A 60,948-nucleotide genomic window follows, 5' to 3' on the forward strand; every position below is an offset into this window, starting at 1 on the left:
TTGGTCTTGCGGCCGAGAAGAAAAAGGTGGTTTCTCTGTTTATCTAATCTCCAGTTTGTCCTCTGTAATCTCTCTGTCTCTCTGAGGCCTTGCAGACGTCTGGAGGACAATAATTAACTCAGTCACTCGACGCGTTGACACAGGTGAGCACTACTCAGGTTGTTAAACAGTCATTATGGGGCTGCTGTCATGTGAATGAACAAACACACACACACACACACACACACAAATTCGATAGGCCGCTGACATTGTCATAGCTTGTCTGTCACGTTAGGCCGAGGCGTTTTCAGTTACAAAATGCCACTGTTGACTGTATTAACACTGATTAGATAAAGGTGAAGCCTCATCTGGCAGAAGCCTCCACACCTTTAAACCTCTGCTGACACACAATGTAAAGCCCACATGGAGAAAAAACAACAACACTTGTGTGTTTTACGAATACAATCCAGAGAGATGCTGATTCCTATCGGTCTAGCACTAATTCTCACCTCTCATAAACCGGCCTCTGTCGGGCCTCTGTCAGGCATATCTGTTGTTCTGGCCAAAGGAGCGGCTCGGCGTCCTTCACTGTGAAGCTTATCAGTGGTGTTTGAAGTACTCGTCTTTATCTGAGCTCACTGTGTCGGGGTCAGCAGCTTGACCCAATGGTCCCTATCTTCGCCTTCACTGTTTTTCTGTCCTTTCTGCTCAAAAAGAAAAAAGAAAAAAACAACAGATTTTATCCCTCAAAACCCCATAAGGTATCCTTCCATCCAGGTAACTTTGGTTTAATTCACCAGGGTTTATAGTGTTCACTATAGTATTATAGTATTTTGATAGTACAGTGTTATATACATACTTACGTTGTTTTATTTATGTGTCATGCCCATGCTTTTCGCCCATCCCTTATTTATGTACATCTTCTTCCGGTTTCATATTGCAAAACAATATAAAGAGAGGTCACACATACACACCAAAAAGGAAAGGTGACATACAGAACTATTACATGTCTATAAATTGACTTGATAAAAAGCAATTTTCCAGGCTTTCTGGGTAATTTATTTGTTTCATACATCAACAGCCTCTTCAATCTTTGCACATCATCCATATATTATACAAAATCATTTTTTTTTAATCTTACAAAACATAGACCCAACCAGAAAACCAAAAGGAACTCATTTTCTGCATCTTTTAGACAGCACATTGGACAGACCAACTCTCCTTCCTCTGAATTTACGTATTCCCCAGTTTCTCCAGTTTCCAAGATCTTTGCTTTTTTACACAGATTGTATACAACATAGAGCTCTGTACTGCGAGAACTATTTACTTTATTGAAGTATTTGTCATATAATATAGCAGTTTATGTTGTAAGATGGTAAACAAAGAAAGTAGGCGGTAACATTTGGCATAATTTCCTTCCGCGAGCCAAACTAGTAATGATGCCGGTGTCTGAGCCAGAGTTCAAACTGAAAATAGCACTGCAATAAAAAAAACACCCACATGGCTGCACCGGTGCGGGTCTTGTGCTACAGGTGCAAGGAGAACATGAAACATGATCCAAGGCCGCCACTTTGAGTCATATACGTGCACGAGTGTGAAGGCTCGTCACAGGACAGAACGCTGCACGGCAGCTCCTAATACTATGAGATGCTGTTGTTCTAACTGCCGAGTTGATTTTGTCACATGGGAAACTGTGTTAAGATGTGTGTGAGAGATAGTCTCTCAGTGAAGACAAACATGCAATGAAAATGAAAGCAAATGGACTTCCTGGCCACTGTGGATAGTCCACATCTTGAGAAAACAGATTTCACAAGAGCTAGGCTACATCCATACCTTAGAGACAAAGATCCTAAATGGGGATATTGTAGGGTTAATGAGAAAATATGGGCTAAAAGTATCTTTTCTTATCGTTTGTCTTTAATCTTTCTTTTCATGTTGCCGTATAAAATGAAATTCTTTTTTTTAAGACCAAGTGCTTCCAGTTTGTGAGAACTGGCACTGAAAAGCCATTTTCCTCTTTTGGTCATTCTGGAGGATTGGAGGAAGCAACATTTTTAGAAATCTTAAGTGGCTTTGACCCTCAACATTTGGCCCGACTTTTAACTCGGTGGCACAAGGATATTTCCAGTTAATTACAGAGTAGCCAGAGAATGTTAGCAGGAAATGTCCATAATACATTACACACAGACCAGACATGGCTAAACAGATACAGGCATTTCCTGGTAGTGTTTGAGGGTGACTCATTGTTGTGTTACTTCAGCTTGTATTTTCAGAAACAATACTTAACACAGATTTTAAAGCACCTTTTTTTTGCGTAGCGCCGTATTTATAAATGAGCTGCAATGGGCCACAGAGTGGGAGGATGGTCTCTTTAACTGTGGGTTGTGGCCTAAAATAGTTCATAGACAAAACAAGAACTATAATAAGTTTTTAAAATCTCCCACACAGAAAGACAAACACACAAAATAAAGGACATGTTGTGTTTATGATGGTTTTTCACACTCAACCACAATTAACCCCCTCGTGATTCCAGGCTGAACATGACGACACGGAGCTGACCAGCTGGTAGAGTGTCAGAACGTCCATCCCATGATGCTGTGCTCGTCACAGCTCGCTAATTGTGGCCTCTTCAGAGGAAGAGAGTATGTCCGTGTGTGTGTGTGTGTGTGTGTGTGAGGAATCACTGTAAGTGGAGAATGCATGTAAGCAGACAAGGACATGACAGCCAGACAGACGGAGAGACAGTCCAGTAGCAAGGCCAGGGTGTGTGTTGTGTAGTGATTGGTTACGGAGCTCAGCAGTCTGTGTAAGAGCTTTTAATCAGGTCACCAAGAGCCCAGACCTCTCTGCTCCCACTCTGCCCCCTCCGTCTGGAGGGCTCCGCCAGGGGTGACCAAGAGGGGCACCGCTGACCCAGATTAGAAGAGGGCAAGTGTGTGTGTGTGTGTGTGTGTGTGTGTGTGTGTGTGTGTGTGTGTGTTTGAGAGAGAGAGAGAGAGAGAGAGAGAGTGTGAACACAGAATCATCTGTGTGTATCATGTCTCAATCCCCACTGTTTCAATTCATTAGTCGCACAAGGAGGAGACAAGAGAGATAAGGAGGGTTGGCAAGTGTGTGTGCGCTTGCTCGTGATCATGCATGTGTGAGAATATATATTCAGCATATGCACGGAACATATGTGTGTGTGTGTGTGCGTGCGGACGCGTGCGTGTATGTGTGCGTGCATGTGTGTGTGTGTGTGTGTGTGTGTGTGTGTGTTTTTGAGGGGGTGGGGCACAGAGGAAGTGTTGAGAATACAGTGTCAGTGACAGAAGGAGAAAGTCACTGCTGTGGCTCATCTTAGATTTCAGGGACTCACTTGACCTAGAAACACATGACACACACACACACACACACACACACACACACACACACACAGGTGCAGAGATACCCACCAGGGACCTAATGGCCTCTGTCTGTGTGTGTCTGTGTGAAGCCTGACCAGCTGATCCCCTGCGGCAGCAGCAACCACAGCGTCAGGCTCCCTCAACATCTTTCTTTATCTCAATCCCTCTTTCTTTTGCCATCTGAGCATCCCTTTCTTCCTTCTGCCACTCGTCCTCAAGTCTCTCCCACAGCCATTTTCCACGCAACAATGTTTTCGGCCCCTCTCACCTTGTTCCCTTCATTGGACTCTGCTTCCTAATCAAATTTTCTGTTTCTTTCTCCTCGCCCTGCTCCCCCCAGACCATGTCCGTCTCCTCTGTGGAGAAAATGAAGGGCTCTATTTAGCCTTGATGACCTCAGGGTGCTCAGACTTACCAGCCAAACTTGTCAAAATAAAATACACCCAATCTTGTTCACTACATCTTGAAGCATCATTGTAACATAGTCAAAAATGTTACAATTTGATTTATTTCCATTTCAGTCGTCTTCCAACACATCAGGCTGCAGTCAGAGCACTGTTTTCAACATTGTATTTAAGGGCAGTTTAGCAGCCAAATGCTCTGTGTGTCTTTAAAGAAATGTACAAGCAACAGACTGTGTGAGGTCTTGCAAAGTACAGGTCCAAGGCAGTGCTTAATTACAAGGTCAGCAATGTCATTCGAGTGAGTTTAAAGTGTATTTACCCCAAATTTTTTTGCCCACGAAACAACTGTAAGAACAGCCATGACACTAGAGCATTTGCATTCATCATCTGGTAGTCATCTGCAAATTGTTACATAGGTCTTGATTCTGGTTCAAAATGAAGAGAGGCCAAAAGTGGATGTGAAGTAGAGACAGCCAGTTTGTCTCCACGCTCTCCGCAGACTCTCATATTCTGGTGTTTATTAGCAGTTTTGAAAACAAAGGGATTGCTTCGGAAGAGAGATTAGAGCCCGCAGTGCTTCCATCAATGGTCATTCAACTGTGGACTACAATGTAATGGAATGTAATCCATTACAATTTGCTGGTCAAAGATGACCATACTTAGTTTTCGCACACAAAAAAAAACCCTGCTGCATTCTGGTTGAGAGGGTTGATAGAAGGTGTTATGACTAATCAGATCACCCTCGCCTACGACAACTGGCCCCCAAGTGCGATCACCAAGTCCGACCTTAACTATGCTTACACAAAGCCAGATGTTTATCCTCATTGGAATAGCTGCAGAATAAACGGACTGTTCCAGTCAGGGTCGATGAAAACGACAAAACAATGGTATGACCAGCAGCTGGCAGCCTCTCCACATGCCCGGTAACAAACTGAGTGTTATAGTCAGCTTGTTTTGGCCCAATGTGGTGGCCGTGGGCTTTATGGCCTTCTGTGGCTCGCATACCACCTGTGGTACAGTTGCATTGCCTCAATTGAATCCTGCATGGAGACAGCAGTAAAATATTCACACCCAAGGACGTGGGCAGGGCCGCCAGACAACATGATAGTGACGGTAGCACAGTTCCCATAATGTGGGGGAACCATGACCTTATGTTACTGACTCCTGCGTATAGCATTAAGGTGCATCCTTCCTCCAAACACCACATTTTGGTAACATCTACCTTGTCGTCAATTCATTTTTATCAACACTTAAAACTGATTCTTGTTTGGTGACAAGACAAAGATACTAAAAATTCCTGTTTAAACATCTTTGTGCTGAACCAGATTTCTGTTTGGATCCAATTGGGACAGACTGTAGTTCAAACCTGACATAAGAATGCATCTTATACTCCATCGCTCTTTAATAAGAATGGAGGGCTGGAGAAATATAGTTTATAGACTCATTACTTTGACAATTATAAGCTGCACTTACCACTGTTGATTGCTCTCTAGATGTTGTATGTGGTATGTTGTACGTAGTTGCAATATATGTGCACAATACACACTGATGCTTTTAAACAAATGGAGATCGCAACAGATTAAAAATATATATTTTTGAATTGAATCCAAAATGACTCAATCCCATAATACAGTACAATACAACGAGCATATTTTCGATGTACTGTAAGTTTTCTGCCTGATAAAGCTGCACAACTTTCAATGTATTAACCCTCAGGTTTGTAATGATGACTTGTTTTGTTTCAAAATTTAAGCCCGAGTTCAAACTAGGATAACTGTTGACATCACAATGGCATCATCAGATATTTCCTCAGACTTTGCAAATCCCCCCCTCAGCCACAGAAGAGATTATGCAACTGTCATGTAGCAGTGCAGTCTTCGGAATGAGCAGAGCGGCCTTTATGTATCACTGGTGACCAAGTGCGAATGGATTTTGCAAAACGGAAATTCATATGTTTACTCATACACAGGCATTTACGTATGGTTACGTATTAAAACACCACACAGACTAAAACCATGACCAAATGGATCTGAGCTGTCATATCCTAATCCAGTGAGTGCATCATACAGTATGAGGATGCATTTGATACAGTCACACCTTTGTATAGAACTCATCGTGACCGGATGAATTATATAACACATGTGTATTAACAGCCAAAGAAGAGGCGAAGCAACAGCCCTGATCCTTTCATGAAGACTTTGTGATGCCGCCTACCAGCCGCCAAATCGCTGAATCAATTTATGAAGTATGTGGATATTCTGTCTGAATGATGCACGTGGCTTGAACAAGAGTCTCTAACATAAACAGCAACTAACCAGCACAAAATGTGCATAAAATGTCATGTCACAGCCTGGGTCACCCGGGACAAACGCTCGGGATCTGTAGGCCGTTCAAAGCTGACGGAGAAGACTGAAGAGTCTTTGATGAAGAACAGAGTGAAAAACCAGGGAGCAGAGGAGGAGGAATCCTTCATGACCCACACACACACACACACACACACACACAACTACAGTAACAGTAACAAGGAATTAAGTTTCACTGTTTATTGACACTTAGTTTCCCCTCAAAGACAGGCAGGCCTGCACTTGAGGAGGAAAACGGTGTCCTTCTGTATTCATCACTGCCTCTCCACATGACAGGATGGTGCTTTACCCCCCTCTGTCTCACGTGGTGACCCTCTTTTACGGTCTATTATGAAACTTTGTGTACTTTGAGATAAGGTGTTTTTATAGGTAAAGATAAGTGGAGAAGAGAGATTCAGATTTATCTGCTGTAGAAGAAGAAAAAAAAACAGGTCAACCCGCAGAAGTGGAACAGATGTTTAGGCTTATTAGCGTGTGATAGTATTTTTTATTTCCCCCTAGTAGTTGATTGTTAATAAATTATGGTGGGTTGATATTTAATTGAGAGAGAGAAATGGAGAGAGAAGCAGAGAGAGAGGAGAAGAGGGGAGGGGGCGCTGCTAATTATGCATGGCGATTGTTGATGGCTTGATTGTCTGCGTCCAGCTGCACGGAGGAGCGGGGAGAGGGAGAGGGAGGGCGGGGAGAGAGGCAGACTCACTGACGCCAGGCTCGGAATTCTCCCATCCATTGAAAGAGAGACCCGATTGTGTCCGGGGCCTTTCCGACAAGCACCTGATCCCTGCCCAGATACACTAGCGCGTGTGTGTGTGTGTGCGCGTGTGTGTGTGTGTGCATGTGTGTGTAGCGTATATTTACGCACCGGAAACTCTGGAATCTGCAGACAAGCGCTGTCATGGGTCTCACGAAAGTACTCTGTTGGCATTTTTTGATTTCCTAGAAATATCTCCTATAGTTCCCAGCCCTCTCTCTCTCTCTCTCTCTCTCTCTCCCTCTCTCTCTCTCTCTCTCTCCCTCTCTCACCCTCTGGATCATCAAAATCAAGATAATGGATGGAATGATGCTTATTTTTACTTTCTTGGAGGCTAATCGCCTGCGCTATTTTACCCATTCCCTGTCCCAGCAGCTTGCTCAGTCAGCTAATACAAACAATTATTTTCCCACCAGACCTGGGGAATTTGTGGCAATATTTGTCCTCCCCTTGACATTTTTTAAGAAAGATGTTTGAGGTCAAAGTCTTGTTTGGACACTGTGCGCAACTCACACAATATGTCTCTAAAATAGTGCCGGACCGAAGTCCCGTCTCACGGTTCAATACTGTGGTTTGTTCTATAAAGTGAGGTCGCAGAGTGGCTTGTCGTGCAGGGTCAATGGTTCGGGGGGGGGGCTTGAACATGTGTTAAACCTCTGCACGATAGGGAGGATATCTCCAGCCTTTACGCACAAATGCGTCCAGAATAAAGATAAGAATGTAGAATGTAATTTGCCTCATCTTCTTAAAATCGTGTGTCCTGTTTTATCCACTCTCATTGTTGTATAGAACATCGGAACATGTCAATGTCATCAATGGCTGGTACACTCGAGCAAAAATATATATCAACTGTACAACAATGATATGACTTTAATATTAGTTGTACTATCAATGGGCAGCCACTGTACAATGCTCTCCTGACACTTTTCATGAAGTTTTTCGACACCGTTGAGGAATATTTGAAATAGATTCCTCTCTTAATTTCTCGGACTTCAGCTGCAGACACGGGGGTGGGGGCGTGGTGGCGACGGTCCATGTCCGTGAGTGACAGCGCCGCGCGGCCAATCGGAACTCCGAGCGCCTCTGCCTCTCTCTCCGCTGGCGGCGGACGGGGAGGGCGGGCCGTCTGCCAAAGACGAGAGTGCGCGTCGGGGTGAATGGATGACGTCGGGAGGCTGGCGCCAGCATGTCTGGGACTGGCGCGTTAGATCAACACAGCTGGGCCGGGATAGGACACACAGCTGGCTCGGGCCTGCATTCCTCCACAAAACAGGATTGTGAGAAAAGGGGAAAATAAGATCCAAATAGGAGCAGAACGGGACGTGCTTTGATGTAAACTAAAAGACGGCAACATTCGGGGAATGTTGAAAAATATAAGTTTCATTTAAGAGAAAAGTCTCTCAACCAGCCAGTGTTAATTCGATTTTGCTCGAAAGCGACTTCACAGCTTTAGTGCTATATGTGATTTAGACACATTTTATATTATATTACATGTAAGCAATGAGGCACAGGATCAGTGTAGGCCCGCAAGCAACCAAAACACCAATGACCAGTCATCCAATACATATCCATTGACTAATCACAGACATGTTTTTGGTATTATAATTCATGAAGAAATGGCCAGGCCTTCCACTGACCTTTTACCTATATAATACAATTATCATATTTTCAATGTGTGAGTGTGTGCATGTTTTGGGATAGTGTCGCCCTATGAACACACGCGGGCTATGGAAAGTATTTTTCAAAAAGCCATACAGTTAATGATTTGGAATGGGCCTATGCTTGTGATGAAGAAAATTCATGTTGCTGAAATGTTTTACAGGGGCTTGGCACAGTCAGACAAACAGACAAACCTCACAGTAACCGATAATAATAGCTCTTTTTAAAAATCTGTAAACATTTGGCTACTGTGGGTCTCCTATTGTGTTGTCATCGTCTAGGTTTATAACTAAGCTATTTTCATGAAAGTAAAGTGTGATTAGAAACTGCAGTGAAAGCTAAACAAAATAATGATCTGTTTAATTCACTGAAGTTATTCCTCTCTTTACCGGTGATTTTTCGCATCTTGAATTGTGCCCTTTTAAAAAACCAAAAAAAACATTTATCAAATAAAAAGTAAAACCAAAACACTTTTAACTCTGAAATTTATTTTAAATCAAAATTTAAATTTTTTTAAAAAACACCTGGAGGAGGTAACTTAATGATTGACAATCCCCTTCAGGCATCCCCTCCTAATTTCCTCATTCTTTCCAGCCCGTCCACAGGGTAACGTCGACCAATGAGAGCGGACTTGGTCGTTACACTTGGCCAATCAGCGAGCGATGCGAGGAAGGGGGCGTCGGCGGGCGCGCAGTGTATAAAACCCTAACTGTAGGTCGCTGTCACAGCACAGCGCCGAAGCTACTCAGGACAGTGACTACGAGAAAGAAGCCCATCGCCATCTTCTCGCCCAAACATCCGAGTCTCGTCGTCGTCGTCGTCGTCGACATCGCCTTCACGCCCGTGTTCCGCCATGAAAGCCATCAGTCCCGTCCGCTCGGTGAGGAGCTGCTACAAGGCCGTGTGCTGCATTTCGGAGCAGAGTCTCGCCATCAGCCGGAATAAACACTCGTGTCTGGAGGAGCCGGCGGGCCCCCTGTGCGACATGAACGACTGCTACTCCAAGCTGAAGGAGCTGGTGCCGAGCATCCCGCAGAACAAGTCGGTGAGCCAGGTGGAGATCCTGCAGCACGTCATCGACTACATCTTCGACCTGCAGATCGCGCTGGAGGCGGAGGACGCGGCCGCGCCGGAGATGGTGCTGTCAATAAAGGTGAGGAGGGGGTCCAGCCCTGCGTGCGAAGCACCGCGGTTATGATTCTATATGAGTCATGGGAATTAAAAAAAGGTAGTCATGTACTGAAGTGCAGCTATGTGGATTTTAAAGTGTATTCCACTTAACGACTTTACGAGAAATGCTCATACTTTGGCAACACCTGCGACTGCATGCATGGCGATGATGTTGTAGACTGTTGTGGTGCAGTAGCAGATGGTGTTGCGGGAAATGCATGCTACACCCCCGCAGAGACACGCTGTTCTCGATGGGTTTTTATTCAACGTTATATATATATATATATATATATATATATATATATATATATATATATATATATATATACTGTATATACTACTGCCAGCGTCTAAAGACTGCTTCTCTCCTCTTCAATTCAGACTGCGGACCTCACTCGCAATTTTTCCAAAGAAGACGGGCGGTTGTGCCACTAGGACGAGGATGACAGATAATGGTACATATTCATCTTCTTCTTTTCTTTTTTTTCAATCTCAATATCTATTTGAAGTTCATTGTGCTTGAAAAATATTCTGTCTTTGGGCTTCTCGCTTAGAAATACAATGGTCTTGTTTTGTTTTGAAAAAACAAGATCAAATTAAATATATATGTATATATATATATATATATATATATATATATATATATATATATATATAGATGCAACTTTAAATAACAGCGAGAATAATGTGAGCACTGATGTGCTGAGAGATGCCCACACATACCCTCCACGTTCACCATGGCCGCCAATTAGACAGCCCAGTGAATGTGTAGCGGATTCATTGCTATCTGCCTGGGGTTAATGAAAGTTCCATGCTAGGCGCCAGTCTGTCTGCTCCCCTCTGCAGGGAGGGAGGGAGGGAGGAAAGGGGGGGTGAGCGAGTTGGAGATCTGACTTCACTTTTCTTCCTTTCTCTCCATGCAGGTGCAGGGAAACACATGTCTCCACTTCAGTCCGGGCAAGAGGACAAGAGGGGCAGAGAGGGTGGGATAGGTATTTGGAAGAGGAGGAGGAGGAGGAGGAGGAGGAGGAGGCTTTTAAAGAAAGAAAGGAAGAAAAGACAGAAAAAAGTGGACCGTTTCCTCGATGAGTGGGAATCAACAGTAGTGCATGAGCAAGAAAACAGAGACTCATTCTTTGGCCCCTTGGACAGACAAATCAACACACCAAAGCAGACGCCAGGATTGGAAAGTGAAAGCTGCCCGTCTTTGTGTGCCCTCCTCAACGGACCTGGGATTCCCTATAGATAGAAGTAGAAGTGTTTGGTACATGATTCTTTTATTTTCCTTTTTTTTTTTTTTTCCGTGTTGCATTCCAAACTTTTTCCTTTTTTTTGTGGGCTTAACTCTCACCCAACCTGAACCCATCAAGTGTCACATCACATCTCACATAATTTCCCCGTGTTATTACCCCACCTCCCAAAAAAAATCTGTTTTCTATTGATCTGTAGACTGTTACAACTTCTTATGAATGTGTACATATCTGCTGTGGGTATGTAAGGTGTGAGTCAATTTGTATAATCAGAACTCTATACTAGAGTCAATTGTAAATGTTTGTAGGGATTGTGTTATTTCTACAGACAAAGTGATGCGAGTTTCATAAACTCTTTATTATAAAGTTTGCTTTGTATGTATGTTCTTATGTAATTAAATAAAAGAAAAGATGTGAAACTATTTCAACGGGTATGGTATCATTGATATGAAATAACAGATGAGTACACGGACTGTCGTGGTTGTCCTCTTCTTTTTCCGAAGGTATAAGCTGACTTGGCTTTGGGCGACAATGAAATGCTGATACAACAGGATGTATTCTGATGAATTTTGTGGTTGGAAAGCATACGAAGGGAGTTTCCTCTGAGAGTTTCTATTTTTCCATATAATGAGTTACCAGAAGTCTTAAAGAGATTCAAACTTCCTAATCGCTGTAGAGGACAGGATGTTACATGATCAGAAACCTACACATCAGCCATTCCGGTCGCTCATCTTCAAAACCATGATTAAATTATCAATTTCATCATTCATGACAGATCAGAATGCAGTATGAATATCGTACTTTGACCTATGAGGCAGAAGAGCACAATCTGTAATGCGGCATTGATGTAACTCTATGAGCACTTTCATAGATCTGTAGATAGGCCCAATATATGGAGGCGTGAAGCTGTTTAAACTGTCTCATGGTAACTGATTAGTTTTTGAAAATGAATGTTCCTGTTCTTGGCTGGCATGAAATAGCTGAGGAAACTACTCCACCTTGTGGATTTTCCTAGAATTTCAGGCATCAATTGTTGCCACACACGACCTTTATTTCCTCATCTGGTAAATCAGCGACAATGAAGAAATATGTTAAAAGGTTTTATTTTCTATCTTGTCATTTACAGACAACAGCTAAAAGGATTAAACCCCAACACTCCAATTGTCGCAGCGTTGGAACAAGTTGACTTAATTCTAACCCTCTGCGTACTAATAACAATGAGGTTGTGCCTCCACCTAGTGGTAGAAACGTGTTATTGCTGGGAAAAAAGTTCAAGCTTGTGGAGCGCCTCAGATACTGATATTTTACAAATATCATTAGATGATTAATAACGTGTACATCATATAATATTGCGTCACAATGAATGCACTTTTTTGTAGGTCATATTTCTATGATTATCAAATGTTGCTTTTAAATAAAATATTTATGTATTAAGGCTTTAAAAAAGGGTGTTGTACTCTGATAATTTTAAGGACAGTTAGATTGTTGTACTGGTTTTGCATAATATTGTTTTAACTGCTGTTTTAATGCTAAAATACTGCATTCGTGTAATTTGTCCTCATTATAGATGAATGAATGTGGGACAGTGCAAACATCAATGTATATTGCAATTGTAAACAATAGCTGGAGCGATAGAATAGAGTGACACCTCACTGACTCATTAATCAATAGTAATCAAACATTATATCAGTATTTGTATTTTTTGAATGTTATTGTACTAGAGTGCATTTAAAATATGTTATGATTCTGTTTCTTTTTCATTAATGTTGTTAGAATGTATTTTTATTTATAGATAGATAGATAAATAGATAAGAAAAAAATGCAAAACGTTACAAATATAAGCAATACAAATATGAAGAATGTACATAATATTTGTGCAAGTGTACATTTAGTTACCAATAATATATTTTAAGTTTTTTAAATCCAAAGACACAGTACAAAAATCAAGCAGAAGCTTGAGGCTAAAGTAATGCAGGAGAGTTTGCAGTCCACACCACAAGATGGGAGTGTTGGATGAAAATGCAACAACTTCACCCCCCTGACATCCCAGGAATGTAAGCACTCCACAAACAAGATAAGCTTGTTGTTTGTGGATGTAAGGATGAACTTCTGCTGGTCAAATCCTGCTTCAACGTAGCAACGCAGCACCTTTGACCTTGGAACAAATCCAAATTGGTTTGATCTGAAAGAAGAATAAAATCTGCGAAGAACAAAGCAACTCAGGCCAAAATGTAATTCGAGGATTTCCTCGTTCATATGAGCTGCATACAACCAGCTCCAAATCAGTCATGAACATGCCACGAACAAGTTTTGCCATGTGTCAAACGAAAAGGATGTCATTACTATCAACATCAGTCTGTCAGTGAGGCCCCCTTGTGAGGTATTTCACATTATGCCTACAATGACTTTAAACACACAATACATATTTAATAATTTTGCAGCTTTGAAAATCCCATGTAAACATGATTAATGCTTTTTTAAATTTAGTCTAGAAAACAGAATTCAACATTTTGTTGTGGTGTAAGCAATTTACTTATATTTTGCCCCTGCAGCCATCATGATGATCAATTACGTCAAGTTTATTTTTCCGGGTCAGTGTCTCATGGTTTTTAACAGGCCGTATATCGTCACTGGTTCCTGACAAATGTCTCTCACAACAAGGGAAACATTGAAATCTTACCACAGGAAAAACATGCAGGATACCCCAGGAGATGTTTATAATTATTAAGGTGGTATTTTTCAATGAAAAATTTAAACTCAAAAAACTCATTCAAATCATCCATGCCATTGTCATCCATGTCTACTTTTGCGGGGACATTAACATTCTATCTAATTAACAGGACACGACTGAAGTAATCCAGATCAACGCAATATACAGCGATGTTGCAAAAACGGATTTCAGAATGTGAACATGGTAGAATTCCCACAACTGATTGTGGATTATGTAAGATCGCAATTTGTAGTGTAATGTCAAAGAGGAAGAGAAGGAGGGTGGGGATCATTTGAGTTGCATCATGTGGAGATCACTGTGACACTTCTGTTAGTATTTATCACACTAAACTAAGTATGACATGCAGGTCACCGTGTTAGCTTTCCCCCCTTACACATATCCCATTAAATTATACACTGTAAATACAGTCATATGGTATTATTTCGGGTGAGTACGGTACAATTAATTTCAGAGTATATTTGGGTTCCATTTTAAATATATGGTTCAAACCGAGGCATGACAATGGGCCTGCTTTGGCTGGCAGCTAGGCTTCTTTGCCTTGGCCAATGGGGGTCAAGTCATACGGCTTGGGTCTGGTGGGGTTGGGGGAGGGGTTGTTTTCTTTCAATATCTCCTCTGAGCCAATAAGCAAGAGTGCTACTGAATGAATCCAATTATCATCTACAAACTATCCAACACCTTGCAACAGGCCACAAAACACTTTCATCACATCGAATAATGATTCCTATATGTTCACAACAAAACTGCTCCTTTCTTATAAACTTCATAAGATTCATCCAGGAAGTCAAGTCAGTGAAACCTTTTCTGTGCATAATTATATAATATCCACAATCATGAATATTGACCCACTATTGTTCCTTACATTTTTGTCAAGTACATATTTATCATTGTAGATTGAGACTAAATTGATAATTTCGCACTATTTGAAAAATAATATACTTTGTATAGTGTGTATAGTTAGTGTGTGTGTGTGTGTGTATATATATATATATATATATATATATATATATATGAAACAGTCAATCTTTTTGAGAGTTTCACTTTTTCAATGAGGCTTGCCCCCAACTCATTGTCAATTCATGTTTTCTACTGCTATAAAGTTAAACATTCAAATATCATAGTAACTTTGCGGATACACAACTTTGATTTGATTACATCAAATATAATTGTAATTGTGTTAACTTGAACAACATTTGTTTTGTTTAAATGAATAGGCCTGGGTTGAAATCTCAAGGTACTTTTTATGTAGGTCAACAGATTGTATATATCACTGCCTATAATTACCAGAAAAAAATTCATAAAAGTTACAATGTGATTGTATAGACTGGGACTAAGAAGGAGTTATTGTCTCCAACTCCAGCCTGGAAATAAAGGAACATTATGCCCACAAAACTTGTGCTGCTGTCCCTTTAAGAGGACGAGCCCCATCCCCTGAACAACTGTTTTATGCTAATCTGACAAGCCGAGCGTGCCGCGGGCCAATCAGCGGCGAGCTCTAACCGCGGGAGATCTAAATTTCGCGGGACGGAGTTTGGCGCTAAAAAAGCTTGTTCTTCCCCACCTCTTGTCCCCTTGTATGGAGAGGAGCTCCGAGCTGGACGGACAGGAGTCACACGCACCGGGTCGCCTTCTGCATCAAAGGGGGGTCACAGTAAGAACCAGATCTCAATGAGACCCGGAAGCCCTCCTCTATTTGGACTTTTAAAACACTGGATGTCGAAGACTGTGTCTTTATTTAGACGGCATTTCTTTTATTGACTTGTAAAGGAAAGTTTCCTCTGCACTTTGTCACCGGACAAAGGATAACAACACCGGCCTGTCTGCTGGGTGAACGGACGAACATTACGACAAGTTAAAGCCGAATACATCTTTTAAACTCGTGCGTTTTGATCAGAACAGTGCGATTTGTGCTGTGTGAGTTGCTCTTTTATTATTGTATTCGCAGGGTAGTTACATATGTCCATAGGACGCCTGTAAGCGCAGCAGTCTGCCGATAACAGGGGGGGCGATTTAGAGGAGCATTGATCCGTTCTCTGAGCCCACAGGCTCACTTCTCCCTCCGCTCCACCAATCCGGTTAAATTCAGTCTACTCAGGAAAATGATGCGAACGCCCAAAGGCGTCTCTCCGGCAGCGGGACTGCCCTGCACCCAGCTCAAGATGAAGGTGGTGTCCGCCGGCGGGGGGAAGGTGAGGACCGAGTTCTTCAGCACCGGACTGTCCAGCCCGCCGATGTGCACGGTGCCGGTGGGCTACTTCACCCAGATCTGCAACACCGCCGCGGCCGAACAAAGAGCCAACAGCCTGTATTCAACCCCCCACGGACCCGAGGCTAAACCCATCAGATCATCCTCCGGGCGACTGCCGGTAAAGAATCAAACACACACACACACACACACACACACACACACAGCGAGCACACGTCTCTACTACATTTGCACAACTCTTCAATAACGAGCGATTGACTGAGTGCAGCGGCACAGTGAGCCTGTGTGGGGGCGGGATGGTGCTCGATTTCCCTTGGTATGAATGTGCAAACTATGTTTTGACGCGATAAGACACAGCGGAGCCACTGTGCCTGCTGCTGGGCGGTTATGATGAGCTGCCTTTGTGTGTGTGTGTGTGTGTGTGTGTCCCTGTCCCCTTGTTCCCCTTGCCTGCCATGTTAAGTTGAGTGACATCTTCTCCCGCAGTCCAGCTGTAGCTGGAGACCAGCTTTGGGGTTTGAGGGGGGCCTGGTTTTTTTTTTCGGGGGGGGGGGGGGGTTCTTGTGAATAGGATGAGTGTCCCCCCCACAGTGGGAGATATGCAAGGCAGCAGGGCTACACAATGGAGGGGAGGGGCACTAATGTAAACACTGTACAGTATTATTCTACACTGTTTTCAATTCGACTAACCGTTTGGGAACTGAAACTCGGCTGGGCTCGGAGAAGTTTTACAAGTTGTCTTGCAGGCTCTTACTTGGACAGCCCTTTCAGTGATTACATGACAGCTGCTGCCGCTGCACCTGTCACTGCGGCAACACACGACCTGTGTAACCCGTTTCTGTCACTGTAGGCTCTGGAGGTGAAGGTCAGAGGTCGTAACAGGACAACTGGCGGCTCTTTCCCGAGAGTCAATGTGTGTATGCTCAGGTGGAAAGTACTTTAAGAAACATTAAATTCATACGTTCCCACCATGTATAAACGGTACGCTTCCTGTTCCTGGGGGATGATTATAAAAGCTTGATGATCTGAGATGATTGGATCACACTCGTGTTATAGTGCTCCACACCTGTTGTTGTTATATGGGTCCCTTCCTTCTCCACACATCCCTGCAGTCTCTTCTATTTACCAAGTGCAGCAAAGCTAAGGGTATTTAAGGGTTAAGGTTTATGCGCAGGGTCTCCAAATCTCATGTTAACCCCTGGCCCTGGGCCTAATAGGCCCCTACAAGAGGATTATTAGGACATAAGTAAAGTGAGAAATAGGCTGCCACCTGGCTGATCATATACCAAGGTGAACTAAATTACGAGTCAGGCCGTGACCTATATGTATTCGTGGATTGCAGCATTAAGAGTTCACGAGACAGACAGGTCTGACAGTAAACTCTGACAGGCCACATCCATGACACTGTCATGGATGTGGCCTGTCAGAGTTTACTGTGCAGATGAAGATGTTGACAAGTTGCAGATAAGGAGCCAGTGTGCCGAGTGTGTTTTCACGCTGATAAAATGGGTCTTCTACTCTGTTCTCTCTCTCTTCTTTTGCATACAATACACACAGAAGAGTGTCTGGATTCGTCGTGATCACGTTAACTACGGCTTTTCGGTGACTCCAGGGGATGGTGCGCACAGATGTACCTGACAGCAGGGGGGGGGGGGGGGGGGGGGGACTAAAACTAAAGCTTGATTGGGATGAGACAGAGTGATGCACTTTTGAAATTACGCAGCAGGTTTCAAAAGTGCAAAAAGTCCCATGGTTTTGAAACTTCCTCAGCACATTTCAGTAAACTTGGGGAAGGGGGGGTCATTTTCTAATGTCTTTCAAACCAATTATGCTGTGAGCAGATGATAGGCTGAAACTTTTGAAATAGGTCTGTTGAATGATGAAAAGCAAGGAAACATGATTCCGTCATCACAAAGGGCCATACGGATCTTGAAGCTTTTTCCTTCTGGTCCCTGAAACATCACCGTGTTGATCATCGTGTAGCTTCCGCCGGCACACGTAACGTATGTACGTATGTAAAAAGAAATGTGTATTATGAATTGTGTGCAATAATAGTTGTACATGAGATAGATAATTGACCATTGCTTTATTTGTGACATGACAAACATTTGATATGAAGGATACATCACACTGATCTAATGTGGCTGATCTAAGTGTGTGTGCGTGTGCGCTTGCTGGCTGACACTAGAAGTATATTTACAGGAAGTGTTGCTTCTTCATCTACATCGTACTTCCTTCAATGTAAACAACATAATAACCGCTGTCTTCTTAGCTTCAACTGTAGAGCAGGATGCTCGGCTCAGCATTAAGACCTAAGTTCATTAGAGTACAGGCAAACTACACAAATCTATATCGCAGACATGTGCGGTCAGTGCCACAGCTGCCTCGCTGGGCACGTGCTTTCAAAAAAACAATCTAAAGAATGAGTTAATGTTTCACCTTAGCTGCGAAGATCTAACCTTTACTTTATTTATCACACTAACTGTAGTAAAAGCAAAGCATCGACGATTGCCGTGTGAGTTTTAAGCAGGTTGTGGAAATGGTCCATAATGTTCCGTCTGTTTCCTTTCAGCTTGATAGTGATGTCAATGTGTTACAGGCCTCGGGTCTCCCTCCAAAGTCCAGGGAAGCCGCTTCTGTCTCTGACGGCTGCACTCACATCACAACTCTGACTGTTTTCGGACCGGGGCGAGTAATGTTAACGACGGCCACATGCCCGATGGGCCACAGGACGTTCGCCATCTGCATAATGACGACCACCGGGAACAATGTCGCGCTTATTCCCTGCTAATGTCACATATGCGTGTTCCCAGATTTGTGGAATGTGCCCTATCTGAAATACTGCGTAAGCATTAATATGAGCTTCATGAATTTCATGAACACACAACTCCTGATTCCTCGTATTATCCTCTGGCTCCAACCTACGTGGACCCCATGTAGTGAGGCCCCATTCAGACCGATGCCACCTGGTTGTGACATTGGCCACGTTGCCAACTGTATGCACTCAAACAAAATCTTCTCTCGGCCTATTCACCCTTTTTACCACAGCCTCGGGTTAGCTGTGGCCCTGGAGCATAATGTCCTCAACAGGGGGAGCTTTGCATTTCAAAGCAGACTAGCCCCCCACCCCACCTCTCCACCGGCAACCCAAATGGGCAGATCCACCCTCCGCTTTTTTCCTCTTGAGGGACACACTGACAATCTCATCAGCAATGCAGCCATTGTTTTTCCTTTGACTACCCAAGGGTGTGGTAGTGAGGGATTTGTTTACGGAGGAGTAGACATTTGCAGGCGTACCGTAACTTGCCCTCGGCTCGGTTGGAATCCGAGTTCCATGCGGCCAACTCGACCGGCGAGGTTTGTTGGTTTGACATGGGGCCTGGCAGCAGAAGTCCTCCACGTGACCCGGGACTTTGTGTGCGAACCGCAACTGTGGAGGTTTCACCACAGCGGCAGAGACAGGATGAATCAGACAAAGAATGTACAACAAACACAGACTGCCTCACGCAGTGCTCTGGGTGTAACTGGGCAGGCAGACAGGCAGGGTGAGGTTCGAGCAAACGTGAGGGGAGTGATACTGTTCGTTTTTGAGAGACAGAGTTAATAGGAGGGCAGCTGACTCTGCCTTTCCTGTTTCGTCTCACAGCAGTCGGCCTTAATAGTGTCTTCCTGCACAGCAACCACGTGGGGACCTGATTCAAATTGACTAACATACTACAATGTCCAGCTTTCTGTCTACTAGACTAATCCAATGATGCCATTCATGAGGCTCTGTGTGTGTCCTAAAATAATTGTGTGTCAGGCAACATGCCCGTGTGCTCGGCCACAAATGAAATTGCACTTTACTTTCAGTGGTCTATGGGCGGGTGAACGGATGATGGCCCGCCTTTCCACCCGATGAAGTGATGTTTGCGTAATATGGTTGACTCAACAGAGAAATCCCTCATGCAAAAAGGCCGCCCCCACCTTTAACCCATACAGCTGCAGGGTGAAACCGTTGGCTCCCTCCTCCTACAACATGTCACCGTGCCTGTGGCTGTGACTTTTCATGTGTGCAGACCTAACAGCCTGGAAATGTGGACGGGGTGTACAGTAGCTCGATCTGCACATTCGGGTCACAGAAGCTGCTGAATTTTTGTGCAGACAGACACTTCTCTCTGTTGAAACTACAGCTGTCACTGCTTGTAGGCTCTCCAACCAGTATCTAATGCCTAGTGTGTAGCAACTGGCGTTAAACAGCTACTACCAGGACTCAGAGCGAATAGAGACACAACTTTCACCTCCCTCAGTCGGAATAAGGGCTTACAGCTACCATTTTGTTACAGGTTCGCCAGACACTGTCCTGTCCCCTGTCCCTGACCTGTCAGTATTGGCTGCCTGGGTGCTTAAGTCATTCATTAAAAAGCCGCCCCGGCAGCCGCACATACACTTGCTGCGTTGCTCCAGATGTCGCCAGTCAACAGGTGGACATGTCAGGGAGCACACTGGGACAATGGCAGCCTTCTCTATCCCCTCACTCGCCCGGGCACATCCACACATGTTTTTCGTCAATGCACCACTTTTTTTCCCCGTCTCTGAGTCCGAGTGTTGTCAGTCGCCCTTAAACCTATTAGCCAAAGCAGCTCACTGGCTTCTTATGCGCTGCGGTGACAAAAAGGGGATTATTGTTGTGTTTGCCGTGAGAGGTGGAGGAAAGGAGAAGATAATAGGTGAGGTCCTAACCAGATGCAACAAATTACCCAACGGCCTTAAGGAAGAGCGAGCTGCAATCCCACGCCTGGTTAGCTCAGTCACCAGTGTGTTGTTGTGTGGCCGTCCTGCGTGAAGAGGGACTACTGATCGACCGAAGCCTCTCTCGTACACCGTGAACATTTGATGGCATCGACAATCCATTTTGACTTTCACTTTTGTTATGTAGGTCACTGAATAAAACAACGATCGCTTTAGGATATTTGGTTTATACTGGGGTCTGAAGGTCACGTGTGTGTTTTCCATTTGAAGCTGTATGATTTATGATGTATAACAGTTGCAGTAAGTTGTGTGTGTGTGTGTGTGTGTGTGTGTGTGTGTGTGTGTGTGTGTGTGTGTGTGTGTGTGTGTGTGTGTGTGTGTGTGTGTGTGTGTGTGTGTGTGTGTGTGTGTGTGTGTGTGTGTGTGTGTGTGTGTGTGTGTGTGTGTGTGTGTGTGTGTGTGTGTGTGTGTGTCTGTGTGTCTGTGTGTCTGTGTGTGTGTGAGTGAGTGAGAGAGTGAAGAGCCTGTTGTGTTAGGCCATAGAGGAAAGGGGACGTAGTGGGGCTTGAAAGGGGGAGGAGAGGTCATTGAGTGATTCCAGGGATTTCCTGGCATTTTGCATGCGGTGGGGTAAGAGCTGACCCCCCAACCCATTCTACTCTATTCTCACACACACACACACACACACACACACACACACACACACACACACACACACACACACACACACGGACCAGCCCCTCTTGAAGTGCTTGGGAAAGTGTGAGGGGGTGCTTTGTTTCTGCACTCGAGGTGTCACATTTACGACACGGCAGTATTCAGCAACCCCCCTATTTAGCACTTTTGCCAGCATTGATGTCACTGTTTTCTGGACTCACCCTACACATTTTAACAATTTAACTTTCATCTCGCCTTTGTGTAAAGTCGGTGAGATGTGCTAAGTCGATTAGGATGTATGACGCATTGTTTCCAGTTGTCCACAGACCGGAAAGGACAGAAAGTCAAATGAGGAATATTATTCACAATTAAAGTGACCAAATGGGTACTTCTAAATAACAAAACCCCTCTTTCTCTTGAATTTTCAAGTTTTTCATCATGTATTCACATTTTCTGCCCTGCAGGCTAAAAGGAAGCTGGATCTGGAGGACCCCCTTTACCTCCCCGAGTTCCGCACGCCTAAAGGCAAAGGCATCAGCGCCGCCAGGATACCAAGTCCTAGGAGTGAGTACACCGCATGACACAGATGTGAGGGGAGGAGGTGCAATGACGTGGATTCTGTGGGTAAATAACATCTCTGTGGTGCTTCTATTCGAGATCACAGTTTCCGAGTTCTTGGTAGGAAATTTCTATCGTAACGAGTCAGAAGAACCTCACCAACCCTGACCTCAAAATTCAAGATGGCCGCTCCGAGTGTAAACAGTAGTGAAAACTGTAGTAACCGTCCATTGTATCTGTCTCGTTAAAAATCCGTCATACACACAGCACTGTCCCAAAGTCTATCTGCAGACTGGCTGTTTAGGGGCTGGGATTGGGTCTGAGGGTTATTGAACTGGTTGAAACACTCAGCAGCTTGATGGGATGTGGAGACATTAGCTGAAGAGATGGACGCTCTTTTAGGGAAAAGGCCGCACACAGACTCGGATGTCCCAGGAACTCCAGAAACTTAGAGTCCTAAGAATATCGTAGGTACAATTCTATGAAGTTATGAACCTGCGGAAACCATGTGTAAAAACGTGATTTGTGCTCCGTTACTACATGCTGTCTGTTGGACACGCTGCTATCACAAACTGTCTCCTTACATGCCGTGTTGTTTATATCTGTGTCCCTCAGCTCCAAAGTCTCCAGGGGAGCGGACGCGGTACGACACCTCCTTGGGTCTCCTCACCAAGAAGTTTGTGGGTCTGATTGCCGAGTCTCCCGATGGAGTTCTCGACCTGAACTGGGCCACCGAGGTCCTGGAGGTCCAGAAGAGACGCATCTATGACATCACCAACGTGCTTGAGGGAGTCCAGCTGATCAGAAAGAAATCAAAGAACAACATCCAGTGGCTGTGAGTAGAAATGGATCAGCAGGGGTTATATTTTTGTTGTTGAGTAATCTGAAATAACAGCTAATAAAAGAAATGTGTTGGGAAAGGCCTTATTAATAAATCCATTAACAACACAATTTTTCTCGATCAACATTTAATGCTAGAACTACTTAACATTTCCATAAAAGTAGTACATGACATCAACATGTCTGACTGTCACAACAAAAATGAAATAGCAGTTAACAACTGATGCATCACTATTCCTGCTCATGCTTAGCTTATCTGCCACCTAGTGGCTCTAACTAGACACTACAACATGGAATCACTACCACGTCGAAGGATTGCTATCAGTCCATCACTGGTTTTGACAACTAGATTCAAATTGTGTCACTCATTTCAATGCAGTCAAATTGCCAAATGTTTTCGGTTTTGTTTGTTCATATGATGTGTGGTTTTGTAGGGTTGGAGATGTATTTGAGGGTGGTGCGGGTGGAGGACAGAAGGCATGCGCCCTGAGGAAAGAGCTGGGAGACCTGGAGAGGGCGGAGAGATCCCTGGATGAACTGATTCAATCCAGCACCACACAGCTCAAACAGCTGACTGAATACAAAGACAATCAGAGATATCCTTTACATGCAGCTCTGCGTTTTAACCACATTTCTGATGAAGCGCCTCTGTGTTTGGTTACACATGCAAATATCCACTTAATGTCTGCTGCCGTTGTTTACCCTTGACCCCACACTGCACGCTGGGATACGTGACGTACCAGGACATCCGCTCCATCGGTAGCCTCCGAGACCAGACCGTCATTGCTGTCAAGGCCCCTGCTGAGACCAAGCTGGAGGTGCCAGACACACCAGGGGTGAGAGAGAGTCCATCTTTGGTTGAATTTAACAATGTGTTCTTGTTTCCTCCTCCTCAGTTTCTAAGACTACTGCACTACCATGTAAATGTTTTCATCATGTGTCGATTTTGCTGTCAGATGGCTGAGGCCATGTTAAAATTAGTTCTGCTTAGTGAGAAATTCTGACAGAAGTTCAAGATTCCGATAATTAAACAACTGCACATTGAACACTATGTCCCTTTCTCCTTACAGCAGGGGTCATTACAGATCTATTTGAAGAGTAAAAACGGCCCCATTGAGGTCTACCTGTGTCCGGAGGAGGGTCTTGAAGATGCGAGCCCCGTTAAGAGCCTTGTCACCCCTAAAAAGGAGTTTCCTCAGCCCCTCTGCCCTCCAGCTGCAACCCCGATGGCACCAGCAAGCTACAGCATCAAGGAGGAGCCTGTTGAATGTAAGCGTGGGAAGATCAATATCTATGTCTTAGCTTGAAGAGCTGGAGCTGGAAAGTCAGGGGACAATTAGCCTAGCTCAGGGTTAAGGGTGGAAGCAGGGGTGAACAGCGAGCCTCTGGCAAAAGTTCAAATATATGCTCAACAGAATTCAATTTTATTTATCCGTACAGAGGCAGAAATATCAAAATTACATTTTGGGGTCACCTGCTGTGGAGCTGCGGAGTTTGCATGCTGAGTTCTTTCTGAACTTTCAGTTTTTATGCTGAGCTGAGCTAGTCGGCCTTCTCCAGTGTGTCCTCCCGCCGGGATTGGCTTCAGCCCCCCACCCCATGACCCCTTAAGGATAACTCAGTATAGATAATGGATAGATGGATGTTATTTATATAACAAAATAAAAATAGTTTTAAAAATTTGGCATTAATTTACACAAAAGGTGAAAAAAAGATCAAATGCTGCAGATTGAATTCAAAACAAAGGGTCAAGATTCAAAAAAAGAAGTTTTGAATTTGTGGTGAAAGTTTATATCGTCATGCAGCGTTCTGCAGCAGGAACCCACACACACTCAGACACATGAGATTAAACTCCAATTTCCTTTAACACAGCCAACCTGTCGACAGCGGCTCCTGCCACCGCCTCTGCCGTAACCTCCAGTCCGTCTCTGCTGGACGTAGAGGGCCTGTTGGGTTTGCCCCCCAGCCTGCTCCAGATCACAGAGGACCAGCTTCCCGGCACCTCATTCGCTGCTGACCCCAACACCCCTTTTGTCAGTTTCTCTCCACCGCTGGACCACGACGATTACCTGTGGAGCCTGGAGGATGGCGAGGGAGTGTCCGATTTCTTCGACACCTACGATCTTGGGGATCTGTTGAGGAGCTGAGGTATAGATGAAGGAGGGGAGGTAGAATTTAAGGGAGAAGATGGGGGGGAGCTATTTAATTGAATGCCTTCTCAAAGTAGGAAATATTACACTATGAAGCCATCACTTTTTTTTGTCATGCCTGTTTTAATGTCAGTAATTCTAATGGGTGATTTACACCCTATGTTAATGTAAATAAAGTAAAAATCCCAATTGTACATATCATTGTAGGAAATGTTTAGTCTGGGAGGTATTTTTTTTCTGTCACATTTTCAGGTTGTGCTACAATGATGAACATTTGTAATCTCACACAAACACGTGAGATATTATGCATATTACCAGCAAAAGATCTGGTAACATTTCAGTATGGGGCAGTGTTTACGGTGTGACAACTCAGGAAATATTTTTTTTTTCTTCCTTGTTTCCAAAGTTTAAGTTTTCTGTGCCACTCTTTGGCCCATAGGGGGCAGCCTTGTATTAAGTCAGCTTTAAATGCCATGCAGCTTTACAGGATTCAATCAGTGGATGAGAGTAAGCTCAAGCGGATTGTTTGTAAAGAGTCCGACTATCTTTAACATGCATCAAATTATGCTGAAGATATCTTGATCCACTCGCATTGTCACGTGAAATCTGAGCCTAAATATTACGAAATACAGCTGATTTTGAAGGTGCTGATGTTGCTTCTGTCTAATCAGGTTTGCTCTCTCCTGCCTTAAGCTTTAAGTCAGGCCTTGTACCTGTTGGGCGCTTGCGTCGAGTGCCAAACTATGCAAGTTTGAGCCGGAGACTATGACTGATAATTGGTGCTTATTGAACACACACAGCCGCTGACTGAACGAGAGGATCACACGCTCTCTGACGTCTGTTTGGCGGCATTGTTTCCAGTCCAGTTGCTCCCCTACTGATGAGTAGTGAAAACTACTATTGTATTTCTGAGGAAATAACCCGAAAGCATGAAAGAGAAGAATGAAATCCAGCATCTGTGTCGCAGGTGTGGTGGAAGTTCGGTTAATTTATATAATAAAGGTTTAATTAGAGGGGCAATTTCTTTTTTCCCTCTATTTGTTCTGAAATAAATTGAAAATGAGTTTGTTGATTTAACAGCAACAGGAGCGACGAGGAATTTATCTTAACTGTTCAGATTTGAGGCCCATGAATTCTTTCCCACATGTTATGGTGCAACGCTTTTAAATGTCAAAGACCTGCACCACGGATCGGAGCAGCTGTGAGTTTTATCTGTTCAAACGTTTTGGTTCAGGGCTCTAGTCATTTGGAAATGTGAATTTCATGCTGATGTTTTTTTTGTTGTAGCTTTCCCTCTACATTGCAGAGATAAGCTAACTGTCCTGTCCTAACAAAACTTGAAAATGTGTGCTTGTGTGTGTGTGTATTTGATAGCTTGGGAAATGGGTGTCACGGTGTGTTTGTGTGCGTGTGTTTTTATAATGTAGATTAGAGAATTTGAATTCAGAGTTTGTAGTTTTTTTCAATGAGCATTATTTTTTCTGGTATTTGTACATAAATTCTTCTGTATTTATACCTATTTTTTCAGAATTTTGCGAAGTTGACGCTGGCCTTTCTGCAGAGGTCATTAAGACATGCAGCACTTAATATTTTGTAATATTGTGTGGTCTGTTTGAAATTGTTAAATAAAAACTAAAGCCATTGTTTACACTCAGTATTGCGCTCCATTTTTAAGTGAATCACTTTTCATGTCAAGAATTTTATTTTATTTATTTTTACAAACACCCTACATCAGTAAATATTCAAAATCATTGCTCTTTTGAACAATGTGTTCCTGTATGTCACCTGTTTCTTACCAGTAATATAGATTGATGTGAGGACCCATGGTTTCACACAGGCTCAAATCTAAATATGGAGAATTGTCTGTGTTAAAACAGCAAGGCCACAGCCACTGATGACGATGAGTTAATAAGAATTGACATTCCCTCAGGAGCGAGGATGGGTTGACACTGAAGAGTGACGATGACACTGAATGAGCCATTAACATGTTCGGACAAGTAGACAAAAGCCCGCCATCAGTCTTTGTGAGCTGGTTGCTTTGGAAACGAGTGCACAAAGGGCAGGGGCACACAAGATGTCAAAGTTCAGCGGTCAGCGTGGAATGGTGTCCATGCAATCCAGGGGGAAAGACATTTTCAAGGAAACATAGAACAGTTTTCCATTTAAATTCATTTTTTATTTCACATGGAACCATCAATCTCTTGAAACACAAGGTGAAGAGGAAGGTACAGTGTTCGCTTACTTCTCTTTGGGAGTGACTGTTCAAGCTCATGTGTCCTTTTCCAAGGAGCTTCCAAATAAGCTCGACGTGCTCGGTTCTTCACGCTCGCCACAGACTTCAAATGTTGCCAACGGAGCCTTAGGGAGAAAAGAAACAAACACTTCAGCCTGTGCAAGTGAAATTAAGTGTGTCCTTCGACACGTGGTCAACGACACCAGTCCTATGCAAATTCCCGCATCTGTTTCTGAACATCAGGTGTATATTAGTGTTAAGTGTCTATTAACAGATGCTGCGCACAACGGCTCATGTGTTTAACAAGATGCCGTAAACTCAAATGCCAGACTCCACATGCACACACACAGTCTTTGGCTGTGCGTGTGTGTGCGTGCGTGCGCGCTATCTACACAACACAGCACTTCAGTGCTGCTACAGCACACCTTCAGACCAACTGCTGTGACAACAAGAGACTCAAGTAAACATTCTTGGTAACCCCCAAAAATTTGAAAGCCTTTCTGTGCCCTGGCATCACATCAGCAGCATCAAGCTGTGGTCAAAACATTGCATGGGGGGGGGGGGGGGGGGGGGGGGGGGCAATTAAGAGAGAATAGCTGGTGTGTTCAGGGCCACACACAAGGGCTGACTGGCACAAATGATGATGTCTAAGCAGGTTGTGTTTGCATAAAAAAAAAAAACTTTCATCCACTTTTTTATCATCTGGGGGGATCAGAAGCAATTTTATGTGTTATCGACGGATATTAAATTGAAAAAATAGGAGGTGATTCCACAGGTAGGTGGAATAGTTCCTGTTCAAATTGTGAATTAATTGTTCCCAGGATTCTTCGCAATTGCCATGAGCAACCCTGACGTTGTGAATCCTACGTAACGCCGCATTTGTTGTGTGCTATGAATCACAAACAAGTTTGACGACCGTGTTCCCTGTCTGGAAAACTTTTTTTTTCCTGTTGCCACACCGACTGCGTCGACTGCGACATGCTGGAGAAGAAGCCTTATCTGAGGGCGGGGTTGATGGGCAGGTATGTTGGCAGCTGAGAAGCCTCAGCAAGCAAGCAGAGTTTACCTGCGTAGCACCTTCCGTAGGCACTCGTCACAAAACCGCAGAGGACATGCACGACACTGGTCCGGTGCTGCTCTGTCAGTGAGTCAGGGTCGATGTACTTTTCTAAATCAGAAGCTGTCACTAAAACGTCACTGTTCCTTTTGCATCAGAGGCCTTTCCCGGGACGTTTTCTTGCTGCAGTTGTGAAGGTTGCTGGGGTCAGCAGTTTTCTACAGAGGCCCTGTCCTGTCCGAGACTCTTCACATGCTTATTCCAGCGGGGAACTAAAGTCTGGTGTGTTCAACAATAAATCAAACCCCCTCTCTCTCTCTCTCTCTCTCTCTCTCCCGCCCGCCAGTCCTCCCATTTTCAGTCATCCGTGTCGACCAGAAGAGGGGGGTATGTTACGGTAAGCCCGGGCCTCATGGCTTGACAGGGGCAGTAAATTGATAGCAGAGCTAGTGGAGCTGAGTCAACAAGCAGAGAGACGAGGGAGAGGGAGGGTTTTTTTTTTTTCTTCGGGAAAGTTGTTAGTGGACCCTGTGCTACTCCTCTGGTCTGCTGGGAAGCAGCGAGGAAATCCTGGCAGCTGTAATCTTTACTGGAAGATGTCGCTACGACCTCCGCGCTGCAGTGTGTGTGTGTGTGTGTGTGTGTGTGTGTGTGTGTGCGCGTGCGTGCGTCGGAGAGAAAGAGAGAAGCTGCATTTGGTGTACCTTCTCGACAGCCAAAACCTCACCGCTCACAGGCCATGAGGAGACTTTGCTCTCAAATGACGTGAAGGAAAAGAAAGAAAGAAAGAAAGAAAGCCCTTGTTCATGATATGAATAACGAGTGAAATTACCATGATCAGTGGCCGGAGAGAGAGCACGTTGACCTCGGGGAATGACAGTGAGGAGGTGCAGTGTTTGGTGTTTAGGAAGGAAAAGGGTGGAGACAAGGAGGGAAAACATTAAGTGAGTCACCCCTGTCCAGTGTGTGCACTGAGACAATAAGGATTCTCTCTCTTTCTCCTTTTTATCTGTCATTCCACCTTTGTCTTCCTCTCACCCCTCGTGCACTCTCCCTCCACCTTCCAAAACTGTTTTCCTCCGTCAATTCCCCATTTCTCTCCCCTCCCTCCCTCCCTCCCTCCCTCCCCGTCGTTGGACTTGAGTTCTCCACTCTATGTCAGTTCATTCCCCGAGCAGACCGGTTTGCTCAGTTTTACAACAGGGCCCAAGCTCGAAGGCTGGCAGGCGCACAAAGGCTCTGCTTCTTTACTAGGGGCCGCAAAGAAACTGAAGGAGGGTATTGTTGGGACACAGCGAGCTTCTGCATTACATCAGCCCAGACATGCATGCGACAAAAGAGCGTGTGCAAAAATGAGCATACAACGAACACCTGCATTTGTCAATGCGTGCAACCTCTTTGTATATTTGTTTGTGTCTGCTTTTCTCTCCCCCTCACTTACGTTCTACACTACAGGCAGACAACAGAAACAAGGAGGAAGGAGCCCCCCCAGTAAACCGGGTCACCGAGCCCATTTATGGGGCTCTGCACTGTTTGGAGTCTGTCGCGTGCCCTCACTTCCTTATAAGACGGGGCCTTTTTTCTTAATGATTAATAGGGTCGAGTGTTTTCCAGCTTCCCCTCTGGAGACCTGCATTGCATGTTGAACATTTTCATATTTTTAAAGGTGTTTGGCCCCTAAACTTGCATGGAAAACAAAAATCCCACGAGAGGCATTTGTTTAGTCCCCAGTGAATTTTCATATCCAACGGGGTCACATTCAATTCGACCACTCCTTTAGCCTTTTCAGTGAGTCTGGGTTCTTTGCTAAGTGCAGAGAGACTTGCGGCACAAAAAGGAGTTTGTCCGTCTCTGCGAGCGTAAACACAGCGGCACTGTGAGTGCACACACAGTTGAGATGCCATGTCCATGCTGCACGATTCACTGAGTGGCCGTAATAAGCAGTTTCAAGGAACAGAAAACACCCATTTACCACAAAGTGGGGGCTGTTTTCGAGGGGCTGAATAGAATGACCTCAAGTTGTCTGAAGAGCTGGGACTAATTTCCCCCCTTTATAAAGCTAATGCAGCTTTGGTTTTGTGGTAAAACCAAGAAAGAGCCAGTGTCTTTGATGCTGCTTCTGGAACTGACCATCTGCACTTCATTGTGTATCGTATCGCTTCTCTCCTTGAGGCCAGGTCCAGTGATACACCTCTTCTCTTCACGTTGTGACAGGCTGGACAATGCCAGGCATGCAGGAGTTATGTTCTATACACAACTCCTGCAGCGTCCCCCCCCCCCACACCTCTCTTTGCTTTCACTTTGTCGGATGGTTTCAGGTGAAGGTCGGTTGGGGAGGGACTTCAGAAAATCCTCCCTAAATGAAAAAAGACCTTTTCATGAGATGAAAAGGAACCAGAAGGAGCTTTGGCGCCTGAGCCAAGAAGATGAAGGTGCAAAGAGTCTAACGCCTCTGGTCTAATGATGAAAGGACAGATTTGTGCAGATTTTAATTTACAGTTGCAAAGCAGGTACTTCAGATGTGTTTTGTGCAAAAGCCCCGAATCAGACAACATGAAATAGCTGCTTTCATCCATCCCACGTTTTTTTTGTTGTTGCTAAAATTGCAGAGCCCTGAACGACACCACTGCTCAGAGATACTTGATGAATGTCCTCTGCCTCACAGCACCGTTCTCTCCCCGCGACAACGTCACCTCATCCATTGAAATTCCTCTCCTTCAGCCCGGTCCGTGAATGAGGCATTCTGCATATCCATGGCGACCACACTGCGGTTTCTCTGGACTTTGCATAGAAATGAGGAGTAAGAATGAGAGAGTGGAGCACATGCGCGCGCGCACGCACGCACGCGCGCGCGCGCACAACCATTCCCACGTGACGGTGGAGTTTGCTCCCTCCCTCGCCGAGCGCACAATAGCGCGCTGATTTACCTCCGCGCGCACAGATTGGCTGAGCGGAGTCTGCGCTCGGTCAGGACGCAAACTTTTCACTGACACTCCGAGGAGCAGTCTCTTTGTCCGGCGGCCACCTTGCACACAACAACAACAACAACAACAACAACAACGGAGGAGTGGACGAGCGTCTTCGGGTTTCTCCAAATGGGACGCGTAAAACTTTGACTCGCTTCCTCTCCCCAGTCACTTCGCGGACCCGTACTTCGCTCCAAACATGCCGGAGCGAATAAGCATTTCCGACTTTGTGGTCCTGACAAACGAGGACCTGTCTTCGCCGGGGACTTCGAGTTTCCAGTCCAAGATGAGCGACTGTCGGAACACAGTTTCCACCGTGGAGGAGGTGAGAGCGGCGCCGAGACGCGCACTCCTTTCTCTCCGATTGTTTACCTGTTCACGTAGAGCTGCTCCACGCACGGGCTGGAGAGGCTCTTCACACTCACTCACCTGTAGATTTGCAGTCTTAATATTCTCAGGCGATTATTGTAGGTGTTTTTTCTTACTGTACCCCCGAAGATACGAAGATTGCGTCAAAATGGAATTATTACATGGGATTATACAAATGGGCATGTGTGCAAGGTGTTTCCTGTCAGCATATAACTGTTGTTGGGGGCAACACGTCTTGGTATAGTAATGCATGTCTGGGGTTTTGGGTGCTCTTAATATCTGGTAAAATGTGGTATGAAGTTGGCATATGTGGTACTGGACAGGAAAATTTCACAGCTCAGAAGTGTGTTTTGTACACCCTCATGTGGCTTTTGTAATGTTTGTCAGTTGAAAACAAAACACACACACACACACACACACACACACCACACACACAATGGGTGTGTGTGGTGGGTGCTGCACTTGGACAGTCTTCAGGAAAGACTGGATAGTAGCATATAGCCATCCAATACAGGCTGACCTGGCAAGGTCATGTAAAACAGGCCTGCAGAAGGTTTACTTTCTCTGAAGATGGGACACAAACACACACACACACACACACACACATACATGTGGCACAGAAGACATGGTGGAGAGGAGAGTGGCTCTTTTGACAGAATAAGATTTGATTTTGATTTTTTGTTTGTGCTTGCACACGTTTGACCATGCCTCCTGCAAAGCCTGCCTGTGACTGTGAGGGCCAGCTTGTGCATGTTGCCTGTTTGAACTGCTACTTTGGCTCAAGGCTGGTTTGAGTTCTGTGTGTGTGTGTGTGTGTGTGTGTGTGTGTGTGTGTGTGTGTGTGTGTGTGTGTGTGTGTGTGTGTGTGTGTGTGTGTGTGTGTGTGTGTGTGTGCCCGCACGTTTTTGTGTTTGTTTGAAATCTGCTCTCCATAAAGCTTGCAAAGGAGGAAACGGAGGGAGGCTGCCACTGAACTCTGCCATAAAACAAATAATCCAAGTGCACACACACACACACACACACGCACACGCACACGCACACAGTTTGCCTCCTTCCTTGTGTGTCGTCTTGTGACAAAACATGATAGTTTGCTGTTCTAGTGCAACCCAGTGTTTGCAGACAGAGCTCACATTAGTCTGAATCATCAAACTGAGGCTTTTTTTCCTTCTAAAATTAGATGTACATAATGTGACAAAGTAATCGCTTCCTATGTAATGGTTATTTGACAGCTCAGACTCATTAGTTCAGTCTACAGTCTGAATTTCCTGATATTTCACTGATATTAAATGATGGACACATTACCCATTGATACGTGGAGTCTTGATCAGCCTATGGGAGATGGAAGGTCTTCATTAAGACTTCCCTGCCTTTAGACAGCTGTCTGATGCATTTATCTTGGACTGATGTCCTTTTTTTTTTTTTTACAACTATGACACACTGGAAAAAACATAGCTGGAATAGCTGCTCTGGGGAGGGTCATGCTGGAATCTTACACACGTACAGACAGACAGACACACAGATGCAATAGTCCCTTTATAGATAGGTCTATAGTTATTATGTTTAGTTAGCCCGGCAGGGGAAAAGCTTGATTAATGGGCAGGGTAATGTGTGGGCATGTGTGTGGGTTATGGCAGCAGGCAGAGAGACAGAGACACCATTTACACATACACACACACAGCTGATTGTTAGTTATTACTCCCGATTAGAGACAGCGATAAACGAGGAAAGACGGGGATAAGGACTGATTCAATTTCCTACAGCTTGGATTCATGTTTTTTTTTCCTCAAGAACAGACCTAAAGTCTTCCCCTATGGTTAGCATGTTGAAATGGAATATTGTTGGTTGTCCTGCAGCCAAGTGTGTCTTCATGGCTGGCTTATTGTGGTAAGTAAGGATCAGGTATCGGTTAGTCATGAAATATTAATCTCCGCTGCTGCCTGTAGTCACAAACGCACACACACACACCCTGACAGCAGGTGTATGCAACCCTGTTTCCAGTCACAATAAGGCGACGTTGAAGACGCCGTAGGATCTAAATATCACTATAATAAGGGGTGGAGCTCTGCACCCTGTCTAGAGGGGATTCTTGTTTTCTTCTTTGATAGCTTGTTGGTTCCGACTGCCTGTTTGTGTCCGTGTACACTGATTTATTTCACGCAACCTGTTTGATCGGCCTGCACCAGCTGGTTTCCGCTGTTCATCCCCCGTCTGCCAGCCAACTTACCAAGCGGAGGAAAATCTGACAGCAGCAGCAGCAGCATTAACTCCCATCCTCAGTCTCCACTAAAGCACTTTCCTATTCATTGTCTGAAAAGCCACATTGCTCAACACCCACATCGCCCTTTTTAATTAGTGAAGTAACACTTAGGGAGTTGACTTGTCCAGGGAGAACTGGGGCGTGTAAACAGCACAATCTAACAAGGCGGAGTGTCTGTTAAGTCTAGATTACTGGCTCATTAAAGCTATTTCTGGTGGCATGTTCTGTAGGTGGAGTGCCGCGTTTCTAGCTTGGTGAAACAAGTGGCGTGTGCAAGGAGAATAAAACAGGGTGTACTTTAAACCTCGTTGGCTTGGAAGAGGTTGATTGTCCGAATACGACGAAGCCAATGGACTGTCTGCGTGTATCATGTGTCATTTAGTTGCAGGAAGGTTGTTGTTTTTTTTTCTTTCTGCAGAAAAACTCCCAGTCTGGTTTTAATGTGGGAAAGTGTTGATTCAACCTGAAAAGTGACCCAGACATCATCACATCATTCCAGGCTCTGAGTGACGCTGCAAGACGGATGATTGTTTTGTTGGAAAGCGCTGACTCACGTCTTCGCCTTACTCACGATTCAACCGTGAGGAAATCAAGTTTGACTCAACACCCAAAAGAAACATACAGTAAACCTGAAGCAGAGAGAGCGTACAAATTCTTATGTCCATGAAAGACCGTAACGCCTAGTCTGCGCAGCAGGGAGAGCGAAGGCTTGAGTGGCGGCGGGCGATCACAGGATGAAACTGCAAAACTTTGTCAACCACTTGAGATTTTCCTGTCCCGCTGAAAACTGACTAAGTCATCACCTAAAATTACAATGTATAATTAAGGATCTTGCTTGAATTCAGTTGTTTAGTTCGGCAGCTTTGCTTAAATCAGTTTCTCAAATAGCAAACTTTTCAATTTACATATACCCTGTTTCGGACTCAGGACTTGATTTACATTTACCACACCAAGGATGAAGACACTGTCTAGTGTTGTTCGTTTTATTTTTTTTTTATTTTTTTATTTCACACACCTAACGCTGTTTCATTGTTTTCTTTTGTTGCAGTCTCTGGAGATGGACCACACAACTCTGCAGAAGATGAAGAAGATGATCAAAGCTATACACACATCTGGCCTCTGTAAGTGTCACATTACAATGGTCTCGCTTCACCCAATACATTACTAGTTTGAAGGGGGGGGAAAAAACCTTCACCTCCAAGTCTGCCTGCAGAGCTTTTTCCCAGAGCCTTTCAACCGGATCACTCTTCATTAGTCAGTGGATGTAGTTCAAGATGTCGCGGAGAGATGAATCTGTTCACACGCAGAGCTCGGTAGCAGTTACACTTTCATCCATGTGGCGCTTTGAGGACTTCTCATCCGTGTTGGCCTAAAGTTCTCCGTGGAAGTTTTCAGGGTCGAGAGAAGCGACAGCATCAGCAAGATGTGTGGAAGGATGTCTTGTTTAGAAAGAGGTCAGCCTCTATTATGGCAGGATGAGCTGTTCTGTGCAGAGAGGGGCCTCCGTAGAATACACTGTGTGAGCCTGGTGCAGATGACATCATCAGGCTCGCGTGGGCAGTGGTGTTTATTGGGGAGGCCCCTTGTTATGGGACCGTGTGTGTGTGTGTGTGTGTGTGTGTGTGTGTGTGTGTGTGTGTGTGTGTGTGTGTGTGTGTGTGTGTGTGTGTGTGTGTGTGTGTGTGTGTGTGTGTGTGTGTGTGTGTGTGTGTGTGTGTGTGTGTGTGTGTGTGTGTGTGTGTGTGCCCGTGTTAAGGTAAATGCTATGTGCAACAAGTTTCTCAGGGAGAAAGCGAGAAGCTGCGTAACATATCCTGAATTTGTTTTTCTGAACTCACTAGTTACAAGTCTGCTTCCCATTTCGCTGCTCCAACTCATAGTTTTTAGTAAAAAAAAAAGTGAGTCAGAAAGGCAGCTGCCCAGCATTAGGCAACCAGATCCAGTCAGCAGCGCTGCAGCATCTGCGGAGAAGTGCGCCATGATTATCCTCCGCTCACCCTTCTTCTCGATTTCTTCCTCTGTATCTAAGTAGAATCATATGGGTTGGCTGCGGTTGTTGAACCTCTTCATCAGTCCTGATGGTAATCATGGATTGACACAGCCTGACTCACGATACATAAAGACCCCTCCCCCATGCTGCTTTCATGGCCCCTTACTGTGTCACACACACACACACACACACGGTGAGATGTTCTCTTCTTCTTTAGTTCTCTATTCCCATAAACCGCTAAGTGCCATTTTTTTCTGCCAAGATGCCGAGGCCTGTGAGTCTCTGTGTGTTCTGGCAGAGGAGTGAAAGAGTTGAGTTGCTCCGCTGGTATCTGGTAAAGGTCAGAAGTAAAATCATCCGCTGAGCTTCTCTGTGACTCAGCTGCTTGTTGTTTGATAGATGCTCGTCTGTTGTTTATTATTATAGTTCACGCAGCCACAGCCGCGCAGTTTTCCGGCTCCCCTTGGTTCGATCTCCTCCGTCCTGCAGTGTGTCTGCTTTCTTCGCTTGAATTACAAAATATCGCTGTCGTACAGAATGTTCCATTGCTGCTTTACAGTCAGTGAATTACGACTGTGTCTGTCCAGCTGTTTGTAGACATGAACTTTAGGAAGATGTTTGGAAAATTGGGTGCAGCCTTTTTGCAGTTCGCCATTCACATTCGAAGAACGCGGGAGGAGATTGTCCCAGGCAGATGCGTTCCCAATCGAAGCGGCAAGTCGCGGAGAGCAACATTTGCGGACATTTGCGTTCTCTCATGCAGCCCCTGAGTTCAGAAAAAGTTCTGAAGTTTAGGAAAATGTCCGGACTTCAGTTCTAAAAGCAGCTTTTGTCTCCCAGCCACAGTCAGTTTACCATCTTATATTGTCCTTGAAATGGAAACTGGAAACAGAAGAGATGAACTTATACCTTATCCGCTTATTTCTGCTTCTGTGTGTTTAGTCTACTATGGGCTATTTCTGCTGCTGCCTGGACCACGTGTTCCTCTCCCACTTTGTTACAATGCTAGTCCACAACCACCAACAAAAGATCTTCTTTTTTGTTTGGGTTTCCTGATGCCACATGAGATGTCCCTGCATGGCTGTGGTGAACACTCACTTGGTCGTCCATCAATTGCCCATCTCTGCTGATTGAATATGATGACTTCCATGGCTTGAATTGTGACTTGTGTTTATTTGGTGTCCTCATCGAAGCCTCACATTCAAAGAGCCTTTGGGTAAATCCTTGTCTAGCAACAATGTAAACTGAACTGGTGGCGGGCACAGCTCTGATTCTCTTCCATCAGGCGTTTTTCCACATAAAATCAACAGACTGAGACCCATTGAGGTCATGACACTTGGGAAAGTGACCTATAACATTACACATTGACCTATAAGCCCAAGAGAAGCATGGCTCTCTCTCTATATATGTGCCTGTCTCCTGTTCCAGGATGGGTGGAAACCAGGACTAATTTGTCCCACATGTTTGTCTTGTTAAAATACTCTGCCTTTTTTCTGAATTCCTGCACGTGTAGCTCGAGTCACTTTTGCTCGTCCTCGTCTGTTCTCATTCTGTGTACATGTGTGTTGTTTTTCAGCCCACGTGGAAAGCAAAGAGCAGTATATCGAGGTGCTGGAGAACCTGGGGAACAGTCACCTGACCCAGGACAACATCGAAGTCTCCACGGGTTTCCTCAACCTGGCTGTGTTCACCAGAGAGGTCACAGCCCTCTTCAAGAATCTGGTGAGGACAGAGGAGAGAGGGGTGTGGAAGAAAAGAAGAAGGGGAAGGGGATGTGTCTCCAAATTAGCTGGAGAGTTCAAACGACGCATGTCAAAAACCTTTTGTGAGGACTGAGGAACGTGTGGTGGAAAACAAAAAGGGTTAAGAGGAGCTGGCTCTCTTACATGACTCCAAAACCCCCAAATGATGACATGATCTGAAAGATGATAAAGAGGGGGAAGCACAGTAGATCAGCTAAATTTAGATTCATTTGAAACCGCAGCAGGTGGCAGATCATTAGATGTTTGGTGTACAGTATGTGTTGTGAGAAACTGTGTGTGTGTGTGTGTGTGTGTGTGATTCCACACACTGGGAAATGGCCTTTCACCAGCTGTCGGCCTCTTGAGCCTCTTGACTGTAAAGTATGAGGCCGTCCCGAAAACCCTCCTCACACACACACTGTCAGACACACGCCCTCCCACGTGTCAATCAAAGTCGCACTGGGGAGACCGGGCCTTACAGATGTTAACACGAAGTGGGTCCAAAAGACTAACAAGGGGGTGATTTAAGGTGTTACACAGCAAAATCAACCTGAGCGTGTCCCTTAATGTGCGGTGTGAGTGATTGCATGATTGTCCCACTGTCCACTGTGTGCATACAGGCATGCATGCATTGATCCATCCATCCATCATGTGTTGATGGCGTGTGTTGACTCTGGGAGTTGGTATTTCCCTCTGTCAGAACTCCATGTATTACCTCAGCGTCTGGATGCCAACCAAAACAATCCGCAGCGTTCTGTGTCAATATATCAAGGTCATCTCCTGGAGTTGGTTGGGACATTATTTATAGTGTAGTGGATGGTGCAGCTTGTTGTAATCCTCCAGGAGCCATGAAAGGGCTGCAGTGGCACGTACAAACATACTTCAACAGTGGTCAGCTTCACGAGGGAATTGATTTTAATCACGTCTTTACTGTAACTCGTAACCTGCTGGTGTTTTTCTGTGATTCATTCATCACATTTCACCTCAGCTCTGTACAAACCTCACATTTATCTCAACTTCTACTTTGGTGAACACAAACACTTTTGATGAAGTGGTATCCCAAAGATGTTAATGGTACAGATCGTGGTCCAGTGTTGTTGTTCTGTTGATGACTCACCAGTTCAAAATGACTGAATCACCATGTTTCACTCTTTCCCAGAAGTGCAAGTCCATAGGGAGATAGAAAATGTGCGTGTGTGTGCATGTGTGATACCTATTTGATAAATGTTCATGTACTCTCACGATTCTTGCACTTTTTGGATTCATTTCTTCTCGGTTGAATGCACTTGTAAGGCGCTTTGGACAAAAGCGCCAGCTAAATGAATGTAATGTAACCATGTGTGTGTGTTTGCTCATACTGAAGGATATAAGGTCTGTCTGTTTTTTACTCATTTCCTCTGCTCTTGTGTTTCAGGTACAAAACCTCAACAACATCATGGCTTTTCCTTTGGAAAATGTGCTGAAGTCAGAGGTCCGTGACAGCAGACTGGTGAGTTCAGATTTTCTGTTAAATCCACCCGGAAGTAGACTAGTAATTGTTTCTAATATATTTTGATACAGGTCAGTTTTTAGTTTTTGAATTACAGCCTGTGGTTGTGGTAGAGAAAAATCGTCTAGCTGTTCAATGGGGCTAGGTGATATTGGGGTTATATAATCATAAAGAAATGTTAGCATTGATAACAATATTTTAAAGATGATTATAGATTCTCTCAAAAGCCATTTGCACCTGTATTTTTTAGTAAACATAATAAATAACATCATAAAGACATAATGTGGATATGATGTAGAGATTATCACACACAGCTTGAGGGATGGGAGGAGTTGATACTGAAGGGATCCCAGGATTATTACAACATACATGTGACCATATTTGGTCTTATATCACAATATGATATTATTGTATATCAAGGCCTTGTCCAACTCTTCATTCAGTAAAGTAACAACTTTTAGAACAGGCTTTTAAAGCTCCTCACTCCAATAAACAATTTATTTGTAATAAGTCACTCAAAGATTGTCTAGTCAGGCACTTAATGGTTTTGTTTGAGCCAACAAACAGAGTCTTGTGAGGATATGTGTCTAAGATGGAGTGATTTGCAGCCTTGGGAGACGGATATCTGTGTTTAGAGATGTTGGCTTTCCTGTCCAAAATGATTGAAATACTCTAAAATCAATTTAAGGCTGGATTTCCTCTTTAAGCGGATAAGGCCTTCTGCCTGTGTCGTAGTCGCGGAGTCTTCTGAGATATATGAAGTGGATAAGATAAGGCTGTTTATGCAGATTAATGAGTAAGACCGAGCTACACTCCCGACACTGAACCAGTCTGTCTTTGGCCAATGTCTGACCTTTTGGATTTGCCATGCCGACGGCAGTGAGTAATAACAGGCTGACGCTTCTGTAAGCTCCTGTCACTGCCCCGTCTTTTAAACGGCTGATTCCACAGCTGAACGTTGCTTCGCTGGGACTGCGAAGGGAGACACAGTGTGACTGAAATCCTGTTCGGTCAGATTGCAGATTAGTTATTTTTCATGTGAGTAATCATGTCTGTGTACATCAGCTGTCTGGCTCTACTCACTCAGATTATTACACACCGCCACATATTGCCTCACCTGGCTGTGTGCGGACTATCAGCCTCTTGCTGGGGCATTTTATTGATCATGTTCTACTGTCTGGCTATAGGGACATTACAGTGACACGTGACGTACATTTACAGTGCACTCACATGTAACCATGGTCTCTTCTTCTCTCTCTCTGTGTCTTTTTTTTTTCCTGTAGGAGCTCAAGAAACAGATGGAAAAGAGCTGGAAGGATTACGACATAAAAATGTAATTAACGATACTGCATGCGTGTGTGATTACAGTTGCGTTCTTCATCCTCAAGCCTCATTTGCTTTCACGAGAGAGGAGGGAAACTGAAGCCTGGGGTAGATGTTATGGCCCCAGGAGCGTCATGATGTCACACATTTACGGTTCTTGCTCGCCATTACATTGCTATGAAATGAAAGTGAGGCCGGTGCACTTCGCAGATATCATTTGATCTCACTCTGAGTCTGAAGTGTTTTATAATGTTGTAAGGAGATTACACATCTCCCTTATTGTCTTTCATCCACCCCCCTCCCTCACTATGAGGAAAGTGAATGAGTGAGGGAAAAAAGGCCCTCAGTTTGTAAAATGCTTAAATGGTTAATCAGAGAGAACAGTCGGCGAAAAACTTGTGACACACCCTTAAATGAATAAGGATACAATTCCTTTTGTTCATTCTTGGTCCCAGAAGATGAAAAAAAAATACTGTTCAAGAGGCGTTTATACAATTTTAATTTGGTGAAAGTTATGAATTTGCGTCATGGTAATATGAAACTCTGCAATCAACATTGTAAAAAGTCTGCTTCTTTGTTTTTCTCCGTTTCTTTCTTTCTTTGCCTCGCCCTGTCAGAGGGAAGTTGGAGAAGGAGAGGAAGGAGAAGACCAGGCAGCTGGGGCTGATCAGGGCAGAGGGATCAGACGGCGGCGAGGACATGGAGCGAGAGAGGAGGTCATTTCAGCTGCAAATGTGTGAGGTGGGGGGATCGGTGCCAGTCCAAACACCACACACACACACACACACACACACACACACACACACACACACACACACACACACACACACACACACACACACACACACAGACAGACACCTTTCACATACCTGAGGCGGGCTTGATTTAGCACACACGGGTGGTCTGCCTTGTGGATTCCATATTGCATCCATGGTCAACTGGATGGCCCGGCATCAAAACCTATTTTGTGTCTTTCCAGTAATCCCTATGGTGGAAAAAAAAAGAAGAGAAGTGCTTTACAAAGTCAAACAACAGTTTAATTGGTGGAGTTTTGCAGAGCTCGCAGTAGAACTGGGCCATAAACATTAGAGAGTGCAGTTCAAAGGCAGATAAAGCTGCTTTATGACCCACACCTGAAAGCCAAAATGGGGGGAAACGATTGTGAATTGTACTGGCAGTGCTGTGACGTACAGGTGGTGTAGTCTCTGGTTGCTGGTGTACAACACCCTGAGGACAAGCGAGGTCTAATTCTGACTGAGACCAGCTGTTGAGACAAAGAGGAGAGGCAGGGAAAATGGAACTTCCACTTGTTGCAACCCTCCCCACCCCTCCGTCCCTCCGTCTGCTCTTCTTTCCTCCATACTCACAAAAAGTCTCGAAAAGCCTGAAGTTGAATGTCAGTGTATTTTTTCTTTAAGAATAAAGCCCGCTCTATGTTTTTCATATTATTTTAATGACTACTCTTTCAAGTGTTCACATGTGTCCTAGACAACAAGCTGCCACAGCTCAGAACAGGATGTATAATATGTGTAGTCGAGGATGAGCCTTTAGTTATCGCTGCGGGGAAGTGATGGCTTATTTTAATGCAACATTTGTACATTCAGACTTTTCTATGGACAACTTCTATTATCGGCAGTTTTTAATTTGAAACTTTCTGTATTAATGCTTTCAGTATCTTCTGAAGATCCAGGAGCTGAAGGTGCGTCAGGGCCCCGATCTCCTCCAGAGCCTGGTCAAATATTTCCAGGCCCAGCTCAGGTTCGTCTCAGTCGTAGCCCCTTTTTTTTCTTGATGTGAAATGAGAACGAGAAAGTTTTTCCTTTTGAACTAAAAAGCAGTTGGGTTAGATTTCTACCCCAGGGTGTAGTGAGGGATTCTGCGTAGCAGTTGGGGTTCTTTGGTTTTCACTTCCTTCTGCAAGCCATTATTACTGGTGTTAACCATTTACCCATTCTAATCATGCCAGGGTTTTGATGTGGGAACGGAGCTGCTTGCACAGCTTCAGCATGTGATGTTTTGATTTGGTGCGAACTAGGATGTTTGGACTTGGGTGCCGTCATGACTCAGCATTTGTTCTTTCTTCTGATCTCAGTTTTTTTCAGGATGGGCTGAAAGCTGCCGAGAATCTCGTTCCCTTTATCGAGAAGCTCGCTGCCTCTGTGCACACGGTAATCACGGAAACTGCTGCTGGTTTCTCTCAACCTGCACTACATCAGTTGTTTTTATAGGGGATGTAAAAAAGAGTTTGATGTTATCATACCCCAAATCCACCCACGCACATTTGTCATCCATTGCTCAGTGACAACAACAGGCCAAACTGTGTCCAAGGAGACACTTGCAGTAAAGCATTCACTGTAAATCACCAAATGTTTTAGTACCTCCTATAGCTCGACTTTACTCTTACACCACTGCCAAAACTCTCCTCTGGTACTTCCCCTCAGCTGAACCCACAAGCAGAGATTGTTATTGGAGTCTTCCCCTGTTTCCATAGACGAAACAGAAAGCATCCCTCATTCTTTCCCTGCTGCACACTTATTCCTCCAACCACCCTGACTGGTTTCCAGGCTGCACAACGTTTGCCTTCTTTCCTTCTGTGGAGAGCACTGGAAACAGACTGTGGTACTGGAACGTTAGAGGTTTTTCTGGTTCTTCATGGGCAGAACACAGACCCGCTCAGACATGCCAGACCTCAGCCTCAAGCAGGGTGTTCAGACAGAATCTGTGCTATGGTTCCTTGGGGAAAAAAGAAAAAGCTAAAATAATGTCAGTACCCCAGTACTGAGCCCTGTTCTGCATTATTTAGGTCATTACACAAAACTCTGGTGTATTGTCATTCCACACCCCATTCCGGGAACAAATAAAAACCCCGTTATGTAAGCTTGAAGAGCACAACAATTAGCCGCTCTTCCCAATAATTAAATCGTATGTTACATTAGTTAAATTAACTTGTGTGTGTGTCTGTGTGTGTGTGTGTCTCTGTGTGTCTCTGTGTGTCTGTGTGTGTGTCTGTGTGTGTGTGTTGCGTATTGTAGGTGCGTTTGGACCAGGACGAGGAAGTAAAGCAACTCACGCAGTTGAGGGATTCTCTCAGGTTACTTCTCCAAGTGGAGGGGAAAGAGGTATTCTTCCTCTTGTTCTTACTTAAGTGTTTTAAGATGACATTCTGTGGATCTCACTGTGTCGATGCATGAAACAAAACGTGTGCTTAGTGGCAATTCCAGTTGGTTTGTATTGTTTCAAATGTCATGACCTGCAGAGCCGTGATGAAATGTTTCAAGTTTAAAATCCTTTGTTTGTGTCCCAGGAGTACATGAACAGGAAGAACTCCGGCAATGGGTACAGCATCCACCAACCACAGGGCAACAAAAAGTATGGGACCGAGAAATCCGGCTTTCTGCTCAAGAAGAGTGACGGGTGTGTAAAAGCATTAGCTGCAGTGTTCATTCCTTGTTGGCGTTTAAGTTACAAGCGCCATTAAAACACATGTTGTATTAGAATTGAAAATACTATTCATGCATTTTAACCGTATTACATGCCCGTAACTGGCCATCACGTGTTAGCTCACTGACTAAAGTCAGCAAGAAGAGAGGCACGGAGAGAAAGAGAGAAGGGGGGGGGGGGTCGGACTTTGTCTGCCCCAGCTGGTCTTCATTATTGTGAGATGAAGATTTAAACAGGGGCCCCTCCTGTGGAACTTATTGGCAGACTAGCTAACTGAGCAGATCCAGCTTTTGCGTCATGCACACACACGCACACACACACACACACACGCGCGCACACACACACACACACACACACACACACACAGAGTGACAGATTACTGTGTGATAAGGAGAGGGGATGTGGTTCAGTGGGGCGAATGTGAGACAGCAGGAGAGTAAACTTTCCTCAGGCCACCGACACTAAACGGAAAAAGGGCTCTCAGGCACTTTACCCGATTCAGTCAAGATAATGAAAGCAAGACTGGAACCCTGTGAACAGGAGTGAGCACAACGTATAGATTTTCGTCATTCAAACCAAGGGCACATGCCGATTACCTGCACAGAAACCATCCAGTCGGTATTCGCTACACTAACAGCACAATGTGTCCGACGTCTAACTGTCCATTTGAACCTGCAGCATCAGGAAGGTGTGGCAGAAGAGAAAGTGCGGAGTCAAGTTTGGCTGCCTGACGATTTCCCACAGCACGGTGAGAACACACGGGTTAAAGCGTCGCCTCACATCTGTCAGTTGAATTCTGTCTCTATTTTTTTTTTGTCCCAACGCACACATACTGACATAAGCGTTGTGTGTCTGCCTTCAGATCAACCGACCGCCCGCCAAGTTGAACCTACTGACCTGTCAGGTGCGGCCGAACCCAGAGGACAGGAGGACCTTTGACCTGGTCACTCGTAGGTTCATTCCCAAGCTTTGACCTTTACACTTTACCCTCAACATATCATCATTAGAGTCATCTGCAGTGCAGCTGTGTGAAAGTATGCCCACTCAGTCGGTCCCCACATGCATACAAATTGAGAGCGGAACACATTTTACTTGGGATAAACGCCAGAGTTGCCTTATGATTAATCTACACAGTTGTGACGTGAAACAGATGATTATGTGCATCGTCTCAGTTTTTCTTTGTGCAGCCTTTGTTTCCACTGTCGAGTTTCAACATTCAAACCACCACCAACAACTTTGTTTTGGTGGTCATTTATTCTTTCAAGATCGACTGACAATAACCAACACTTCTCCTTCTCCGTAGATAATCGGACGTACCATTTCCAGGCAGAGGACGAGCAGGAATGTTTAATGTAAGCATTGAAACCACTATAGGCTGCGTGTTTGCTTTTATTTACTGTGCCAGTGGTACGTATCCAGCATTCGAAAGAAGACTCCACTTAGAGGAGGGTTGTACTGAAAGGGAGCGGTTAGATAGAAAGACAACGGTTGTCAAGCTGTCCTCTGGGAGACCCCAGCCCAGCTGGTGTAGGGTGGGACTCTTTCTAGCCAGAGACAGCAAGCGAGAGAACTTTGTGTGTTGTGATGTGGTGTTGGATGAGGGTTGCATGTGGGGTTTTCTGTCCGCCGCCCTGCCCTTGTGTGTGCGGGCCTCCTTCTTTTGATGTGATTTGCGGTGTGAGTTTTTGGGACAGAGGCGAATGGAAATGGTTTGGATAGAAAAGTGCCAGAGCTTCAGATATGAAAGGGTATGAGTCTGGTTAGTAAAAGTGAGAGTGATGATGACTTGTCAGCAGACAACTGCGCAAAAAAGCCACATTGTGCAAGACACATTTTGGGACACGTTTGATCTTCAGGGGGGGAAAAGACTGAAAGGATCAATCTTCTTCCCTGTTTGAACACTTTTCTGTTTTGTGTATTTGTGTTTGTACTTCAGTTGGGTGTCAGTGCTGCAGAACAGCAAGGAGGAGGCCCTGAACACAGCGCTCGGAGGAGACCAGCTCCACCTCCAGGACAGCGGGCTGCAGGAGCTCTCCCGAGCCATCATCGCTGAGCTGCGACACATGCCGGGCAACGAGGCCTGTGCTGACTGCGGGGCTCCAGGTCGGCCGGCCTTTGCTGTTTGCAAAATTAAATGCGCAAAATGAGTGCTCAGAGCTTGACATGACTCGTACAATAATTATAAAATTGGAGTGGTGCGTTTCTAACAGTCTTTTCTGTTTTTTCTACTCTGTGTACGTCAGATCCAACATGGCTGTCGACGAATCTGGGCATCCTGACCTGTATCGAGTGCTCTGGGATCCACAGAGAGCTGGGTGTCCACTACTCCAGGATCCAGTCTCTCACTCTGGACCTGCTGAGCACCTCTGAGCTCCTGGTACTTAATGCACACATGGAAACACACAGCACGTGCAAACAACAACAACAACAACAACAAAAACAGACGCAGCCCTGGTGGAGTTTCTGTTTCCTGACAGTTTTCTGTCAGGATTTCCTAAATGCAGACGTTATGTAACCATCTGCCTTTCATTCAAATGCTTTTTATGTCACGTCTTTGCGGCTGCATTTTGCTTCCCTCCAGTTGGCCGTCAGCATTGGCAACACCAGATTCAATGACATCATGGAGGCGGGCCTTCCGAATGACTCCGTTAAACCGCTGCCACAAAGTGACATGTGAGTCCCTGATTCCATTTCAACCAAAAGTATGATTGCCAATTTAAATTGGCTGCATTTCAATTCAAATGAAACTGTGCACCCCGTACAACCAGGAACGCCAGAAAGGAGTACATTGTGTCCAAATACGCTGAGCGTCGGTTCGTCCTGGGTCGAGAAGAAGCGGATCCCGCGCGACCGTTCGACGCCGTGAAGAGTCGCGACCTCACCTCTCTTCTTCAGCTCTACGCTGAGGGAGCAGACCTGGCCAAACCGCTGGCACTGCCGGAGGGACAGGTGAGGATGATTCGCAGCCACAAGTGGATTTCCACACTGGCAATCGCTTCCTGAAAGGTTTCCCGTCACGGAGGGAATGAACGTTAATAAGCCCATGTTGGCAAATTGAAACTCTTAACATCCTCGCAGATGTCACGCATGGAGGGTGAACGACGGCTACATCCTGACAGGGCCGCCCACCCTGCTCGCTAAGAGCTACACTCACATTCATGAGATGATTCACAAAGTTACTGAAATGTCGCCGTCACTTTAGCGGTGTGACTGAAATGCCTAAAAATAGAATCCAATCCTCCCAGTGTAGAAAACCTGTAAGGACATACAGTACATAGTAGGTGGTGTGTGGATAGTTGCAGTATGTGAAGCATGTGTTAATTGTCCTCTTGTGTGCATGGTTCGAGTGGGTGGGTAGTGGGGGGCCCCTTCCATTTCTTTTGGCCGATAATCCAGCTTCTCCCTCCCTTTTTTTTTCTCTCTCCTCGTCCTCTCATCATGTTTCCGGTGCCTCCGCTGTCTCTCTCCAACGCCTAGTTTTCTGGTCTTTAATCACATTCTACCCTCCCGTCGTGCACTTCCGGTGAAGCATAAGAGTGTGTAACTTCACCGCGTGCATGTGTGTGTTTGTTTGTTTTGGTTGACCCTCATTTATTGTTTCAGTTTTTACGTCAGAAATTGCGTCTCAAGTGAGACGAGCTCATTGAATTGTGCTCGCACGTCTCCGTCTCTCTTACGCCACTTCACACAGACAAACAATCCTTGAGGCTGTTGGAAGTTCTTCGTATTTTTTGCACAAATGACTTGTTATGCTGGTGACCTCAGATATTAGCTTTACTGGTATTCTACTGGCATGTCTGTAGACCAGATTGTCACATACAACATTCAACAACGTGATGCAACGGACCGACAGTGAACTTGGAAAAAACGGGGAAAAAAAAGTTCTGTTGATTCAGTCCTATGGTCTAATTAGGTCTCTACTTCTTCCTTTTGAAGGGGATCAAAGAGACGGCCCTTCATCTCGCTGTGCGTCTGGAGGAACGAAGCTCTCTGTCGCTGGTGGACTTCCTTTGCCAGAACAGGTCAGACACAGACCAACAATCAAGTATGATGGGAATCTCCTTAAGAAAAGGATTAAGATCTTGATCAGTTATGTTTAACATAGGTCACACTACATGATTTGCAGCCGGATTTTCCAGTCGGCTACACGTTTCCCAACTCGCCGCCAAAAGCCCCAGATCAGAGCTCAATCGACAGTCCTCAATCGCAAAGTGTTTGAACGCGGAAGAGCAAGAGGATCATTCAGACTCATTTGAACATTCACCTATGTGTGTGTGCGCACGTGCATGCGGAGAGAGTTGTGTCAGTATCTAAACCTGTGTGTGCGATGAAAATCCGATTTGTAAAGAATTTGAGATTTGCGAATACATACAGGAATCTGCAAATCGGGTGTCGAGCGCAAAGGGGAGGTCAGACAGCGACGCAGAGCTGCAGAAGCTCTTGTTCTCATTTTCTAGTCGTGGGTTTCTCCTGGTGAAAGATTGTGTAATGTGTGACCCCGTCGCCCGTCAATCGTGCACTATGAACTCACAACGACTGCAAGACCCCGCCATCACAAGACAGTGATCCGACGACTTTGAAATTCGTGTAGTGTGACCTCGACTTCAGACCTTCTAAGAAAGCCGGTTATTTATAACGGCCTCTATCGATACTCTATTGTCGCTCTACAGCAACTGTCTGGAGAAGAGAACAGCGGAAGGAAACACGGCTCTTCACTACAGCGTCCTGCATCACAAGCCAGAGTCTCTCAAGTTACTGCTAAAAGCAAAGGCAGCCCTACACACAGGTGCATTTAACCGTCTATTTACATGGTTTTTTTTTATTTTTAAACTTTGCAATAAGTCAATACCATAACCATTTCTTTTTTCTTTTCTTTTTTTACATCTCCAATAGTGAATTTGGCAGGAGAGACGGCCCTCGATGTTGCCCGGAAGCTGCAGCACACACAATGCATCGACCTGGTAAGAACACATTCCTCTCGCTTTTAAATTCATGTTTTAATTTCAATTATAATTCATATTTTCAAAGACGACACTCGGAGGACGGCAAACAGAGAAATCAAGCTGCGACATTAGAATTTGCCCACCAGTAAGTCAACTCCAGAAACAAAACAAGACACAACTTCCACGGCCCGAAATTCTACCTTAAAACAACTCCCTGTGCCGCGAGGCCTCGGCTGAGGACTCGCTCCCAGGACGAGGAATCTTATCCTCATCTGGTCCCACTGTGTATCATTCATAAACTGGTTTTATTTTCTTACCGGCCATCTGCCCTGGTGACTCAGACCTGCTTTGTGTAATATCCTGTTTGATTGTGCACATCCTTGTTTTGCAGGCCTGCTGTTTAAAAATCCAAAAAGGGTTCACCAGAAAGGTTGACGATTGGCTCATTGGCTATTGATGTCAAGTTGCTATGAGAGGATCCTTTCTTTTTAATCTGTGATGTACATTTAGATGTGGGTTTTCTCTGGACCCAGGAGAGTTTCCTTTCAGTTATTTCACTCAACCCTCTCAGCTCCTTTCTCTTTGATTTATATTGATCTCAAAACCTCTGACTGCTTGTACAGAAACATTGAAATGTTTGTACTTGAACGTAGCTCAAGACCAAAAACTGCAACTCAAGAAGTAGAAACTAAACCAGAAAAGAGATAAAGTAAAGAATGGGTTGATAGAGAGACATAGTACACTGCATCTTAGCCGATCCCAACTTTTTTTATGTGTTTTCCTGGATAGGTGTATTAGTATTCTGAGTACTCGTGATTCTGTGTGTTTTAGTTGGAGCTGGCCCAGAGTGGGAAGTTCAACTCTCAGATCCATGTGGAGTTCATGTGGGAGACTCAGTCTCAGGAGCTCTACGACAGTGAGGATGAGCTGGATGAGAGGGTAAACAACGCACACGCACAAACAAGCACACACACACGCATAAACAAGCATACACACACACACACACACACACACACACAAACACACGCACAAACAAGCACACACGCGCGCATAAACAAGCATACACACACACACACACACACACACCCACACACCTGGCCAAACTCATAACTGACTTTGTCCCCCTGCCAAAAGCCTTGCAAAGATTGCAGAAGAATATTGTAGGGGTTTTCCACCACACTCTTGTGGAAAAAAGATGATAAAACATTATCAAGGGGTGTTACGATTATCCAAATGCACAGTTCAGTTTAGTTCTCAATTCTTGAGCAATGTTTTATTTCATACCTGTTATTTTTATATAATTTTTGTTCTTTTCTTTTGTACAAACACAATAACCAAAATGTTTCCACGACACGCTGCTGACTCGAATGTGCCCGGGGGGTCTGCAATGTCCGGGTTATTATCCATCCTGAACAAATTAAAATAGCCTGCAGTTAGAAGTCCCAAAAAATGGTATACGGTATAATATTTGTGAAATATACACCTGACTTTAAATAGAATAATAATTTTGTGATTTACATGTTGAAAGGTGAACGGCAAAATAAGCTGTGACATTAGTAACGTAATGAAAGCTCAACAAGCTGCGACAGGCAGCAGATTAGCCTCAAATTCTGTATCGCAATTTGAGTTTGGTTCGTTCTGAAATGTGGAGGCCGTGTCACGAATGTCCACAAAGAAAGCTCAGGGGAAACTATAGAAGTTAACCCTGCGATTCTTTCCACTTTCATCCAGGTGAGCCCACTGCCCAAAAACCGCTCTCCACTGGCTTCCAACGGAGGCGGTGGGACTTCCTTTTCCCGCTGGAGTTTGGCTACTGCTAGTGCAGGCAGCAGGCCTTGTCAGACCTACGAGAATCTCGACTTCTTGTACAGAAATCCACCTGCCAACAGCGCCCCCTCTGGAGCATCAGGGCCACCACCGCTGCCGGCTAAATCCATCCAGAGAGGTGAGCTGCTGTACAGTTTGTCTGTATTTAACACTGTAAATGTCTTCTTTTTCTTTCTATCAAACACGATGACAACAGAGTAACTTTCAGAACTAAGAAATCCAGTATCGACAATGCCAATATTAAAGTCATGGAATAGAAGTTGTTTTCAGAGCCTGGAAAATATCTGTATTCTCACATTGGCTCAGTCAGATTTTCTGGAAATTGTATTAGGGGGCTTGCAGGAGGTTAGTGTTACTTTAATGAAGAAGCACTGCACAGAGTTGCTCTTTTTGACAGCCTGTTCTCCCGTCCGCAGGTCGCTCAGACCCCCAGATTTCGGTCACAACTCAGGAAGGAAGCTCCATCCTGAGACGTTGCTCTAACCCAGCCCGCTCCTCCAGTCCCCAGACGCAGGCGCGACACAGCCCCCCTTCACCCAACACAGAGAACCAAGGCCAAGCTGGGCGGCCCCCTCGGTCTCCCCAAGCGCACGGAGGTCTGCCCAGGGGCCATAGGCAGACGTGGGACGGCCAACCGGGTTCTAGTTCTGGGTCCCAAAGCAGTGTCACACCGACATCCTCTCCGAATCACATAGGACCTGTCAGGTAAGACGACACTGCCGGTGTAGTAGAAGAGTCTACTGACAGATAACGCCATGCCGGAAATGAAAATTGAAATACCACTATCTCATAAACTTATCCCTTGAACAAGCTTTAATACTAGACAGATGACAGAAAATGATTATCCAGCTCTCCTCAGTTTTGATAGATTCATAAATTACTGACTAAGTTTCTTGTTTATGTGTTTGCGTTCACTGCTTCTGTTCTCGCAGCCAGTTGATCTGAAAGCTGCTGCTAGTATTGTGTTCTTTATCCTTTATTTATATATCAATTGGCTAGGCGGTGGAAATGAATTGCTCTCCTGGGAATAATAAAGTTGTCTGAAATCTGAATCTGATCAGTGCACTTTCGTTGTCCCTTTCCAGCTCGGAGAAGACCACGTCGTATCGACGGACCAGCAGCGGAGGAGGCAACCAGGGGAAATGTGGTGTGTTGTCTCCGAGCTGTGTGGGCAGCCAGGAGGAGCTGTACTGCAGTTTATTAGGGAACGGTTCGGGCCTCACCCCAGCTCCTGCTCCAGCCCAATCATCGTCATCATCTTCATCATCATCATCATCATCATCGCCTGCTGTGACCTGCGCCCCTCGACCCCGCAGGAACGCTATGGTACAGCCACATATTCAAAAAACTTCTTGCCATCATATCTAGCCAGTAGTTCAGGGCCTCCGTGGCACAGTCTTCAATTTCAGAGGAGCTTTTCATTTCTCTGGGAGAATCAGAAAAGGCCAGTGAGATTTCACAGTCAATATACTGGTGGCACACTGAGAAATATACTGCATGTCTCCTCCAGGTCTCGGGCAGCCGGCCACATCACAAGCGTGTCAAGGCTTTGGTGGACTGCCGAGCAGTCAGTTCTGAGCAGCTCGCCTTTTTCAAAGATGAGATCATCGTGGTCACGGCCACTAATGACCCCCACTGGTGGGTAAGTGCAACTACAGCTTTTCAGCCCCTCGTCTCTCTTGTGAAATATCCAGTAAATTTTCTAACATCATAAATATGTTATTCCCTTTCCCCGACAGATTGGTCATATAGAAGGGGAACCATCCAGGTCTGGGACTTTTCCCGTCAACTATGTGCACAAACTGACAGACTGAAGGACATGGAAATGTGAAAGCGTTGTATAGTGACATACAAGAGGAACTGAACAAGAACGGGATGCTCACCAGAACCTCATCGCCACACAGTGGATTTTATCTACAAGAGAGGACAGTGTTATTCACCTGGATCATACTCCTACTAAGGGACGACTGAGGTTATGAATGACTCTTTGAGGGATTATACCTTTTAACATTTACTCATCGTGGAAACTAAAAGGGGAACATGAGGGCTTTAATGTCCCACTAAGCCTTTTACTCCAAAGACCACGTTTTCTCCCGTTGATCTGTTTCTACAAAACCACGAACCACTATCATTTGGTACAAATTAATTGTGGTTTGGGAAACATGCTTCAGTGTAAATCTAAACATTAAGCAACACAATATATTGCAAATATTTAAGTTGTCTATAGGATCGGTACCTAGAGGCAAAACATACCTACAAGGGGGAAAACCCTTTAAGGCACCTTAAACTTACTGAGAATGAGAGTTTTGCAGAACATCAAGTGTGTACCTTGTCCGCTGCAGAATATACAGTAGATATGGCTGCTTTTTTGTTTTGAACGGAAAGTGTCTAATCTTTTAGATCACAGGATACTGAGAACTTGGATGTGAGGTTCAGACCTGCCCCGTGTCTGTAGCAGCCTGCCCTGGGACTCTAAAAGCGGCCTCGTGCCTGCCAGTCTGTCTCCAACAAAAACGCCAGCCGTCTGGGGGCAGCCGGGGGAGAGATCTGAAACTCTAGCTCAGCCACCTTGACTCCGGGCACGGCTCACGGCCTGCGCAAGGAGGAGGCGGATACAGTTTCCCCCTGGCTCCGGCCATCTGTCTACGAAGAACCCGGAATTACGTCGGTGTGTTAGGGGGCAAAGGGAGAAAAGAAAAAGACTCTCTTCTCTACCAGGAAATGGCACTTAAAGAGAGCTTGTTAGTTACAGCACCCCGGTGCAGTCATTTGTTCACTGAGCACACAGTCACTCACTGTGGGCATGTGGGTGTCACACCAGCTATCCGCGAGCTCACTTGCACTTACTGTACACACACACATCTGCCGCCAGGAGTTGGGAACCTGTCGGGAAGAAGGGCGAGGTGGAACTGCTCCACTTATCTAAACCGGCAGCAACGAATAACCCACGTGTAACACATTTCACAGCAATTCTACACTATTTGTTGTACATATGTCTAAAATGTCCACCAACGTGTACATTGTTTAGCACATGCATTCTAAACAGTTGTATCATTACAGACAGTGTTACTTCATGTTTGCTGAATCGATGACGTCCGATTTGTCTTCTGTTTTGATGTCAGAGGAAGAAGGGGAACACGCACAGTTGCGTACTCAGTGTTCGGAAATGATCCCGTCTCGCTTAGCTGCAGACGAGCAGTGACGTTGGTAGGTAAAGGTGGGAAAGCTGCAGGCGTTCACTTCCTTTTAATCATTCCCGAGTCTGAACAAACTGGCGAGGAGGCTCATTGCTCGTCACCGTTTCTGCTGATGTCGTCTCGCATCAGAATTGACGACCTAGGCAGACGAATAACGAGCCCGGCGCGTTGTCAACTGTGAGGCAGCCGGTGGCCGCATTAGATCACTACTGTAGGAACCTCTGTCAAATGTAAAGAATAGAAAATTAACCAATTTTAGTGAGTATATTTGTAACATATACATTAAACATGTCTGATAAAGTGCCATACTGTCTTCTGTAGTGTAAACTAGGGGCAAGTTCAATGGATGGTGGGTGGCTTAAAGCCAGAGAGCTAATGCAGACCAAAAGTATTGAGTCCTGAATGTTCAGTACATCCACACATTGCTTATATTATTTAGTTAGCGTGGTTATATTTAAACCCCACTTCCTCTGGCAGGGGTTTGGAGCAGCTCACTTATAAAGCAGTATATGTTGAAAAACACAAACGGCTGAACATTTTTCACTTCTTGGTGGCAATCAAATCAATTCACCTTTGTTGTCTAGTACCTGGAGTTCAATAATTCAAAACTCATAGAATCAAACTAATTTGTGGGTTTTAATCATAGCAACAACAAACAAAAAAGTTAACTTGTCTTGTCAAATAGATTTTTCACATAAACTCCCCGATATTAACCAACTGCATCTGTTAAAGATGAATATTTTTTGGTGTTGGTCTACATTAAATAAGACCTCCAAAGCTATAGCATCTATTGTCACTATATAGAGTAAAAATGTGAGTTTGAGGATATTCCTTAAAGAGAGCATTGTTGTCTTTAGCTAAATAACCTTTGTGGAATTTAAATTCTTCCTCCCCCACTCCTTCTACCTTGATGCATCCCTAAAGCTAAATCTCTTGGCAGTTTACCCAGCACCTCCCCATCCGTCTATAGCCTCATTTTTTGTCTCCATCCGGATGTCACTTCGCCCTGACCCTCCGTCCCAAATCCATGATGATGAAATACCAACCTGTCACTTACATAACCAGCCACCTCTCTTACAGTCAGGATAATGATGCTGGATGCCAAAGCTTATTCCCCTCTGGCCGCTGAGTGGCCCTCACTCACTCACTCACTCACTCACTCACTCACTCACACACACACACAGACACACACACACACACACATTAAGCTGTACTATTGCGTACGATGTGATGGATGCAAGAAGCAATCTGTGAAATGTTATGTCTAAAACACACTGTGTAGTTAATGTACTCATTCACAAATCCATTTTATGTGTATTCATACACAGACACTACACACAAAAATAATTCTACTTAATGTATACGCGGTGGAATATAATAGTAATCCATGAAAAGCAGGGAAAAGCCTGCACTAATCTTTAGGTTTCTGTCAGTCTCAGTTGGAGAAGAGAAGTGTGGCTTGGCTGCATTATTAGCAGTCCTTGTATAAGTATGTCAAGTTTGTATGCATTAGGCTCTGTAATCTCTCAAAATAATAGAGGATGTTCAGACTCTCTAATACCCTTGATACTGAGATGTGCCTGTCTAAAGCCCATCTACGTGGCTAATGCCTTTCATCAAGCGAGCAACAGCAAAAACCATCAGCTTAATGCAACTTCACAAATCCCGGCTCGCAATGATGAGCACTTGGAAGTGGGATATATATTTCCAGTAATTCTGTCTTCTTCATGTGAACACAGGGTTATCTAACATCCATTTAACTAAATAACCAGCCGAGGAAAGGCTCTTATGGGCAAGCAAATGACTTGATGACTGGATGCAAAACAAGGCGTGCTAAATGTGTGTGCCCAGTGTAGCTCTGTCACAGTTTGTCCCTCCTCTCCGGCCTGCAGCGGCCTGCGACGTCAAAGAGCAGTTTTCGGCTGATCAGGCACTACATTGCTGTGTGCCGCTGCAAGGTGACCCTAATAGTTCCCAGACCTTCCACATAAATGCAAAATATGTCATATTTAGAGGTCCCGCCTTAGAAATGAATATTTCATGCAAGCAGTTTCCAGCAAAATGGCTAAGGAGAGCCTGTAGCCTATTTAGGATTTAGACTCCAGCCTGAGACAAGAGAGAGAAAAACACTTCTCTGCAACATTTTATTCAAATAATTCAGCCTCTATTACAAAACCTGATGATACGTCAAATGAAATCAATCTTCTCATGTATACTAGTGTTGTACATTGTAGCTCTGTGCTCATAGAAATGATAATATCAAGAAAATCAGTTAAGTGGTCACAAATTTAAGCATGAAATAAAGCAGAACATACATTCTTTCACTGCAGAAAGCAAAAGCCTTTACAGACACTGTGCTAATATTTATCAGAAAGGTTTGGGGGCAATTAACTTCACATCCAGCTGATTTTAAATTTAATTTGGAAAGTGAATTTTCTTTCCTGTGAATGGGGCCTCATAAGCATTAATCGCAAAAAATGATGTGATATTAAGGCTGTGATGAGGCAAATAGGGTAATCAGTTGGAATTTTAAAAGAAATTGACTCCGAACCTGCTGTTACTGTTAAGCATATAAAGATTTTTTTGAGTAAAATTTTAATTAACATTCATCCTCAAGTAGAATATCACTATACTGTGAATAAAAGGGAAAAGTCCTGTGCTTAGTACACCAGAACATAAATGCAAAACGTACCACAGATCACAGAAACACAAAATATCAAAACATTCAAAAGGGATAGATACACATCACAAAGGTGGAGTTGGACCCGTGGTTGGCCAGCGTGTGTATCAGTGATCCCAGCCCTCTAACCATCTTACCTTAAATACAATACTATTCCATTTGTTACCAACCACGGGTTCATACGATTGTGATTCGTTATACTAGATATTTAGTCTTGAAGGAAAAAAACTGAAACACTTGAGTAACTTTACATTCATTCTGCAAGTGGGCCCAGAGATCTTTGGGAAATGTAGTTTTCTTTTTCATTCATAGAAAAACAGTGCATGACGTTTTTTTTGTTTGTCCCTTTGATGGTCATGAGTTCACCAGTTCACCATCACCCTCATCACTGGTTTATAGATAGACAAACATTGCATAAGGCATAATAAAAAGCAATATATAGGCCAGCTGTATATTCAGTTGTAATTCTAGCTGTACACTTAGGACCGTGAAATACATGTTTAAGGCCTACTAGACCATCTTATAATGTTTGGTACAGATGTGCTCAAAAAACAGAAAGCTGTCGTTCCCTTGGCCGTGTGGAATGCTTATAGTGAGTCAACATTCAATGATAAAGTCACCATGACAATCACAAATATGAGAGGTGAGAACGTCAGCAGTAACACTGGATCTCTAACAACGTCTGTGCTTAAAGGGGAATGCCAGTGATTTAGTTCTGCACCTTCAAAAAAAGCAGGGAGAAGATCAGAAAATGATTGTTGATATTTTGGCCTTTTTTTTCTCAGTCAAGGAATATAAATGTCACATGAATCAACTAAATACCATCTTAAAATGCAGTTCTGAAATGCCAAGCCTTGACCTCCAGCTGACATGACCCTTATTATTATTATGATTTAATATTTCCACTGGGTTCTGTGAAAAGAATCGGTGGAGTGCCCCTTTAACAGTTCTCCCACTAAACTTACACATACTGACAATTTAACCCCTTATAGTCAAATTAGAAAATAACCAAAGCCTGTGGCCTCGTTCTAATTAGATTTCTTTTCCATTCTTGGTTTTACAGAAACAAAGAGACATCGCTGATGCACCTCAAACGACGCAGTAACATATCCCCATCATGCCCATCTTTGCATCTAGGGAGCCATTAAAACTGGAATATCTAAGTGCGCGGGATGATTCAACGGAAACCTAAAGTGAGCAATTATACGGTCAAAGCATGCGCCTCTCTCGTAAACATTTCCTTTGTTCTTCCAGTGGAAATTTATAGGAGAGCCAACAAAGCACAATCTGGGATTCTGCACTCGCAGAAATCCCCTTTCATTGTTTTCGGAAAGTAGCACACATAGATGGATGCTGAGATGCACTCACATCGCTATACAGTGTTTTCAAACGCTGCACGAAGATTGAATACCTGCCTCTCTGCAATAACCCTTGTATGCCAAAAATAGATATCTCTGGTGAACTGGCCGTGCTGCCTACACACACATACACAAAACACACAGGCTGAAGCAAGGGATCGGTGGATTAGATGAATACGAGAGATACTTACTCATCCCCTAATCCTAACACGAGAGAAACGGTTGGAAGAAAAAGAAGAATTAGGCCCAAAAAAATGAGAGTGATCTATATGTAGAAATTAGGTCATCCAACTGCACTTGGGACGAAGACAATTCTGTGCAACACTTGCAACATAACTATCAACCAATCTATTAAATTAACCAAACAAACTTGCCTATGACATACCAACCGTGAATGAAGACATATTGTCTAACTTCCAAAACAAAAACCCCAAAAGCTGTTTAGAATGACATGATACCAATGACACGAGGATACACATTCACACGGTGACTTCAGAGGGTCAAAAACTGCAAATCTAAATCACTTGCCATTGTTACACTCAACAACAAGACACAATCAGAAAACAGTGATGGCCGACCTTAGCTGTCCATGCTAGTCTATGCGTGGCTTAAATTCAGTGCAACCCCTAATCATTAAAACAAAAGAGAAGGTTCAACAAGTAATGCATCAGTAATATTTCAGTTCCTGAATCCCCTCAGGGGGCGTCTACAGCTGTCGAGTGGTGTTGTAGTTACAGTGCTCTGCTGGATACATTTTGTTGGGTTTGTGTGAAGCGGATTTAGGATCGGGAGACGAGTGGTTGCTAGGTGACCGGATGAAAAGAGGCCACAGGTGGAATCGTCCCCGGGTGAACTCCTCTCCTGGCCTCTTGTTTTTTCCCTGTTGCCGAAAACAGGGGCCGTGGTAGTGGACGAGCCAAGGCACGTTGAATGGAAACGTCTCATCCCTCTGAAGTACTCACTACTTTGTGCATTTTCTCCCTTCTGGACCTCCTCTCTTACCCTTCCCTACCTCTTTGCTGCGTCCTTGGTTTTATAACAATGCAGCGATTCCCACCATAGCTTCACTTCTGGTCCTCACTCACTGTCCTTTGAATTGGTTCAAGGCTTTCCTCATTCTCTTCTCTTTTTCTTTCCCTCTCTCCGTTTTTCTTCTCCTCTGTTGAAAAGGTTGAACGCCCGCACTGGCTTTTTGTCCTTTGCTGCATGCAGTTAGATGTACAGCAAAGCTCCTGTTACCTCACAGGCCAGTCTGCACCTGAAAATGACTCATCCATGCACCATGGCATCGACATCAATGTACTATCCCTCCAACACCACTGCAAGCAGCAAAACATTTGTGGAAAATGATAAAAGAATTATGGCATGCTGTACACATTGCACTGGTACCGGTTTCACTGGTTTGCCAGCCAGAGAATTTCCTCAGAAACGCACCGAACAGGAAGCTCCATACTAGCATTTGAGATTATCGTAGGCACTCTAAAGACCTGGAGGACCAGCCTCAGGATATAATAGCAGAGAGGTGGAAACTGTAGAGCAGCCGTGTACATGTGTAATACCTAAAGAGTCTATCCTCCTGTTTATGTAAAGCACATTTCAAAAGCAAAAGTGGAAATTCAAGTGGCATTGTCCTATTTGAGCTTCACAGGCCAGGGGAGGCACGTGCGGAGTCCAAGCATGGAGGAGAAGACGATGGCGGGGCGGTGTTTCTTGAACCTCAGGCCTTTCTTCAGCCGTTGGCTGTTCTCAGCCACGTGCAGCTCGCCCTGCTGGGCTGCACCAGATATCCTGGACACCAGCTCCCCATGGACCACCACCTCCTGTTCCGAGCGCACAAACACCTCCCTGAGCTCCTCCAGCCGCCGCTCCATCTCTCTGATGACCCGCTGACGCTCCTCCACCTCAAGGAGTCGCCGCCGAGCCGCCGCAAACTCCATGCTGGAGCTGGGGGTGACAAGCTTGGAGGAGGGGGCCGTGGCTGAGGTGGATGGGGGGTCAGAACCGGCCAGAAGGGCCCCCGTCACCCTCCGGAAGTCCCCCATGGAAATGGAGCGCCTGGTGGCCGGAGAGGCCAGTGCCAGCAGAGCAGAGGCGGATGTAGAAGGTGGCAAGGCCAGTGCAGGAAGAGGGGGAGAGGACGATGATGATGGAGACGGCGAACCCGGTGGCTGGATATCTGGATGTGGGTCGATGTTCTGAATAGCTGCTGCCATGTTCCCGGCTGTGACCCCATCGTGGGAGTCTGTGATTCTTTGTCGTCGCTTCATGGCCAAGGTTAAGCTCTTCCTGTGCTGATGTCGTCCTGGTCACTGTTGTTGTTTTTCCTCCGTCTTCCTGTGTCAGAGCAGCCCGAGCGCGCGGAGCAGACAGAGCGGAGATGTGCAGTGATGCAGCCCCGGAGCCGCTCCATTCATTAATAAGAGATCCGAGCCAGGCTTGTGCTGTCTCTGCATCTGAGTGGTTGTGCTGGGGAGGAGCTTGCTGACAGCTCATTGGCTGCTGAAGTCATGGCCATGTCAGCTGATGATTGGGCAGCTTTGCCTCTGTGCTGCTGATGCTGGCAGAGTGTCACGTCCTCCGCTTTACTGTTTTGCTTCGTTGTCGTCGTAGTCGTCATCATCTGGTGCTCTGCTTAGATCAGCTCTGCTCAGCCAAGCGAGGCAGAGTGAGGCAAGAGATGCAGGAGTATCGGATCCTTCTCCCTCTTTGCTGATGGCGTTTGGCTCAGTTTCTGTTCTCCCAGCCTCCCTGCTGCCATCCCTCTTACCAGCTGGTCTCTCCATTTCCCTCTTTCTCCCTTTCTCTTGCTCGGATGGTTTCCCCTAGCAACACATCCTCAGCATCAGATAGCGAAAGCAGGGGTGTGTGTGTGTTTGTGTGTGCTGGTTCTCATTCTTTCCCACGTTTTCCTCTTTTGGCCTATTTGGCAGTTCACAGACTTCATACGAAATACACTTTTCCCCTTTAACTCATGTAAGTAATTGCATAGTAGTTGCTCACAGACAAACACATATTCAAAAACATACAATTATCAAAACATTTATGTCTACACTGTTCTCTAGTGGAAAGCGATGGAGACTCACTGTTGCTAAGAAACTATTATTGGTTGCAAGAAAACAGAGATTGTATTATTCAAATGTTGCAGATCTGATTAGTGGTGAATCAAATAAATTCCATTTAAAAATACATTTAGTGAGGTTCAAACAAACTTACCAGGCTACTGTTTACTGTTCATTAAAAA

At 44.8% G+C, this 60,948-nt stretch overlaps 4 protein-coding genes across 7 annotated transcripts; 3 read left to right on the forward strand and 1 right to left on the reverse strand.

Moving 5' to 3' along the window:
* Positions 1 to 9,251: 9,251 nt before the first annotated feature.
* On the forward strand, positions 9,252 to 11,384 carry id3 (inhibitor of DNA binding 3). The gene is made up of 3 exons (XM_035610765.2): positions 9,252 to 9,695; positions 10,094 to 10,167; positions 10,636 to 11,384. The coding sequence occupies exons 1-2, from the start codon at positions 9,396 to 9,398 to the stop codon at positions 10,145 to 10,147; spliced, it is 354 nt and encodes a 117-aa protein (XP_035466658.1). The 5' UTR covers positions 9,252 to 9,395; the 3' UTR covers positions 10,148 to 10,167; positions 10,636 to 11,384.
* A 3,860-nt stretch (positions 11,385 to 15,244) lies between these two features.
* Positions 15,245 to 26,489, forward strand: e2f2 (E2F transcription factor 2). Of its 3 annotated transcripts, XM_035610746.2 has the most exons (8): positions 15,246 to 15,607; positions 15,789 to 16,059; positions 21,752 to 21,851; positions 22,461 to 22,680; positions 23,120 to 23,281; positions 23,407 to 23,521; positions 23,756 to 23,954; positions 24,558 to 26,489. In XM_035610746.2, exons 2-8 carry the CDS (start codon positions 15,793 to 15,795, stop codon positions 24,830 to 24,832), a joined length of 1,338 nt encoding a protein of 445 aa, XP_035466639.1. In that variant the 5' UTR covers positions 15,246 to 15,607; positions 15,789 to 15,792; the 3' UTR covers positions 24,833 to 26,489. The 3 variants fall into 3 exon arrangements, with proteins under 3 accessions (XP_035466640.1, XP_035466639.1, XP_035466638.1); XM_035610747.2 differs by having other exon boundaries at positions 15,245 to 16,059; positions 23,759 to 23,954; XM_035610745.2 differs by having other exon boundaries at positions 15,246 to 16,059.
* Positions 26,490 to 31,049: 4,560 nt separating this feature from the next.
* On the forward strand, positions 31,050 to 53,973 carry asap3 (ArfGAP with SH3 domain, ankyrin repeat and PH domain 3). Of its 2 annotated transcripts, none has more exons than XM_047327210.1 (26): positions 31,050 to 31,416; positions 34,766 to 34,838; positions 37,284 to 37,429; positions 38,864 to 38,938; positions 40,222 to 40,271; positions 40,879 to 41,002; positions 41,934 to 42,019; positions 42,354 to 42,429; positions 43,294 to 43,380; positions 43,566 to 43,675; positions 44,381 to 44,450; positions 44,565 to 44,652; positions 45,006 to 45,054; positions 45,639 to 45,805; positions 45,946 to 46,079; positions 46,284 to 46,375; positions 46,471 to 46,651; positions 47,639 to 47,724; positions 48,373 to 48,488; positions 48,596 to 48,663; positions 49,477 to 49,584; positions 50,377 to 50,590; positions 50,889 to 51,177; positions 51,558 to 51,798; positions 51,983 to 52,114; positions 52,212 to 53,973. In XM_047327210.1, the coding sequence occupies exons 1-26, from the start codon at positions 31,291 to 31,293 to the stop codon at positions 52,284 to 52,286; spliced, it is 3,063 nt and encodes a 1,020-aa protein (XP_047183166.1). In that variant the 5' UTR covers positions 31,050 to 31,290; the 3' UTR covers positions 52,287 to 53,973. The 2 variants fall into 2 exon arrangements, with proteins under 2 accessions (XP_047183166.1, XP_047183167.1); XM_047327211.1 differs by having other exon boundaries at positions 51,983 to 52,110.
* Positions 53,974 to 55,799: 1,826 nt separating this feature from the next.
* Positions 55,800 to 60,497, reverse strand: LOC118285744 (TMF-regulated nuclear protein 1-like). The gene has a single exon (XM_035609529.2). It carries the CDS (start codon positions 59,972 to 59,974, stop codon positions 59,339 to 59,341), a length of 636 nt encoding a protein of 211 aa, XP_035465422.1. The 5' UTR covers positions 59,975 to 60,497; the 3' UTR covers positions 55,800 to 59,338.
* Between the last annotated feature and the right edge of the window lie 451 nt (positions 60,498 to 60,948).

This window comes from Scophthalmus maximus, chromosome 15 (assembly GCF_022379125.1).
Source record: "Scophthalmus maximus strain ysfricsl-2021 chromosome 15, ASM2237912v1, whole genome shotgun sequence".
NCBI classification, from domain to species: domain Eukaryota; kingdom Metazoa; phylum Chordata; class Actinopteri; order Pleuronectiformes; family Scophthalmidae; genus Scophthalmus; species Scophthalmus maximus.

Excerpts from the sequence above, each read along its gene's own strand:
- id3 (XM_035610765.2), top strand. The coding sequence starts at position 9,396 with ATGAAAGCCATCAGTCCCGTCCGCTCGGTGAGGAGCTGCTACAAGGCC. Across the intron at positions 9,696-10,093 it reads AGATGGTGCTGTCAATAAAG|ACTGCGGACCTCACTCGCAA; the intron begins GTGAGGAGGGGG and ends TCTTCAATTCAG.
- e2f2 (XM_035610745.2), top strand. The coding sequence starts at position 15,793 with ATGATGCGAACGCCCAAAGGCGTCTCTCCGGCAGCGGGACTGCCCTGC. Across the intron at positions 16,060-21,751 it reads CATCCTCCGGGCGACTGCCG|GCTAAAAGGAAGCTGGATCT; the intron begins GTAAAGAATCAA and ends TCTGCCCTGCAG. Across the intron at positions 23,522-23,755 it reads AGGTGCCAGACACACCAGGG|CAGGGGTCATTACAGATCTA; the intron begins GTGAGAGAGAGT and ends TTCTCCTTACAG.
- asap3 (XM_047327210.1), top strand. The coding sequence starts at position 31,291 with ATGCCGGAGCGAATAAGCATTTCCGACTTTGTGGTCCTGACAAACGAG. Across the intron at positions 42,430-43,293 it reads TCGCTGCCTCTGTGCACACG|GTGCGTTTGGACCAGGACGA; the intron begins GTAATCACGGAA and ends TGCGTATTGTAG. Across the intron at positions 48,664-49,476 it reads ACACACAATGCATCGACCTG|TTGGAGCTGGCCCAGAGTGG; the intron begins GTAAGAACACAT and ends TGTGTGTTTTAG.
- LOC118285744 (XM_035609529.2), bottom strand. The coding sequence starts at position 59,974 with ATGAAGCGACGACAAAGAATCACAGACTCCCACGATGGGGTCACAGCC.